At 46.1% G+C, this 64508-nt stretch overlaps 2 protein-coding genes across 2 annotated transcripts; both read left to right on the top strand.

The window, feature by feature from the left end:
• Window positions 1-4572: 4572 nt before the first annotated feature.
• On the top strand, window positions 4573-48871 carry FLT3 (fms related receptor tyrosine kinase 3). The gene is made up of 24 exons (XM_086476140.1): window positions 4573-4627; window positions 18185-18309; window positions 19936-20138; window positions 20834-20949; window positions 23179-23296; window positions 25591-25727; window positions 26345-26484; window positions 26567-26720; window positions 31245-31410; window positions 35343-35449; window positions 36577-36688; window positions 38274-38452; window positions 39866-39978; window positions 40077-40209; window positions 40298-40402; window positions 41731-41841; window positions 43830-43983; window positions 44336-44466; window positions 44847-44971; window positions 45331-45453; window positions 46094-46205; window positions 46289-46388; window positions 47668-47773; window positions 48737-48871. The coding sequence occupies exons 1-24, from the start codon at window positions 4573-4575 to the stop codon at window positions 48869-48871; spliced, it is 3060 nt and encodes a 1019-aa protein (XP_086332266.1).
• Window positions 48872-60427: 11556 nt separating this feature from the next.
• Window positions 60428-63718, top strand: CDX2 (caudal type homeobox 2). The gene is made up of 3 exons (XM_086481850.1): window positions 60428-60938; window positions 63179-63324; window positions 63551-63718. Exons 1-3 carry the CDS (start codon window positions 60428-60430, stop codon window positions 63716-63718), a joined length of 825 nt encoding a protein of 274 aa, XP_086337976.1.
• Window positions 63719-64508: the final 790 nt, after the last annotated feature.

The following is a 64508-nucleotide window of genomic DNA, read 5'->3' as shown; positions in this document are numbered from 1 at the left end:
GTGTTTGGGTTCTCCCTCACCAAAGTCAGTATAGGTGCTGTACCTGAGCCACTGAACATCAAAAGGGCTTGGAAGCGTCCCTTGTCTTTTCTACGTTCCCTTGGCCAGAAAAGCAGACCCAATAACAGGAAGAGGCTCAAGATGGCCTGAGCCTTTTTTTGTGGCTCTGGCAAACTCTCACCTCTATTGTTCTGTTAACTGTGTAGAAGGAGTTGGCCTGAAGGCTGACCTGCAGCAACAGAGTGTCCATATGGGAGCCTGACACTTTCTCATTGATCGTAACCATGTGTTCCTCTCCAGAATTTTATTTTTATTGCCTGTTCCTGCTGGTCAGCCAGAGTGCTGAGCAGTCCTGCTGGCCATTCACTGTCTGGTTGAACTTGCTGTGCCGCCTCATGCAGTGCACAAGATTTACTGGGCATTCCTGCAGAGTAGTGACTGATGATGTTAATTTTTTTCACAAAACTAGATCCTCTTAATGGAAGCTGGCACCTATATGGAGAGTACTGCCATTCCTGTCCTGGGCACATATCCAGGTTTACTTTGCTTGATATCCAGGGAGCAAGACGAAGGAGAAACAAGAGAGATGCCCCTGGGTCTTGTCCCAGTTTGTAGTCAAGTCATAACTCTGGTGTGCTTTTTGACCCAGAAATGGGGAAATACTCCTGTATGCACTCATGCAGCCATAGGCAAGTGACAGAGTGTTTATGAGCTCTGACAGAAAGGCAGAACCAAAGACTTAGGAGATGAAAAATAAGGGGGGGGGGCAGCAGGGAAGGAGAAAAAAAAGGAAATCCTTGGGAAGGAAAGCCCTGCCAAGAGCTCTTTTCTCCAGCCAAATCAGGTCGCAAGTGCCAAGCAGCTCTCCCCTAACATTCAAACCAGTGTTGAGAAAGCAATGTCTGCTCAACAGAGTGACAGTTTCTCTTTGTGTCGACCCAAAATTAACATGTTTAGTAAATCATGTGGAAACAGATCCTGAAGTGCAGGCTGGCATCAGATAATGCAAATGAATAACAATACTTTTTGAGGGACAGAGTTATTGTAACGGATTTTTTTTTTTTTAAGGCATAGGCAAGACAAATTTTATAGGTAGGAATCATGTTAAACCAACCAAGTCGTTGGAAAAAGTAATGCCTGAACACTGTTTTTTTCAACAGTAGCAGCTGGTCTATTAAAAGGTATTATTGGTCTATTCAAAGGTACTATCTCTACTAACAAAACTGGCTTTGCTTAATATGATTGAAACAGATCAAAGGAAATACTTCTAAAAAAAAAAGTTTTCAAAAGTCTATCATTATAGTATACCATTAAGAAAAAAAGATTAGCAAGATTTACAAAAATAGAAGCATGATCAGAATCCACAGTAATGTTAGGTAAGAATTTAGCATTTCTTCATTTATTTTTTAATAAAGCCTGGTAGTTCAGGATATACACCAACTACTGTCTGAAGTCTCAAGGAAGTTGCCACTCTTGTGGAGATTATTCCACGAAATTACGTCTTTTTTAATCTTCCTTTGAAGTGTTTGAGAATGATTAAAGTGTGATAACACCTATGCTAATAATGTATAGGGGGAAGGTCTAGCCCTAAGCTAGAGTTAATATTAGTACAAGCACTAAAATGTAAGTCTAGTTTCACTGTGCTGGTAACTCAGTCATATGTTTTAGCTAGAGAGTTTCTTACCATGTGGCTACTCCCACTGAAGCTGGCTTTATCTAACTGTTGCAGTGAAGGCCAACCAAGATGTGACATAACTTGGATAAAGTACTTGGTAACTGAAGCCATTCTCCCCGTGGGGGGTGGAAAAACCCTGCTTACTCAGAAGCTTTACTGTCATATACATGTGCATGACACATTTGTTGAACCCCCTCCACACCGAGTCCAGCATCTTTAGGAATAAGCTACTATGCCAGATTTTATACATTTATTTTGGCTTCATCCAGTAGATATGAACTGTCCTAGCTGATGGCATCTTTCATAGAAGGTTTTAAGCTGAAACATGACATGTACATTAAGGCTTCTGATACCAGATCAGCTGAATTGCCAGCAACAGATTCTCATGATTAAGAAAGTTTAATATTAGTGTTTCCTGTCTGAACCACAAAAAAGCAAAATATCTTCAATTAAATCCCAGCAGCTTCCAGTGCTGAATGTATCAGGTGGCAGAGAAAACAAAGCACTTTGCTTACTTGCCAATTTTAAGTCAAGGACTCAAAGGACAGACATCCACTCTTTTAGTGTATACAAGTGTTCAGACAGGTCATTGCCATGCCACCCAACTGTCCACGAGCAGTAAGTGACTGGGGTAGATTTCTGTTTATTTCAGAAGCCCAAACTGCCTGCACTCTGGTTTCTGAGGGCAAAACCTGTACGTAGGTGTGGTGTTGAAAGGGATACAATGAAGTACAAGAAACACATGGACTTACTGGAGTGAGTCCAGTGAAGAGCCATGAAGATGATAAGGGATTAGGTATGACATACGAGAAGGGGGAGAAAGGGCTGGGACTGTTTAGCCTGGAGAAGAGAAGGCTTGGGGGGATCCTATCAATGTGTATGAATATCTGATGGGGGAGCCAGACTCCTTTCTGTGGTACTCAGTGACAGGCCTAGAGGCAATGAGCACAAACTGAAACACAGGACATTCACTATGAACATCAGGAAATACTTTTTTACTGTGAGGTTGGTTGAGTGCTGAGTAGATTTCCTAGAGAAGTTGCACACTCTCCATCCTTGGAGATTTTTAAAACCCTACTGGATGGGCTCTGGGACAACCTGTGCTAGCTGATCGTGCTCTGAGCGTGGGGCTGGACTAGGCAGTCTCCAGCGGTGCCTTCCAGCCTCATCCATGCTGGCGCTGTGTACCAGTGAGGGCTGTGGAAAAAACAGGCTACATGCCAGTCAGGAAAGCTTGTTTCCAGCATGGCATTTCCCTGTTTGCAACAATTTCTCTAAGGTCTGTGGAATCCTACGCTTCCTTTCCTGGTTTTTGCATCCTTGCAAATATGTACCTCCCTAGTTCTCATATCATTTCAGCTCCTTCCATTGCACTGCATCACATACAAACTTGTCCTCAGCACCAGAGTACAATGCTATTGCCTCAGTCTGTATTTCTAAGGCAGTCTTGTGAGAGATCATGCGCTCTTCTTCACTAACTTTACTAGCCTCAATGCTGTTTCCCCCATTGCCCCTGCAATTACCTTTGAGACTTTCCGTGGCTTCTTTTACCTATATCCGTCTAGTTCTGGTCCATCTACATTTGTATTTAATCTTCCCTAATGCAAAAGAAGCTATTTACCAGGTATCAATAAAAAATTAAAAAATCTAGATACCCTCTCTGGCAAGTTTCTGAGAACACCTTACTGACAATGAATTTATTTGCTTAGGGATTCTTTTTATCCAGGTTCCATACAATTGCAGAATGGATGCTTAGTCCCTAGCAAGTACAAATATAACAGCTGAATTAATAATAAAAATACCCCAACATATCTTGGGGGATCCTGGGGATTATGATCCAGCTTATCCATTAGAACTAGATCCCCTTTCTGCCCTGGAGCTGCAATGCCCAGCTGTGGAAGTTGGGGATATCTGCCTGCCCTTCTGCGGTGTCCAGTCCTGGTACAAAACAGGAGGGCTGTCTGGGGCAAGCAACTTCAGCCACAGGCCAGCTAGTTCAACACGCCAGTGACTGAGAGGCAATGAGGAAGCAGGTCCTGGAGTGCTACGCTCTGAGGGAGGCAGGGAGCAGGGACAGGCTGAAGGCAGACAGACTGTCCTTAGAGGCTCACATCTGAGAGCGAGCCTGGAGGCCTTTATTTTTATCCCCTAGACAAGTCGTCTGCGAAACGACTTCAGAGCAGCTGTAGCTTGATTTGAACCTTCCTGTGGGCAGTGCTAGTTCCCTGTTCCCCCTCAAGTAAACACAGCCCTGCACTGCAAACCCACTCCCCACCTAGGTGGTAGCCCCCTCGGCTCTCAGAGGTGACCGCAGCAGGTCCTTTGTCACCAGCAGACCAAGTGCTCACCCAGCACAGGAAAACACCCTCGGCCCACGATGACAAATGCGGCAGGGTATTCCCATGGTGTCATGCAAACTTCATTTGGATCTTTTTTTTTGAGCTCTTTAGCTTGGCAGCGCCACTGGCTCTTCCCCTCATTGATACTCAGAGAAATTATGCAGACTGCCAGTGCGTGAAAGCAGAAACTATAGCTGCTTCGGAAACAAGAATCAAAGTCAGACAGCAAAAAGTCAGATGCACTGAATTTACCCGAGAAAATATGTTTTTGTAGAAGTGTGAGCGAAGGGCTAAAGAACCAGGCAAGGACCGAGCAGCCAGAGCGGAGGCAGCTGCTCAGCTTGGCGGAGGCATCCTCTGACAGAAGGAAGACACTCCCCGACCCCAGAGAGGCCCTCTTCTCCCCATCCCACAGCCGTTTCCTTCAGGCTCAGGTCTCGGGCCCTCACTTTTGAAGAAGTGGTTTCACTGTGGGCAGTGACATGCACCCTTAAGGCAACCACCTGCGTGGCTCAGTTTCACTCGCCGGGGCTGGGGGACTGCAGGGCATCGCCAGCCATGGCAGCCAGCTGGCCCTGTGGCCAGCCGTCTGGAAGCCCGTTTCAACTAGCAGGTAAGGTCTCCTCACGCCACTCCTCAGACCCTTTCCTCTCCGTTTCCCAGTCTCTCACTGCATCCTTTCACATCTTTCCTTTCTTTCTTCTTTGACTTCTTATCCATTCATTTTCTCCCACATGTCTCATTTTCTGTCCCACCTCTCTTCTTTCTTCTGGGGATGCTGTTCTCCCTCCCTGCACCCTCGTCTCTCCCAGCTCAGCCTGGCTTTTGCTCTCGCTGTACCTGATACATTTCATGCTGAAGGCAAAAAGTATTTAAATATACTGATTTTTTGTTTTCTTTTTCCTGATGTGTGTTTCCTGGTGTTAATGCTAGCTTGACGTTATCACTTTCAACAACTTATCTGCAATTTCGCAGGTAAATAATCTGTGATTCGGATACTGTGATAGCGTTAAACATAACAATGCATCCATATCTTACCAGGTTTTGTTGTTGTTGTTCAATCACCCAAAAGGAAGAAGGCATGATATTAATATCTAGAAAGTGCCTTTGTTTTGTTAGAGTGAAGAGTTTTGGATTTTAAAGCTTGATTTCCTCTACTGAAAATCATCCCAACATGTAACTGTTAAGAGAAAAGAAAATAACATTTGCTTCCATCTCAAATGCCTGAAACTATTTCTCTCTAGCTCTAAAATAAATGGCTTGGTCCTATCAAACATGATCTTGTGGATTCCAAATACAGGACTGAAACACAGAGTGTGTTTTTTTCCTGATTGATGCAGTTCTGACGCATGCCTGGGAAAGTTATTTAACAATCTGCGGTCCATTTTCAGCTCTGTATACAGGGATAATAATATTTACTTCAAAGAGCAATTGTTAGATATTATTCATTCATGGTTGAAAGTCTGTGTGAGCTATTTGAAGAGAAGGTGGAGTAAAAATGAAAATGAGTGTTTTATGATCCCCTGCTTTGCATGACTGCTGACACTAGTACTCAGCAAACCCTGTCAAAGAGGGATTTCTGTATTTTCTTCTTGACTGAGCTTTGCTAGTCTTGCAGGCTGCATAACAAAGTAAACAAAAATGATTAGCATCTGGGATGTGATGGTGCCCAAAGGCCCCTGCAAGGGATAGACTTCGGTGCAGCTAAGAGACAGTTCTGCAGAGAGAAAGTGAAAGGTGTGAAAGCCCCAAGGTGTGATTATCCTCCAGGAGTACTGCCTTTCTTTCTGTTGAGATCTTCTTTAGTCAAGGTGGGGTATATAGGGAGGCAGTGTTACTTCTTGTAACCCTAGCTGTTAGAGGGGAAAAGAGCAAGTACTTGTGGACGTACAAACCAGCAAGGATTTGAAGGATCAGAGGCATAGCTGACAGCAGAAATCCTGAGAACTGCTGGCTCCATACATAGCAGTTCACTCTTTAAAACTCTTTAAAGAGTGAACTCTAGCAGATCACTCTTTAAAAGTAATTTTGATGTAAAAAATGTTAAGCATTTAATAAATTATATATAATTTATTAAAAATGTGTGTGTTCCCTTTAAGAAACTATCTATTGTCTAGAGATAACACCTAGTAATAAGTTGTGCAGATGACAGACGTTATCCATATGATGAACAGAATAATCAGAAACTTAACCAGCAAAGAAAAGCTAAACTGTAATAACACCTAGAGCAGAATCTCCGCAATATCTGCAGACTTAAGGCACTAGGTCTGTCTTTAAATCATAGGCTCAGAACTGCAAAAGTTGCAGGAAAGAAAAAGCATCTCGCCCATGTTATTTGCTGGAAAGAAATGTTCCACAGCAGCAAGGAATGTAATCCTAAGAACTTTAGAAGGCAATATATACAATACAATATATATGTAAATACAGCTATATACATTAAAAGCACTATTCCAGTTCCTCATTTTAACTTTTTCTGGTCATCTCAAGCAAGAGCTTGTGGTTAAAAAGAATATTATCTATCATACAGTCAGCTTGTGTTAGTGGATGAGGTAGGAGGGTGAATGGGGTTGGGAACTGAGACAGTATCATAGAATCATAGAGTCATTGAATGGTTTGGGTTGGAAGGGACCTTAAAGATCATTCAGTTCCAAACCGCCTGCCATGGGCAGGGACATCTTCAACTAGACCAGGTTGCTCAAAGTACCATCCAACCTGGCCTTGAACACTGCCAGGGAGGGGGCAGCCACAGCTTCTCTGGGCAGCCTGTTCCAGTGCCTCACCACCCTCCCAGTGAAGAACTAATATCTAACCTAAATTATCCACTTTCAGTTTGGAACAGTTACCTCTCATCCTATCACTATCTCTACATGCCCTTGTATGTAGTGGTTTCATGTTTTACAAATTGGAGAATTTTGTGATGAACAGAAACTTTCAGTGACCTTTCTCGCCAGGGGAAGTTTTCCATTAACAACCGCTCTTGCTCACTTTGTTTTTGTTGCACCCCCTCTTACCAAGAGCTGTTCATAGGATTACCTGCAGTTTCATGACATCTGAGAGAAATGAAGCTGTGAGATTCTGACTGAGGTCTCCATGTGGCTGGCAAATGAGAGGAAATTTTGTATGAGCAAGGCCTGCAAACTCAGGCCCTAACAAGCTCTGGATTAGGTTATGGTGTGTCTGATTGCACAAAATCTATAGGACAATACTGTTGAAAAAAACCCTCACAGAACACACAGGTGTCCATCAGGTTCCTGTGGTGGAGACTCAGGAAAATATGAGATGAGCCAGCACACTTCCGCTTTTTAAGGAGAACCCCAGAAATGCTTGGGACCTAGCCACCTGCAGGATCTGTCCATCTCCCAGCAATACACCAATTTCTCTCCAACAAACCAGCTGACAAACATTCCAGAGCAAGTTCAGGCACTGAGCCCTGCCACTGGCAGGAAGGTGAGATCAATGAGCACCCCAGGGAGGATCAAGTTTGATCCTGACTACAGTCTCGTTCCCAAAACGTGCAAAAACCTGGGTGCAAGCCAGCTGTGAATGCTGGATAAGGCCAGTACATGGTCTGCTTACTCAAGGAAACAGTCATACCCAGCAGAACATATTTTCATGGTCATCCATCACCATGTATTTCATGGATCAGAAGATAAGGTATCACTTCTAAAGTGAAGATTCCTGAAGGTGAAAGGATTGTGCAAGAAAAGGGTTATTTTCCAGTGGAAGTAAATGCAACTTAAAACTATGGATGTTTTATTTCTTTTGAGGTTTGACTCGATTTGCTTTTCCCCCGTTTTCTCCTTAAAGTTCCTCAGGTTGCCCGTATTTCAAGCTACTGAGAAGCTGGAAGATGCCTAGAGCGCAGCCCAACTGCCAGGGCCACCCTCATGTCTCTGCCCATGGTGGGTGGGTGAATGCTGCTGTGGCTGCTCAGCAGAGGCAGGTTTGTCATCGAAGCAGAGCTGGGGTGCCCTGTCCTTCTGCAGCATCCCCTTCGAGAGCTCTTCCTATAATGACCCCAAAATAATAGTCCACACAGCACCTCTTGTTCACAAGTTTCTGAAAATGTAGCTTTCAAAAGACCTGAAACTTCATGGCATAAACTCACCCATGTTTCAGGTTCTGCTCTGTTAGCTCAGAAGCTGTTTTGGGTCATTGGGTTGAGTTAGGTTTTCTGAAACTCCTCATGGAGATATTTGCTGCGAAAGGCAGGGATGGAAATGTCCAGCAAACAGCAATGGAAATTAAACTGGGGAGTAAAACATTTACAGAGCAAAAATGTGGAAGAGCAGGAGTGGATAACCAACAAAGGCAGAAAGCAATTTCAGATTTTTATACTAACACTAGAAACAGGCAAGGACTGTTTAATCCCAGTGATCACACATTTTTAAAAGGAAAATAGGGACCAAAAAAATCAGTCCAGAGCCCACAAACAGCAGCATTTGTCAAATGGACAGGAAGACCTTATTTCCCATATGGCTTAACCCTATTACTGTTAATAGAAATATATGTAAGAAGATGCTATAGGACTCCAAACTGAAATGTGATGCAAAATCCTTCCTTAAGGAATCTGTTACCCTTCAAACACAGATAATACCCTAAAAATTGCTGGTGTGTTTGAAGGGTAGACTTCTTTTCTCCTCTATATTTCATGAGAAATAAGATGGTAACAAAGCTAGACAGATAGCTGGATAAACATTGTGTGCCTATTTCCCTTCCAAAGGAAGGAACGGCTCCCTAGTTTTTCTAGTATGTTTCCTTAAAAGCTGCTGAAAAAACTGAACAGGGTAAACAGACAGAAAAGTTAGCTTATCGCCTGGATATTTAGCTCTGTTACTGTTGCAAAAGTAAGGCATTATTTACTCCTTTCTTCGTAGTCTAGGCTTAATTGTGTAGATAAGATTTCTAATGGGTGAGATACAAGGGCCGGTTTGAAAAGTGTTTTATTGTTACAACGTGCCCTTTAAAGAGTAGGTTGGATTTTACATTGTACAACTGCTTGGGAATTGCAATTGTTTTTTAGCCCTAACCTTATAATGATACAAATAAGAACAACTAGTATTTATTTTTTGTTCATTTTTACCAAATTTGGTACCAAAATGCCAACTACCATTTTCATCAAATACCTTGGATTCGTTTTTATCTTTCTATATTTTGTAGCAAAACTATTCTCTCCCACTCTCCCTCTTTCTGTCCATCCTCCCCTCATACACAATTCAGGCCTTTTGTATCCCATCCTCACTCCCTTTTCCAGGAAAGAAAGGACAATATACGATAGTCAGTTGTGGAAACTGTTGGTTTCATTTAAAAGGGAGGTTTTACGATACTAGGATGTCAAATAGTAGCGTTTCATTATCTGCCATCTTCGGTTTTCATTTCTCTTTTGGACAGATCCTTTTCTCCTTGTTGATGAGATGCCAGGAATCTTACACCTTTACTTTTAGGTGCTTAAATAAAATAGCCCTTGCTTGCAAGAAGTCAGTAATTCCACTAATGTCAGTAGAAATGCTAGAGTGTGTCAGGTAATGAGACTGGAGTGCTTAAACACAGAGCAGTTTTTTTTAAAAAAAAAAAAAAGCAAACTTCCTTATGTCATTAGATGAGACCTGTCTGTTTGCTTTGCTTCAGGGTTGTCTATCCAGCTTTTTAATGGCACAAACATGTCATTTCCCATAAGCAATCATCCTCGGGAGAACAGTCAAGAATAAGGACAGCCCAGTGCCACTTTCTGATTCATGAGGGACTTCTGTGGTGGCATCTTTGCCCACAGAATTGTCTCTTTGTTCACAGAATCACAGAAAGCTTGAGGTGGGAAGGGGCCTCTAGAGCTCATCTGGTCCAACCTCCCTGCTTGAGCAGGGCCACCCAGAGCTGGCTGCTCAGGACCCTGTCCAGGTAGCTTTTGAATATCTCTGGGGGTGGAGACCACCACCTCTCTGGGCAACCTGTGCCAGTGCCTCATCGCTCACATGGTGAAAAACCTTGTGCCCATTGCCTCTGGTCTTGTCACTGGGCATCTCTGGGAAGACTTTGGCTCTGTCCTCTTTGTATAGTCCCTTCAGGTATTTTTGTACATTGATCATATCCCCTTGAGCCTTCTCTTCTCCAGGCTGAACAGCCCCAGCTCCCTCAGCCTTTCCTCATAAGAGAGATGCTCCGGTCCCTTAATCATCTTTGTGGCACTTTGCTGGACTTTCTCCAGTATGTCAATGTCTCTCTTATACTGAGGAGCTCACAGCTGGATGCAGGAATCCAAGTGTGTTCTCGCCAGTGATGAGTGAAGGGGAAATACCTCTACCTGCTGGCAAAACACCTCCTAATGTGGCCCAGAATACCCTGTTCACCATACTTAGTGGGATGGAAAGGTTTGGTCGACGTGGAAGCCAAGAAGAAGCTCCCTTGAGGGGACAGAAGATGTGGGCAAGAAGCAGAAGAAGAACTAGCCACAATGTAGGCTCTTCCTCAGAAAGGAAGGTTGCCATGGTAGCTGAGGTTCACTACCTTTTCAGCCACTTTTCAGCCACTTCCCCAAAATGGGTGTCCTCAGCAGTCCCAGTTATGCTTTGTAAACTGGGTCACAAGTGGCTGGAATGGCACAAATTCTGGGTAAAGCAGGAGCGATTTCAGTGAGCTCCCTGTGAGCACCAGCTCGGGCAGAGAAGTCACCCTGGGATCACAGCTGGGGGGGGCTGTGGAAGGGCTGCATTCATTCAGCTAGTCCCATGCAAAGCAGACAAGATTAATAATAACAAGCAAAATAACAGTTCAGCTGTTTGAGCAGTGCCTTTTTCTCAGACGCACAGGGAAGGTACATGGAAGGTTATCTCAGTGAAATTAAAGGCAAATAAGTGTTTGAATACAACCCTGCAGTCATTCCTCACCCAAGGCCAGGTAAACAAAAACCTAAAGAGGCAGGGCAGAGAGATAAAACAGAGCTAGATGTCTTGCTTGCTTCAGCCTTTGCTTCGTGCCAAGGAGGTTTTTTTTTTTTCAGATAAAACCCATGAGTTACTGACACAGACTGAGAACTCAAAAAGGTGATTTCAAAGCAAATCTATAAATCAAGGAGAAGCATGGTGCTAGGGCCAATTCATATTTAGCAAAGAAGCCTGCAACAGCTAAAGGGGTTGGGCTGCTCATAAATGTGCACAATCTCTCACCAACAGCAACTCATAGCCAGAGGAGGAGCAAGTTGCAGGTACACAGGTATATGATTAGAAAGTCTGAAAAATTATAGAAATATATAAATAAGTCAAACTGGATTGTTATTCATCCTGGCTTAAATGGATGCAGAAGTTACAATGTGAATCACAGAGCATGATTTAGCTATCAGTCTGCAATAAAGTCAATGGCAAAAATAGTCAATAAAGTTGCATATGTAATAGCGTCATGTGAAGAATGTGCCTACACTTCATGTCATCATTAGTTTATTTTTACTACATAAGGCACTGAAGCGAACATATCTGTAAGTAATCAATAAAAAAGCAGGAATAGCTCTGCTGACTCCTAGCTACCTGATCTGTTAAAGGAGGGTTTTTTTTGGTTCTCTGACACAAGAGCATAAAACACATGCCCAGTGTCATTTGTGATTTGAAATCTTCAGCCATCTCAATTATTCTGTCTTAAAATCTCTATAGAGTTTACATGCTGGCTGCAATTAGCCATAGTCATAGCTGCTGACTATCCTCCTCTAAGAAAGGTGCTAGCGTTGAAAGGCATAATTTTATCCAAAAGATGAAGTTTGTTGAAATCGGTACCAAAAATATGTTAGGACATAACAAGACAGAGAAGAAATTCTTCAAAACCATGGCCAAGTCATATACAAAAAAATGTGGAAGAGTAAATTCCTTGCAGCTGTTTTCATCTGGGACCTGAAAATTGAGGGTTGAGGAAAAGATGAGGAAAATTAAAAATACAGAGAATTAATTTGTGGACAAAGTCCACACTTCACCCAGCAAACTATGTTGGAGTAGGCAGGTCTTGGCAGTGATGTTCCTGAGGCAGACTGAGCACACTTCTTCTTTCATTCTCATGTGTTGAAAGGAGACCTTTTAGATTCAGGCATACATTAAATTTGGAAGGACTAGGGAAGTGAGCTCCTTAGGCAGAGGCAGTGTAGTTTTACTACAGAAGCTGACACAAAGTGAATAAGTTATCAAGCAGCAGAACCCTTTGCCGGCACTTGCACTGGATGAATTAGAAATGGTTATTCCCTGTGACAAGTTCTGGTTTAACATCTCTTCCAAAGAAACACTTTTGAGACCACTATGATAAATAGGGGCACAACCTATTTGAAGATGTTCTGCCGAGCAGGAAGTTTTTACTGTATATGCATGAGTTGTTCTTGTGCAAAAAAAAAAAATGCCTTTTTAAAAAATTTGGTTCCAAATGACAGAACTGAGTCAGAATCCTATCTGAGCCATGCAAGGATAGCTACGGCATCTTCCCAGAAAGGGTCAATGGTTTTAAGACTTTTGTCTTTTTAAATAGAAAATCAGAAAAAGTTTGCTGGAGATACCCCTGTCAGAAAAGAAGCAAAATCAGTTATCTGTCATTAACGATTTCATTAATGTATGGAAGGATTTACAAGGAATTTTTCTTTCACGTTTCTTCTCCTAAGGATACACCAACGCCGGGCAGCTCCTCCGCGAGCAAACAGGAGCCAAACCGGTCGAGTTAGTTACCGGTCAGGAAACTACCCCCGCACGTCCAAGGGCCGGGGGTGCCAGCTCAGCGCTGCCGCTGCCGCTCCAGGGCCGGCTCCGGCTCCGCGCCCAGCCGCGGCCGCCCGCGGGGCTGCGCGGGGCTGCGCGGGGCGGCAGCGCCCCCTGGCGGCCGTCGCCTGCCCCCTCCCCGGGCCGCCTCCCCGCCGGTGCCTTGGTGTCCTCAGGCTTCTCTCTCGGGCAGAAGAGCTCCGGGAAGAAACTGCGTGTAATGCCACAGCCTGAACGGCTTCGGGTGGTAAAAACTGGGGGGGGGGGGGGGAGCGGATCCAGGTGGAAAAATAATCCAAGTGGAAAAATAATCCAGGTGGAGCGTTGGTGGTGATGGCAAACAAGACTGGCAGGTGACAGCAGCATTCCAGGACGCTGCGTAATATCCGTGTTGCTTCTCATTGTGAGTTTTTGACTCAGTACACAGAGCCTAATTAAGCACTTTCCGAAACTGCACGGCCTCCCCTACTCCCCTCTTCTCACTGCGTTCCTGCCTGGTGATTCAGCTCTAGAGAGTTGGTTCCCTTCCACTAAACCCTCCTGAAGAGCTACCACGCTTTTTTTTCCCCCCATCTCAAATCCCAATCATGCTTGAACATGACTGTGAATAATTAAATCAGTTCATGTGACATTTATTGTAATTAACTGGTAAGACCAGATAAATAACTGGTCCTGACCAAGACGTACCCCGTCCAGTGTTATGACAACTAGTCATAATTAGCGTGAACTGCAACAGAGGCATCTTGTCACCCACCTTGCTTGTTAAACCTACTTCTAACACAGCTGTAATTCTGCAACACAGAGCAACACTTCTGGCCCCATCATCATGTGAGAATGAACTCATGGGCTGCATTTTTTTGGAAGCTGGGAGTTATTTTAAGCTGAAAAGGTGAAGACACCGAGGAAGAAAGGTGTGCTAAAAGATGGGGAAGGAGAAAAGTTAAGTTTGATGGGAGAGAAATAAGATATGGGTAAAAGGTAGGAATCCATTTAGTATCAGTTCTTTCTGCCTATCCTGCCTCCCTCTGATTTTTATCATGTTTAGATTGAGTAAAATTCTCACTTCATGATCCACCGCTTCGGGGGTGATTTGAGAAAGAGGCAGCCACATCCAAAGGTGGGGTTTTTGTAAGAGTTAATCTATGCATATTAGGCTCATCCATGTCACCACCTATACAGATTTGTTTCCTGCAGCACATGACTTTGGGACAACTATAGCTTTCCTGGAAAAAGGATCCTTCTACCTTCCCTGATCAGGAAGAAAATTTTGGAAAGTTGATCCAGAGAGTCTCACCCAGAGAAAACAGTCAGAAGCCAAATAAGAAGCAAAACATAGTTTGTTTTATGCAAGTCTCCTGAGCTGTAAAGCAGAGTGGAAGAGCCCCTCTATGCCTATGAAGGGCCTGGCTGCTACGTAAAATACTAAGCTGAACGCAAACACAAGATGCATCCCTTGGTATGGAGAGAAACGTTTTCTCTTCATCCTGCGCAGTGCTTCAGTTCCTCAGCTATTCTTTTTCTGATAAACTCAAGACTTTCAACATGTTTTGGAGTGGTTTTCCCAGTTTTCCAAAGGCTACTTTAGTCATCCCCATTTGAAAACAAAATTTTGTAGGCAGTTCCATTAGGTGAACCATCCGATAGCTGAACCAGCTTAAACATAGCTTCCTGGTTTGATATCTCTCCAGTAGATTCAGGCCTTTCTTCTCAGCACCGTAACATGTAAGCCCACTTTTTGGCTTGTACAGGCATTTCCCCACGTATGTGCCTACACATCTTGATAAAATCCTGACTCCCTTTATGGCAACTAGAGGTTTGTCTGACTTTAGCGAAACAACAATTCTCCCACTGCATTTATTTTTGTATAACCTATAAAAAGATAATGAAGATTGAAAGCAGGCATAAACAAACATTGTTCAGAGGCAGCAATTTATTTCCATTCCAGCTTCACTACAGTTTGGTGATACACAACATGATTATGCATGCTACATGCTTGATATTCCTTAGCCAGTGCTTTCAGTCTCAGCAGTTCTTACTTTGGGCTTTTGGGAGGATGACTGACATGCGGACCATAATAGCAGTCCCTGAATAGGCCAGCTAGAAGCTGAAATGTCAAGATAGTGAACCAGAGCGTTACCATTTTCCCAATATTTCTTTTCTTGATTCTGCTTCTTCTGAAAGGTTTGTTCATGCTCTCATTTTCTGTTTTATCAATGTAATGTATAACTTTAAGACCTACACAAGTTTAGGCCACTCTGTGTCACGTAAATACTTCTGACTATCATTTTTTTATATACTCATCTTTACTCATTACTCATTTTTTTCTCACTGTAAAGCAGTTGGAATCTCAGGTTCAAAATATCCTTCCTTACCCTAAAAACCTTCCCAGATTTCACAAGAATAAAGGCAGAGGACAGCAGTGACAAGGTCTAGCAGTTAACAGGAGAAGAAGTCCCACTTTCTGTTATACAAGAGGGTGTCAGGGTGCTCACTACTCCCTCTTCCAACATACACTCCCACATACCATCCTTTACAGATGCAGTTCCAGTTCATCAGACAGCTTGTTTGCATGTCTCTCTCACAGTCTGGTTACTACATCTGTCTGCTTCTGCGTAACTCTTAGCTGCAAATCTTTTCCCTGCTGGTGTTTAAATACATCTTTCCCTTTCCTACTGTGGTGTCAGGCATCCTGCTAACAAGGCGATGTCAGTGGAGTAATGCCAGGGGTAAATTGGCTCAGTTTGTCCAATCAGAAGCTAAAACTATTTGTGGATTGGAAAGGTGAAGCAAGAGAATGCTCAACAGGCCAAATGAGTTGAACTTTTGAGGTCGTGTTTTTAGGTGGTTTCAGCTGGTGTGTCTTGGAAATCAGTGGATGTAGGTGGGTTTCCATCAGGTAAGCCCCTGGCTGTGAGCCTGTCAGATGGTCTCTGGTTTGAAAAGGGTGAAAGGTGAAGTGGCTGAACAAACAGAAGTGGTGAAAGCTGAGCAGAGAAGGACTTGATGAAAGGCTAGTGAGAAGGCTGGAAATCTGGGTTGTGTCGATGGGAAGGAATTCAGCATGCTTTGTGTAGATACCTAGGGCATACCTGCCTTTCAGCTGCCCTCTAGCACTCACTGTCTCAAGAAGTGCCAACACTATCTTTATAGCCAGCGGAGGGAGATACTTGTATCCACAAAGTCCTTTCTTAGGGATCACAGACTGACGGACAGGGTCTTCCTCAGAGGTCTGCAAAAGCAGACCATTGCCTGTGTATACTGTGGAAAGGTGGCACCCAAAATGAAGTGTATGTTAGGTGCCTGAACGAGAAGGGCTCAGTCTTAATGCACATTTCCCAAGAGGACTTGAGAAGAGGTTATCGAAGTGTTGCCAGCTTAGAGTTCGGGCAGCTCAAGGTGGCATAAAGATCAAAGAGGAGATGGCAGCAACAGGAGTTCTCATTTCTTCCTTCTTCCAGTTTTGCTCTTTCCACCACCTGCAGAAACAGTCTCATTACTTTCATCCTTCAAGCACTTCCTGATGTATTTACCTTTTTTCCTTCTTTCAACTCTGCACCTTACTTTATACCAAATCATCTCGGGAGCTGAGGGGGAAAAAAAAAAAGAAAAGAAAAAAACCAAGACCTGGGGGCAGTAATTTTCCAGGTCACCAGGAGAGCGATGTTATTTTATGATTCAGTGCTTATTTGTGCTGTTGAGGGCTGGTTTTAGGGACTTGGTGGAAATCAGACACTTTTCACCCAGCCAGTTGTGCAGTCTTACTTCTGTTTTTCTTGTTTACGTGCAGCGGTGGGGGCATGGTTGCTGTATAGCTACTTCAAGGCTAAAAGCTGACTTTTCAAGCTGCAGTCCCTGCAGCAAGGCTCATATGAAGCATTCCAGAGAGATGATGCCTTTGAGGCACCAGAAGCTTTCCCACACTGCTCCTTATGCATAGGGAGAAATGAGATTTGCTACTCTTGTCAGGGCTGGGAGCTGGCAAGTGAGCTGGGCGTGACAACCAGGGAGCTATGGAGGAAGGAGAAGGCAGGAGAAAGCCATGGGCTTACTCTTCCTTGCCCTCCACTTTCTGCGTCTGCTTTCCTCAAAGTAGTGGAGATTGCTGCCTTGTTTGCTTCCCGGAGGGGAAAAAGCACAAGGCTTTGAATGGCAGCTCAAGGGTAGAAGCATCTAACCTGGACCTCAGTCGTGAGCTGCTGAGGTGCACAAATCCATGCCAGGAAGGCTCAGGAGAGTGTCTAGTATGTCAGATCAAACACAGCCTGTCCTGGAATGAAGGGAAAGGGACGACTAGATCTTGAGTCCTTGGGTGAGCTAAGTGTGGGCTCTAAAGGCAAGTTGGAGGACTTCATTTTACCATTGCAAGTTGAAGGACTTTATTTTGCCATTGCTCTGAACAGGAATGAGGGGTGCTTGGGGAGTGTTTCTGACTTGGACACCTCCTTAGTGCCAAAGTGAGGGACAGTGCATGATCATCCTCCGGCTCACAATGGGCAAACACTGACCTGCAGCTGCAGGGTTTGGTGCTGCAAGGACCTTTCAGACACATTGATGCAGAAGTGATCTGCAAGAGGGAGCCTGTGTTTTATAATGTGGTTTCTAAAGGAGCCTCCGTAACACATAGGAGGCTTTTGCACTTAGACATCTTCTGCAATATTATGGGACATTGTAATGGGTCTGCCTGAGATGCAGCCCTCACCGTGCTGTGCAGTGGTAGCTAGATAACACACCAGTGTTTTGACTACTGCTGAGCAGGGCTCACACAGCATCAAGGCTGCTTCCCCAACATTTCCCCGGTAGGCTGGGGGTGGGTAAAACTTGGAAGGGGATATAGCCAGGACAGCTGACCCAAACTGTCCAAAGGGATATTCCATACCACATGATGTCTGCTCAGCAATATAAGCTGGGGAAAATAGGAAGAAGGGGGGGACATTCGTTTCACGTTTGTCGTCCAGAGCAACCGCTACACGTACCGGAGCCCAGCTTCCCAGAAAGTGGCTGGACATCGCCTGCTGATGGGAAGTAGAGAATAAGATCTTTCGTTTTGTTCTTGCTTCCGCATGCGGCTTTTGCTTCATTAAACTGTCTTTATCTGACCCACGTGCCTGTTATATTCTCTCTCTCCTGTCCAGCGGAGGTGGTGAGAGTGATAGAGTGGCTTTGGTGGGCACCTGGCATCTGGCCAGGACCAAACCACCACAGACATACTTCTAAAGTATGATGTATCTGTGCTTTTGAAAGGTTCTCCAAATAGTGCTTCCACTCAGCTTCAATATACAAACGCAGAGTTTGCAAATGCACATGATGTAGCTACATATTCCTTTTGCCTTTTTTTTAAAAAAAAAAAAGATGTAATCTTTCCAGTTTTGTTGTATTTTATTTTTACTGAAATGGTTGTGCCTGAGCATAATTACATCTAGACATGATTACATTTGTTTTCTATTTCTGTTTTACAGTTCTTATTATGACAGCAGTTACTTTCACTTCTGCAATGAATCAAAACACATCTGAGATTGCATGTGTGTTTATCAGCCAGAAGGATGAAGGTTCAGGAACACTAGACACATCAGCATCTCCTAAGGTAATGTAACAGAGGACGAGTTGCTTATAAAATATTCCTGTCCATTCCAGAAATACCTTCCCAAAAGCTTACAGCACCCTAAACCTTTAGGCTGTGGTGATGTCACTGTCAAAATAATCAGGGTTAGGCCAAATATGACTACAGAAAGTTAGAGGGAAATGCATATCACAATTCATACTTTGAAGCTGTACATAGGTAAGTATCAGTTTTCTCTGAAACAGATTTTTAATGGCTGCCTTGGTGCTGTCTCACATCAGCATGCCTGAATATTGCTGAACATTGCTGGAAATGTATCAATGTAAAAAACTAAGTGCCCTTAAGAGGGGATTGACAGGGCCATGGTGCAAACTGCTGGCCTGCCACGGTATGTGTGTGCCACGGCTGCTGAGACTGATGGGGAAGCTGTACCATCCTCTGTTCCCACCAAAGCACATAAATCCCTGCCTGGTCTAAACCTTGACTGAGACACCAAAGCTGGATAGGGAATCAAATACAATTTTTTTTTCTTCTCTTCTGACTTGAGATGGCAGAAGACCAAGAAGAGGTGGTGTGCAACTAAAAGTGCAGTGAGACCTATGATCAAAATATTTCCTTGAGATTCTTGTTTCAAGTTAGTCTTATGAAATCTTTTTCATTCCTTGACAAAAAAAAATTTATAATTCAGATAACAAATGAAGGTGTACCAGTCAAGGCTGTGCTGTCCTTGTATCAGATGAAGCGGAGTATGGCTGTTACCTCTAGATACTTCTCGGATCAAGGCAAGGGACAAAGAAGGAGCAAAGAATAAAAAGAACCAACTGGCCAAACACTGTGCAGGGCAGAAGATGCAATGAACTCCATCCTTTCAGAAACTTACACCAGATATATTTCACCCACCAAAGTAAGGGAGACATTTAGGGCTACTCTTCAGATGGAGCCATATACTTGCCACCTTTTGCTGCAGCTAAGCTTAGAGATTCATTAATCCGTTGGTGGTTTTCAGAATGACTGTGGAATATTCTCTTTCTGTTTGCAGTTCTGCTTTAGTCTTGTGCAATGGTGAGGAAATGAAAGGTGTGAAGACGCCCAGCCCAAACATTCCTTGCCTAGTAAAGCCCCCAAAGAGTCGAGGAGCTGTCTAGCCAGATGATGCAGAGACAAACAGTGGGATGCTAAAAAAAATATTCTGGCCCTGCCTTTGCATTGAGGTTGCAAACAGAGAGGTTGTATTATAGTTCTGTGCCTTCCTATGGTTCTACATGAAAGGAAACAAAAATGAGAGTAAAAAATAGCCTGTATGACTAAGGGCAATTATCATGTTTCTGGCTAAAATTGTTCTGTGATGTCTATCTAGAGAACAGAATTAACTAATTCAACAGGAATCCTGTAGTGTTTCCTACTGCAGTAAAATTCAACATATTCATGAATAAGTTCGACAACAGTAATGAAAAACAAACCAAAACCAAACAAAATGAAAGTAAGATGAAGGTGTTATTTCAGTATAATTTGTATTCATATTTGGGCATTATGAGGCATTGTTTACAAAATCTTTTCCAAAAGAGTATCCTTTAAAAATATTTGAATACAAAAAAGCAAGTAAAGCTAATTGCTGATAAATACATAACAATCTGTCTTCTTACATTGCAGATTTCCAACATTTTGGAAGATCTTGGGTGTTATTTGAATTCTCAAGGAACAGAGAACATCTATGAACCAACTAAGAATGTGGAAGTCAATGTGTTTGAAGATATTGAATTAAAAGTGATAATGGACATTTCAGAGATCATTTCATGCTTTTGGTTCTTTAAAGAGAGCAAATCTTGTGAACCTTCTTTGGACTCAGAGAATCGGTAAGTTTATTTTCATGTTATGTATTACCTTTTTTAATCTCCTAATCTTTTTTGAGTGTTATCACCTGGCAGCATGTTGCTGATTGTCATTTAGACACATATACGCATATGAAACTTAAAGCCAAGAATCATATGAAATAAGCTCGTTCTTTTAATTTTTACAGCATCATGCATAGGGTCTCCAGGAACTTTCTGACATGATCAATTTGAGCTTTGCAGTGCTCATGTGAGGGAAAATCATGATTTTGTAGTCAAAGAAACTGAAGCATGAAGAATTACATGACTTATTAGGGTCACACTTCGGATCAGGAGCAGCAACAGCACCAGCATCCTGATTCTCACAGTCAAAGCTGGGCTGGAACCTGAGGCTGGATTATTGCCTCCACCTGCAAAGTGTGAGGGATGGGACTGTAGGTAAAGCATTTCCCTGTGGACCTCCCCAGCTGTCCTAAGCTTGGGAAGTCCATCCTTCCCAGTGCTCAGCATTAAGCATGTGATACCCGTGATTGTAAGTTCCTATAGGCTGCTTGTGTAGGAAGATACATGAGGAAAGCACTCCAGGTTGAAGGGCGCTATGTAAATAATGAATAGTGTCTCTGAAGGGTTTTTGCAAGAGCTAAAGAGCTAACGTTTTATTGTATGTGCTGCCTATTACCTTCTAGATTACAAACACAGCTTTACTTTCTGTTTTATAGATATGTTACGTCTTTGGCTTTTTCACAAATAAAAGAAGCACAAGCTGGAAAATACACCCTCTCAGTCATGAGTAAAACTGGCAATTATACAGTAGTTGTACCCGTTCTCATCCGAAGTGAGTATATCTCAGGTGAAAGGGTAAAAGGTGAACCTCCACCGGTAGGTTCAATGGGAGAGGCTCAAGTTCAGTCAAAGCAATGAATCTCTCGCTTGCTGCATTTCAAGCATCTTCCTAGATTTGCATAGGACATGGAGCTGTTTTCTGAGGCTGAAGTCAAAACCACAGACTGTGTGAGAGTCAGCTTTCATTGGTCAATAAACCATGCAAATGAACAAATAAAGATGTAAATGCACGGCAGCTCTCTTCTTCCCAGTGAGAGATTCCCCTCTGTGCCAAAAGGGACAAAGCAAGAGTGGCTTTTGTGTGCTCTCAAAGCTTGTGGGCTAGATTTGTTTGCTCGTATCTTAACCTGTTTATTCTTGGTGTTGCCAGCTGGGCTGTTATCTGGACCAGATCAGGACATCCCTTTTATTTTCGGGTCTCTGACGCTCTGAAGTCGTGCTTTGTCCCATTCTGCCACTTCTCTGCCTGTGCCTGGTGCTGGGTCTCTACACTTCTCTTGTAGCTTTTCCTTTTGCTGTTCTTTGGGCAGCAAGAGGCACCAGTGAGGGAAGGAGAAAGACAAGGTCCTTTTTCTCAGCGCCAGTCTTTACTTGTTTATTGGGATTTAGGGTAAAACACATGAGTACTGCAGCTGCTCAGCACAAGGGTGCCTGGGAAGCTAAGACTTTAACTGCTGTTAAATGCTCATGACAGAGCATGCGCGATGTGTGACTTTTTGAAAGGCTCACAGTGGGAGCAGATTTGATTGAATTTTCTCAAGGATCACACAGGAGACATCTCTGCTGCAACAAAGTTCAAGCTTCTGTTTGTAAGATGGCCAAGGACATCTTAAACAAGAAAGACCCACATTGACATGATTTTTTTTAACAGAAGAGAAATACTATATTATTTTGTCTGGAAAGGGCCAAATTTAAAGATAAAATTTAAAAATGCAAAAGAAATTTCAAAGAAAAGAAGGCAAAACATCAATTAAAACAGCTAAAAGGCTGGCAAACCCTTCTAGAAACAGGTTTAACAACAAGCATCATTGCTTCCCTTTTGTTTAATAAACTGTGACTAAACAACATTTTTTATTCCCTCTGTTTTTAAATTATTTCTGTTTGACTTTTTTTTCGCACTCAGGTGTCAGAAGTGTCACTTCCAATCTCTCCTTGTCTTATTTGAAGGCCTATTGCATGTCTCAATTATAATTTTAGCAGCTTCATTGAGGGGCAGGGTATTAATTCTTTAATTAAAAATTACCTTCTCTACTATATCAATTAGGCTTTAGAGGTTAAAAAGTGTTACTACAGATGCAAGAAAGAGTATTTTGAAAGTGTCGATAAAAATCTCCTCCATATCAATTGCTTGGATTGCATTCTCTTTGCTCCTGTGAATCTAATATCATGATTACATCTCTCATAAAATCCTCCAGGCTAGATGTGAATCCTTCAACTGAGATGTGAATCTCCATAGGTGAAAAAAAAAAAAGCCTTCTAAGCCCGGCTTATAAGAGATAAATGAAGAAGGACATTAAAAGCCAAAAGTATTAGTTTCACCTAGCATGTCACCTTGAAGGCAATGGAAGTATGACTCTAAAGAAAATGTCACTTTTCTGTTTGGAAATTGTAATTTCATTGTATGATGACCTAAAACCAGACTGAGTGCTTTTCATTTTGAGCCTTTAGTCCAAGTCTGTGCCTGACAGGTTCAGGGGACTGGGAATTGTCTAGGAACCTTTTCCCCCTGCTTACAGATATAGGATAGAGAAGTCTGCTGGTTATCAGAAGTCATTATCACCTGTTGTTTTTCCATCATACATCTGATCAGACTGAGTAGTACGCAGTGATCCCATTCTGTGCAGAGCCTTTGTAGTCTCAACAGATACTCCACCAAAGGCCACAGGCTTGGGTTGTGATTTTGAAAAGTATCTGTGCTCCTGCCCAGTGAAATGAGTAGCAACCACAGCAAATTAACACCTTTCAGTATCAGTCTCAGGATTATCCTCTGGTGTATAGAGGCAGGCCTTTGATATGGGGAAACTGTGCATTTAGCAATCAAGGTTGAAAAGCTCATGAGACTAACCCACAATATCCCTAGGGCAGAATCATTTTCTATGCCCTCCGTGTTGAAACCTCCTGAAACAAATTACAGCTCTGTAACTTCAGGTACTATGAAATGAACAAAACACTATTTCAAAATTATTTCAGCATTCTTAAACGTTTGCATGATTTTTAACAGAGAAACCAGGCAAACCCTATTTCAGGAAAAGGGAAAAATTGGACGCTATCGAGTGCATATCTGAGAGCTACCCCCAGCCCTCTGTGGAGTGGATATTTTGCAGAACACCTGAAAAGAGGTATGGTGTATGTTTATATGCATGCTGAATCTCTAGACTGGAAGTTTACCCTCTTCTGAAGAAGAAAGGGGAGGTTTTGTGCTGCTTAGTGTGCCTAGCGAGCTGGAGGGATAACTGAAGAAGAGCTTTTGGGTCAGATGGGCTCTGCCACATTGCACATCCATGTGCTGGTTGAAAATCTGTGTCTGCATGATCTACTTTTGGAGTGCTGCAACGTAGTTTTCTTAACCAAATTTGGCTATTGTGCTTTTTTGGAAGCTTTCATCTCTCAGCTTGAAAAAAGTTATTCCGGATTCTAGTATTTTGATGTCACAAGAGTGAATCAAAGGTATCTTACTTCCTTCTAGATTTTCACATTTTTTTTGAAATGTGAATCACAGAATCATTGAATGGTTTGGGTTGGAAGGGACCTTTAAAGGTCATCTAGTCCAACCCCCCTGCATTGAGCAGGGACATCTTCAACTAGATCAAGTTGCTCAACACCCCATCCAACGTGACCCTGAACACTTCCAGGGATGGGACATCCACAACTTCTCTGTGCAACCTGTCCCAGTGTTTTACCACCTTCATTGTAAAAAATTTCTTCCTTATATCTAGTCTAAATCTACCCTCTTTTAGTTTAAAACCTTAGGACCTGCTAAAAAATTTGTCCCCATCTTTCTTATAAGCCCCCTTTAAGTACTCAAAGGCCCCAATAAGGTGTCCCCAGAGCCTTCTCTTCTCCAGGCTGAACAGACCCAACTCTCTCAGCCTTTCTTCATAGGAGAGGCGCTCCATCCCTCTGATCATTTTTGTGGCCTTCTTCTGCACCCACTCCAACATGCCCATGTCTTCCCTGTGCTGAGGACTCCAGAGCTGGACACGGCACTGCAGGTGGGGTCTCACCAGAGTGGAGTAGAGAGGCAGAATCACCTCCCTTGACCCACTGGCCATGCTTCTTTTGATGCAGCCCAGGATATGGTTGGCTTTCTGGGCTGTGAGCACACACTGACAACTCATGTCCAGCTTTTCGTTCACCCATACCCCCAAGTCCTACTCGACAGGGCTGCTCTCAATCCCTTTATTCCCCAGCCTGTATTGACACTGGGAATTGTCCCAACCCAGGTGCAGGACCTTGCACTTGGCCTTGTTGAACCTCATGAGGTTCACACAGGCCCACTTCTCAAGCTTGTCCAGGTCACTCTGATGGCATCCCATCCCTCAGGCATATCAACCGCACCACTCAGTTTAGTGCCATCTGCAAACTTCCTGAGGGTGCACTCGAATCCACTGTCTATGTCATTGATGAAGACCTTAAACAACACTGGTCCAAATACGGACCCCTGAGGGACGCCACGTCACCAGTCTCTGTCTGGACTTCGAGCCATTGACCACCACCCTCTGGATGCAACCATTCAACCAATTCCTCACCCACTGAACAGTCCACCCATCAAGTCCATATCTCTCCAATTTAGAGAGAAGGATGTTGTGGGGGACCATGTCAAAAGCCTTACAGAAGTCTAGACAGACAGCATTCATAGCTCTTCCCTTGTCCACTGACGTAGTCACTCCATCATAGAAGGCCACTAGGTTGGTCAGGCAGGACTTGCCCTTGGTAAAGCCATGCCGGCTGTCTCAAATCACCTCCCTGTCCTCCATGGGCCTTAGCACAGCTTCTAGGAGGAGCTGTTCCATGATCTTCCCAGGCACAGAGGTGAGGCTGACAGGTCGGTAGTTCCCAGGATCTTCTTAAAAAAAAAATTGCATGTTTTTAAAAATGGGTGCAATGTTTCCCTTTTTCCAGTCACTGGGGACCTCACCTGAAGCATTAAAGCTGGGAAGCTGTTACAAGGGTTTGTAATTTTCCAAGCTAAATGATTTTTTTTTCTATTCTATTAATATATAAAGTTGATTCTATTAACAGCAGGAAAAGTGCCTTTCTTTGCAGCATGGCAGTTTGGGATCTGGGTCTCATAATGGCCACTGGATTTGCAGCAGCTCCCACCACCAGGAATTCAGAGATGTGGTGTGAAAGCTTAACCTCTCTGATGTCACTCCTGTCCAGATTTTAGTCACAGCATTACCTGTCTAGGAGCCAGTTTGAGCATATTCAGGTCATTTCAGCTCATATTTCTGCCCAGGCTGTGACATTTTTATTTTCTTATCTTCACCTTTCCTAGTTCCTTTTTATTCAGCTGTGTAAGATCCAGTTTTCCCACTATTGTTTGCCTATTCTCATGGCTTGGAGATTTATCAGATTTATTTGCTTGAGGTTAACCAAATGAGTCAATGAATAATTGTGTTTGTAATTGCAGTTGCCCTGATAAAATGCATGAAGAAACTAGCGAAATAGATGGCATACAGAACATACAACATGAATTATTTCAAACTTATATATGGTGTTGTGCAGTTAATGACCTGGGTAGAGAATGCACCAGCCTCTTTACAATAGGTAACTTCCCTCTAAGTTTTACTTACATGCAAGCTGGATCCTGCCACTGAAGTTAGTTGTACTGTTCATCTGAATATGCTTTCTGGGCTAAGCTACCTGTGTGTAATCACTGGAACAAATCTAACAGTGAATATGATTGCTCTGTCGCATGTTTGAAACCTAATTCTAATAGCTATTTGTGATCTCTAAAAAATGTCTTGCCCTTCTACATTTGCTAAACATCTATTAACTTTTTTTCATGCTTTTCGGGCCATGTTGCATGGAAAAGCTCTTCAAAGTGTTCTCAAATATATACACTTATAAATAATGATAAATTAATATATAAATTCACGTTGGTTTGTCTGGGATTTTTTTTTAATAAACCTGACCGGAGCAAGCTCTGTGCTGAACTGTGGCCTATAGATATCTTGTAAATTATGACAAAATTTGTTTTAAGACTTCTAAATTCATCACATTTACCAATTTCATGATTAATGAGTCGTTTTCCCAAATTCTAATTATCATTACAATGTAATAATGGATGTCTATACAGCATTAGGGGAAAAAATGTTGATCTAACTGAGCATTTTTCCAGGCAAAGTGACAGTTGTTTCAGTGACTATGTTTTGATTTTGTAGATTTAAATGAAAGACAAGCAGCACCTTTACCTGAATTACTTCTCAAAGTCGGGGAACCATTGCTGATCAGATGCAGAGCTGTTCACCGTAATTATAAATTTGGAATAAAATTATCTTTTGAAAACAGAGCAGTTGAGCAGGTAAGAACCTGCTTTAAAGGTTTAAAATAGATAATATTGGGCACTATCAACTGATTAAAGGGTAATCTCTGTTGAAAACTAGGATCGTCAGTTTGAAGGATTAGAATATCAGACAGACCACTCGGCAGTTCGGATCCAGTATGTGTTTGCTTCAGCGGCAGAAAGAAATGATAGCGGACATTATACCTGTTCTTCTACTGTTCATCCGAATCAAACTGCTTTGGTTACAGTTTTAGGTAATTCCAACCCCTGGTGTTAATTTTGTCCCTCGGTTGTTTTGCTTTGTTTTCAATGTGGCAGTTCTTTGCTTGCAGGTATGCAGCATATGTTTATAGTTCCTTTTCTAAGGAAAAGGTCTGTTTGCACTCACTGGCAGTCCAGGAGAGCCAAGAGATTAATCTCAACTGAGTCATTCTGGCACCTGAAGATAATCAACCTTTTCCTTATATTGCTTTTCAAATAATTCCCATTAAAAGACAGTGCTTTTAGAAGTGAAATGGTGCTGTTTAGAGATCTAGTCTACATGATTGTTTCAATGGTATCTCTAGAAACACAGGCTGGGATTCATCACATGTTATTGTAGATGACTCTCAGTTGGTGTAAAGCCATAGTGGTTTTTTGTGTGGACACAAAGCTATAGGGTCCCCAGGGCTATGCCTTAGGCTTTCTGGGCAGGGCGGAGTAGCTGGTTGTGTAGCCCTTCTCTGTGCCACCAGCTCATGTAGGCAGCTGTAGAGCAGATACAAACAACTAGAGGTAAAGCACTGCATAAAACACTGTTTCTGAAGCTGGCCAAGAATAAAAAATGCATGGCCTGCCATGTGTGTTCAGCTGTTAATACTCCATGCATTAGTTTGGCCAGTCTGGAATGACCAGTGGCTGGTTTCAACTAATGTGTGACAGAAATGTCCCGCTGTGACTCCAGTATGGGTTTTGAAAAGCTGTAGCCATGGCCTCAGTCTCCTCCTCACCACTTGCTCCCACTGCATCTTCCTTTCACTCACATACAGCACCTCCACCCCACCTTTGCTGCACCTTTGGAGGTGGGGAGGTAAGGAGGAGGTTCTTGTGGCCTCTGCTCTGCTGTTTTATATGGTCTTTTCAGGTGCTTATTGCTCTTATAAAGAAAAAAGCAGATACAAAATCTGTACCAGGCCCGACCTGGGTCCGACAGGAAGGAATCAAACAGTCGGGAGGTTCTTGGTGGTGGGCTCACCCACTCAAAACCCAGAACAAACGAGAAATTACCATTTCCTCTTATGGTGAGGGAGTGGCTGACAAGTGGCCATTTGAGTTTGCCAAATTTTTTATGGGAAAGTAAATCTGGGGAAGAATTTTAGCTCCAAAACTTATGGAACTGGTAGCAGAAGGGAAATTATAACTTCTGTGTTATTGGAGAATGCAAGCCCAGAGAAATGATGAATAGCGAGTGCTGACAGAGTTGGCAAACTGCCATGCAGAAGTGCTGCTGCAGCTGTGATGGATCCGAAGGGAAACCTGAAACTAGAGAGACAACTACTCCAGCACTGTTGGTGCCTCCTGCTTTCCAGGCACTGAAGGGAACCATCTTCCTAACACCAAGCTACACAAGGCCCAAAAAATTTAAAAATCAAAAGCATACCAAAGGAAACCTCATTCTACTTAAGCAAAATGTTGATTTAAAAGCCAGTGGTGTTGAAGTTAGTCCAAAACAGCCTCAGCTGCTAACCTTGTTTCTCAGATGGAAGTAATACACAAATAGGCATAAGTCTGGAAACAAGTCATAAAAAGGAAAGATGTAGTTAGGACCGTACTGCTGGAGTAGGCACTGGGAGTAGTTTTCTGACTGGTGTGCCTGGAGTTGAAGTCTGTAGCCTTGAGAACAAGGCTGTTTGAAGCACTCACCACACATTTGACCTTAGATGTAGTTGCTCTCAGATTTTACAACACCTAGGCTAGGGATGGTAGGAAGTGAGAATACCCGTCTCTTCAGAAATTACTTTCCCAGTGCAATATCCTCTTTTCAGCTTCTGCCCACCACTGAGCAGGAAATTCTCTCATCATTTACAATAATTGAGTACGATACCTGGGCATTTTTTATACACACATCTTCTTAGTAAACAGGAAGGTAAGCATGAGGGGTAGTGTAGAGGTTGGGCAAGATCCTCTTCTTTCTCAGTACTGGTGCCCAGTTCAGAAATAATGGCTTCTTGGATCCATAAACTATCAGGTATGAGTATGTGTCACAGTAACGGGATATTTGAGTCACTGTCTCTGGAAGGCTGTATTTCTGAGTGGGATATTTTTTGACTGGGGTATGCCAAGGTACAATGATTGCCTGTACCCTTCTTAATACTCCTTGTGCCAACAAAACTTCTGAGGGCTCGCTGGCTTTGCTGATGAAAAAATCTGTTTGTTTATTTACATGATGGATTAAAGTGGGGGGATGTTGTCATACCTAGCTAACAGCCATACTTCTCTCTCCAAGGTTATACAGGGACATCCTGAGCTTCTGATCCAACCCAGCCTTCCGCCTAGTGTATTAATGACAGCCATCATTGGTGTGAATGTGTGCTAGCATCCCAGGTTCAATTCCAGCAGTGGTATACATACAGATTTCACTCAGTTGCCCATGTCACAGGGTAGCAGTTTCTGAAATCATCAGTGTCCTACCTTTAAACCATCACTGTGCATGAGTCAGCACCTATAGCTACTCTGGGAATGGTTGTCATGTAACTTAACCAAGAGAAAACTTAATTGTTTAGCACGTACGGCATTGCCTGGGGAGCCTGGCTAGCATAACTACATTGAAGAGTGGTCTTCTAATCTCTAATAATGCCTTGCAGCCAGACAAGGTTTGATCTTTGCTAACTGATACTTCATCAAGTTATCCCATCTTGTGTAGCTGGGCAGGTCAGGCAGGGTCGTTAGGTCACTTTAAAGCACAACAGAGATGATGCCAACAACTGCAGCTGCGAGGCTTTTTGTTTCTGCAATTCTTAAGCTTAACTTCCACCAGTGTGGAATAAAGAGGTTTTAGCACTGCGCAATCTTGACTCAGGAATATGCAAGCTATTTTGCAACACATGTTAGGTTTAAAACAAGAAATAAACAAATACAACAAATACAGAGACTTGAAAGCTTTGATTCCTGTCTCAAGAATTTAATCTCACCTCTCTGTCATTACTGAATAATCATGTTCTCTGGCAGAAACACAGTTAAACTTGTCAAAAAAAATGATAAGTCAAGCAATAAAGTGCTATTTTCTTCCTCCTTCAAGAAAGAAACTAATTTTTCTGAGCTGTTTTCCAGAGAAATGGCATCCCCTGCTCCGAGGTCCTTGTGTGCACTCTGGAGAAAGCTTTTACTCTTGGCTGGTTGTGTTGTTAACAGTACACACAGAGATGACATTCTGCCTGGAAGGATGAGGTCCAAAAGGTCATTCAAAGATGAAGGTCCAATTTATAAAAACAATAAGCCTTTAATATCAAAAAGTAGGAGAATTGTCATGAAAGGAATTGCTTCTTGTTTTAAAATACTGAAATTTTTGTGGCTTATATGGGAGTTTCCAGATAGTATTTTTTAAACCAGTAAACTAGACAGAGATAAAACATGACAAGCAGCATATGGTGTTACAACCAGAAGAAAAACACTCAAAAGGAAAAACCAGTCCAGCAATATTTCTACAGTGCAGTTTTTCAACAAGTGGCTGATTAAACACTGCCACAAGCTTACCAGAGGTTGTAGAGACTGCTTCCTTGGAGATACCCAAACTGAACTGGGCATTGCTCTGAGCAATCTCATCTAGCTGGAACATATCTGAGCAGGAGCTAGACTAGACATCTCCAGGAATCTCCTCCAATGTATATGATTCTGTGCTTTTTGTGGAGCTGATCCTAGCCCCGCTGATGCCTTTAGGACAGCCTTCTCCCACATGTGTCCGCTGTTCAGTCTCTTTGGGTGGGCTTCGTTTCATGTCATGAGACACCTGAGCCCAGCAATTAGTTTGGTTTCTTCAGCAGCCAGTGTCAAGAAACAGGTATTTCCAGAAGCAGTTCAGGACATCTTCTGTTTTAGGGTGAGATACATTTGGACATGCCTGTCCCATTCCACTGAGTTTATCAGGGGTCCAAACAAGTAGCTTAGGTGGGTCACTGAACTTCAGGCAGCTCCATTAGGTGAAACTAATCCCACCCTAACAGGGCAAGTACCAGCAGCTCATGGTTCATGCACATCTTCAAAACACTTTTTTTGTGTTGCTGTTGTCTTGCATCAAATATGTCTAGTTTAGGTGGAGAAATAAAGGAGCAGCTACAAGACTCATTTGCAAAATCTTCAGCACATTTCAGGGAAGAAGGAATAACTACTATCAACATTTGATTATGCTGGTGGTGCCACCTGGATTTGTTCCCTGTTAGGGGAGAGCCAGGAGACGCAGCTGTTAACACCTGGAACTCACACCTCAACCAAATAAATAATGGCATTGTTGGCCCTGTGGCTCTGTAGGGCGGATTGGAGAGAAATGTCGAACCATTTTGGAAGAGCTCTGCTCTGACCAAATATGCAACTTCAGCAGACTCAGGTCATTTGTCTGCAGCTAAACACAGTGACATCATCCCAATACTATTTTGAAACATTATTTTGTTTTGGTTAACGGGATGCCTGTTGTGATGTAACATGGCACTTTTTTTTGCTTGTAATAACGAAAATGAAAAACACAGATTTCAAAATTCATTAAGCAGTCCAGCCTTTGTAATATAACATCTTTTTTTTTTTTTCAGAAAAGGGATTTATAAATATAACCGACTCTAAAGAAGATTTTGAAATTGGTGAGGAAGAATTTTGTTTTGAAGTTAACTTTACAGCATATCCACCAGTTAGATGCATGTGGCTATTTTCACAAAAAATATTTCCATGCAAACAAAGTTACAGTGTGGATGGACGCAGGTACTTGAATATTTTGCAATAGTTTGATATAATAATGTTTCCTGTTTACATCTCATTTGGACTGCTTATTGTCCATGTTTTGTAGTCTCTTTGCGTTTTTAAAATGTGGATGGGCCACATGATGAAGCTGTGTTAATAAAAGGCACTCAAATGTTATTTTACTTTTGAATAGTAGATAACTTCTAGAATCATTTTATTCTCCATGTTATAATAAACACTTTGGTAAGTTATGCATCTACAAACTCTTTAGTTTATATGCATTTTGCCTTTCCCTTTCTAACGTAGTTTCTCAGTTACAGATCAGTTGCAGTTTTCATACTGGATCACAAGTTCTACATGTTCCCCTTTTGTCATCCTGTTCTTGATGATGTTCCCAGTGTCTTTCAAACTGCTCGAATCAAGTCCAGGGCCCTGTAGTTTCCCAGGCCACTGTTAGATGTGTTCGACTGTGCCTGTGCCACAGAAACATACTGTTCTGCTCATTACCCAGGTCATGTATTCTTCTGCTGCTGCAAAACATGTTTTGAATAAACCTGTTAGTTATCTACCTTTTCTGTTATTTCCTACAATGAAGTTCTGGCATGAATCCTGTTTAAGGCTAATGTTTTCTCCATTCTCTAGGCTTTCTAATTTCTTGATAACATTATCTAATTTCCTTCAGAATTTCTTTCAAAGTAGTCCCATGGCTTTCAAGGTAACAGCTCTTATAGACCTCAATGAAAATAAAGCCAAGCTGCTCTTTTAAAGTTCTAGCTTTAAAACCAAGCAGGACCTAGGCAGCTGCACTGATTTCTTCTCACATTCTTAAAACCCCTCTTAGCATCTGCATAAAACTGTGTCACAGCCTTGATTACACATTTTCTGATTTCTTTCCTTAGTATTTTGGTACACTGAATTTTATCCGCTAGCTTGTCAAGTCACCTTTCCAACAGACAGGCCTTTCGTCTGCATCAGATGATGTCTTGGAGTCAGACTTTCACGAGGTTCAGAGTCAGCTCAGTTCAGATGAGTAAATTGTCATCTCCTGGCAATGGCCACAGGAACTCTGTCCCTGCTGATAAAAGTGAGGGCTGTCAGCAAACTTTGATAGCAGTGGGTGGGTGTTGGGGGCTAATCTTTAATGCCTGGCATGGGTCAAGACTGATTTTGGAAATGAGGTCTCAGGGGATGGCCATGAGCATTTGCTCATCCTTGTCCGACAGATATACCTCCCTCCAGCTGATAATGCCGAGTTGATTAGCTTTGCAGCTGCTGTGGACCTCTTCTCACTGCTTGTGAGAGCACAAGTCAGTTTTGCTTGGATGATTGACAGCTAGTGTAAATTCAATCCAGATAAGAAGGTGCTATGGACTGGGCCAACAATAACAATTTTGAGCACTCTTGAAACAACTTAGGTAACCCTCATTAATTGGTAAAGTGCAGATGCTGGTGACCTGGGATTTATGAGTCACTTCAGATAGCCTCGGCAGCACAGAAGTAGCGGTTGCTGAGCGCTGATCACCACCTGCCGGACGGGGGAAAGTCTGGCCTGTGTCACTGGAGAAACACGTCCTTGGCCGGCTCAGCTGCCGCCAGCCTGCGCTGGCCACAGCCATGACCACGGCCGTGGCCACCTCACTGCCCCAAGCATCACTGGAGCTTGGCCTGGAGGCTGCTTTAAACAGAAAACTCAGCGCTCTCTCTGACTGTGCTGTTGATTAAATACTTTTTTTTTTTCATCTTCATTTTAGGTAATTATACTTTGTATTTACCTATCATGCTATTTATTTTATAGAAAAATATAATTGAGGGAAAAATACATGAATCTGGTGACTATTTAATCTGACAAGTACATTTTTCTGTACAAACATCTCCAACAGTGATCCAGTTTTGGTTGAATACTAGCATGGATAGACACTTCTCACCCAAGGAAAATGAGTGGGGCTAGATATTTCATTCAGTTTGAAGTCCTCAGAAACAGCAAGGGGTAGGGTGGTCAGGAGATTCTACCTGCAAGCTGTAGCACTACAGATTTCAATGTGATTTGAAAGCAGATTTCTCAAAACAAAATAAAAAAGATCAGCACATACCATAACGTATTGTAAGGCTAACGTAGCATATTTTAGTTGACTTCTGTGTAATCCCATCTCCCAACACTTCTACTTTATTCCTTTCATATCCTTTTTCATTTCCTGTTTTTCTTTTTTTTATTTCTGCCATTTCCTTATCAAATTGTTCCTGCTGATTATAGATCATATTAAATTTTATTAATTCTGTCCCCTTCTGTAGCTTTTAATTTCAAGTCCCAAGGATTCATCTCTTCTGTCAGTGCCCTTACATGTTTTCAGAGATTCCTTCAGAATTTTCATTTTCAATTTGCTTTTGTTTTCTCTGTTTTAGCACACTGATGATTTTCACTTCCCTCCTAAGAGCAAATAAGTTTTCATATACAGAATGACCTCTGTTAAATTTAAAATATTGTCTCACATCCACTTATATTTTCAAGTGTCAAAGACACTCTTTCTAAATTTCTTTCTCATTATTTCATTATGATTTAATCTTTCAGACTTAGGATTTCAAAAGTAACAAATGATTTGTGGTTTCTCCTGCCTTCAGTATGCATTTTGAGGCAGCTTAAAAGGGCTCTGATTTTTTAAAAGCCCCTGAGTTCAGGGATGTCTTCAAAGCCACTTCAGATGATGACATTCAAAAGTCAATAACTATATGGAGGTGTTGCCTTAGTCAGAAGGCAAAATTGCCTGTGGCTTCAATGTGAGTTTTCTTGCTTTAGAATTGCAAGGTGATACTTGATCTCTTAAATCATTTGTATGTATCTTACTTAATGAGAAATGCCCCAATTTTAGTTATCTAGATTTCTTATTCCAGGCTCATTACTGCTTTCTTTTACTTTGAAAATTACTGGTATATGCTGTCTTTTTTCTGTCTGTTTCAAACTCTGATATGGCTGCTTCCCTTTACCACTAAAGTTGTGTTGAGGGCCTCCTACCCAGTTTTCCTTGCGCAGTCAGCTAAAACATCTGCCCCCAAAATGCCAGCAACTAAACCTAAGAAGAGATTTTATTAAATGCTCATCTAATATTGATGAACTGCAATAGCTGCCATTTAAATATGACAATTGTCCTGGCAATGATAACATAGTCAAAAGGACAGAAATCAGATGCCAACTCTGTAAGATGGTATATACCCTTCTCCCTGCCTCATTCCCTGTCCTGTAAACCAATGATTCAACAGGTCAGTTGTGCAGGAATATTTAAGTCTCTGCAATCCTCTATTGTTAGCTTCTTCCCAGGGACTTCAGAGTCCTCCCTCACCATTTCCAGTGTCACAAGCCATTTCTTGCATGGTTTGGGTCTTGGTTTGCTGCCATGACCATGGGGGTTAGTAGAAGGCTGGCATTCCTCCTGCAGAAATATCTTGATGGTTGGTGCTTTGTCTCACTGATAATGAACTTCTGACAATGATCTCATTTCTGAGTTTCCATCAGATCTTTCCATTTGGAGAGGTTTATCTTGTATGATCTTACCTGTCATTGTTAATTTCCTAATACTGCTTATCATATCAGCTAGAAATTCACATCAAAATCCTTTGGAGAGTAGAGAGTTTGACCCTTTGCAGGTCTTAGCATCTGTGCCAGGATGTGTTATACACCTTGTCTTCCAATGGATTGGTAACAAAATCACTGCCTGACAGCCCAGATGCACTCCAGGAACTAAGGAAAATTGCAGAATTAAATCAATACTGCAGGAAAAAAAAAATACTCTCCGATATAGTTTCGTTCTGGGGTTTATATTCTCTAAGCAAAAATAATTTCATCTGGATTCCTCATCAGAAGATGCTGAATTGTTTCCAACATATATATGAGTATTGACTACATTTAAAATCTTTTTTAAGTTGGTCTTCTGTCCTTTTCCCTCCTTTTCTTTGCTCTACAGCATTTTCTCAAAGTTCTGCAACCATCAGCACCAGGCTGGAATATATGTATTTTATGCCGAAAATGATGATATGTCCGTGACAAAAAAATTCACTCTGTACGTGAGAAGTAAGTGAGTAAACAATCCTTGGGAAGATTTAGCAAAGTCTGGGATTTTGCCACTGACATAAATTGAGCTAATATGTTGCTTTTCTCTTGATAATCCCCATTTAATTTACATAGATTTATTGTTAAAAATGGAGGAGCACAAGGCAAAAATGTGATTCTCTTCACACTGCACTACACTACTGAAATCCAGGCACTGGGCTAGAGAAGGATGCTGGGTGCTTGTGGGTTATATTTCTTGTGTTGATCAGAGATGGAGAACAGAGGAAGGAGGAAGAAGTAATTAGTTTTTTTCTCTTCCCCTTAGTCTACTGTAAACAGAGAGGACAGAACATGAGAAATTAGTCATATACTGAGAAAATTAATACTTCTTAAGAAAACCACAAAGCCTGGGAGCTCTGTAAAATACAGTGAATGTATTCTAACTCTACAGATCCAGAATATATGTTACTGCTGTAGGGACCATATGAGATACACAGTGAGAGGAAACACTTATCCTCACTAGGTGTTAGCTTTCTATGGTGTGTTTATGTAATTTTTTTCTAATGGCATTTGTGAGTTAATGCAGTTAGTCTGGAGACCCTTTGGGGTGTGACACATACATTAGGGCTGCAGTGCCTCCTACTCCTGTGCCCATAATTCACACACATGCACAGACTTGCTTGGTGCTCTTGATTATCTCAGTTCTGCCACATGACAGCAGCATCTCACTCTTGCTCTAGGTTAGTGATCATTATTTATTATATATTATTTATAAAGGGATCCTCTGTGCAACCAGAACTGGGGTGTCAGGGCAGTCCTAGGGCCGGATGCTTGCTCCAAGTCAGAAAAGCAGAAATGAAGACTTCTAATTTCGGCTCTGCCACTATTTTGGTCTGGCAGTGCCTGTACAGGGAAGTGGCTGCTCCCCTTGCCTTGCCCACGCTGCCATCCCATAGAACCAAGGCGCAGGGCTGGAGGAAGGAGGAGGACTGAGGGCTGCACCCAGCTGTCACAGTGACACACGGCTGGGTTATTTTGAAAAGACAGAAGCAGATAATGGTCTTGGCAGATGCAGCATAGCCACATAAATGTAAAGATTTTGGTCACTGGTGTGCTGACAGAAATTGTCCTGTGTTATCTTCTTGAAGGAAAACCTGAAGTAACGATGCAGTTGTTGTTCAAGCAGATCTCCTGTGTTGCTGACAGTTACCCTGCCTCATCCTGGGTTTGGAGGAGCTGTCCTAAACTGAACTCATCCAAGTAAATGATTTTCCCTCTTTTTCATTCATTGCAAAGACTGTATCTGAGCTAACTTTGATTAAATGAAGACTGGCCTGTAAGAAACTAAGTGTAAAATGCACCCTCAATCGTTTCTACAAGGGGACATGGTGACCCACTCCAGGGGAACCAGATCACCAAAACTAGGGGAAGTTTTAAATTTTTTTATTAGCATCAAGTGCAGTCTATAAAGATGTGTATCTCAGGCTCTTTACACCGAAATAAACCTCACTGGGTTTATATCAACAGTTAGGTAGTTATGAAGTCCAATCTAAGTTTATCTCTTGGCCTGGCAAACTTAGGGGCATTCAGGGAATGCATTGGTTAATGTGGGCTTTATTAATTAGTTAAGCTTTTGTTAATATAGCTGTTATGGTGACCTGTTACCAAAGCCAGTAAAGTCAGTGAGAGTGTTTCCAGTAAAGTCAGTGAGAGTGTTTCCATTTTCTCTATTTATTTAGGGCAATGAGTCAGGCTCTAAAATTTCAAGAGTTGCTGAAACAGCTTTGGCCTGTTTTATCAACTCTGCAGTTTTTATTTTAGGTATGCCAAAGAACTAATAAACCCACGGTGCAGAAGAGTACTGGGTCAAATTATCTTTTGGAAAATTGTGGATAAAGATCTAAGTATTTTAACTAGATATAAAAAAATTATGTAGGCCATTTTCTCATCTGTACCTCTGAAAAGGCTTCCTAACATCAATCTGTTTGTGCAGAAATGGAAGAGGAAAGACAACATCCATCTAGTGAGTTTTAAATACTCCTTAAAACAGCTTTCTGGAAAGAAAATGTTGTGACATTTCTTTTCTTGAGAACTTCCACATGTAGAAGCCATTACTCTGTGTAAAAGCTGAATAAATTTTATTTATTTATTTACTTACTTACTCATTTATTTATGTGGACAGTAAATTAGGCAGTAAGCTGATGAATGATAGAAAAGCTAAAAGTCAAAATTATCTCTGTGTGGGCTTCCTTTCCCTTGAGTGTAACATTTCCTCTTTCTACATATCAAGTCTTAAAAAAGTCATTGTTACAGGGTGGATGCTCTCCATCTCAAGTGAGAGAAATTTCATGGTTGAATTCACGTACCTTCAGGGAAAGGAGTTAGAACTTTTACTGTGGGTTCCTTTTGTATTTATTGTTCTGGTAGTGGCTCATTGGGAGCTGCTCTGTCACTTGAGGTCTGAGGTAAAAGTGAAACCAGTGGGAATAGATGCAGTGGAGGGGGGAATGTCAACTGTGAAACTGGTGGAGGTCCCAGAGGTCATAGGGTGCAGATGCCCTGCCAGGGCAGTAGTGGAGAGTGAGGGTGAGCCCAATGTAGGAGGTAGGGAGCCCAGTTCATTCACCTCCCACTGACCCTGCCATGTCTGTCACCAAAAAATAAGACTGGCAACTGTTCTGAAGCTTCACTTTAACTGTGACAAACAAAAACCAAGCCCATCTATCCCTCCCTCCTTCTATCCCTTCCAACATAGATGTGAGACATGTTTTGAAGCACCTCACCTTCTCCCCTGGAAAATGCCACTGTGAGCCAAAAATCAAAACTGGTCTGCTTTCTTTTTCAGCTGTACAGAAGAGATCACTGAGGGGATTCACAGCTTCTTGCCAGAGAGGAGATCCCTGGGGTCATGGTTTTCAAGCAGTACTTTAGATGTAAAGGAGACAACAACAACCTTCTCCATTGAGTGCTGTGCAAACAATTCTGCCGGTTCAGCCTGTGAAAAGAGTTTCATTAACCTGTCAGGTACCATAAGCCAGTGTTTTAGCACAGATTTTGTTGATTAAAGCTGGCATGGTAGAACTTAGAGTATTTTTCATCTGGCTAAAGGGCCGACTATGCACTGGCATTGCAGATAAAACACGAATGTTGTGTGTATACAGTGTGGGAAGCAGTGGGTGAGTGAGAGTCACATGTCTCTTTTCTCTGGTCTCAAAGTGGGGGCCTCCCTCGTTAAAATGAGCAGATATTTTGCAGAGGATGGAGCCATGACAATCTTGTGGTCTGCTTTTTTATTTCCTCTTGATAATCCCTACCTGAAACCTGGAGGCGTCAGCTTTGGGAAGAGCTGAAGTCACTTTGGTGGCTGGTGGCAGATGTTGGCTCTTGTTCCTCTCCTGGAGGTCACTGCGGTGCTGCCAGAAATGCCTGTGGGAGCTCACCTCACCCCATGGAGGTCATTGCACACCCAAGCAAGAGTATGACTGAGCCAACAGACCCACTCAAGGGTCAGTTCCTGTCTGGGGAGTAGGAGTACTGGGGGAGAGACCTTCTTAAACTACTGAAGGCAGGTGGCGGAAGGCTAAGCCCTGGTTTGGGAACTGCTGCGCAGTCTCTCTTCTTGTTGAGGGCATGAGAGATTCTTTTGTTCTTGAACAAGAAAGTCAATGTGATTGTTTGCCCATGCACTTTATACTTGTAATACCATATCCATTCCATAGGGCAAAATATTTTAGTTAGAGGGAACATGCTGTGGCACCTGGGAAGTGTTTTGAAGCACCCAGAGATTTTCTTTGTCGTGGATGAACAAGCTCTATGGTGCTTTTGACTACAGCTAGTAAAAGCTGTGACCACTGATAAAGTTTGAGCATATATGTCGAAATTACAATAGAAAGTAAGCATAATACTTATACTCTTAGAAACTACAAGAATGTGAGGACAGGTCTCATATAACACTTACCTAACCACCAACGCCTTATAGTATGGTCTTGACTTACTAAGAGTTGCTGGCTGAGCAGCAGAGCAATGCTCCGAGCAGTGTACAGTCCATTCGCTGATAACTGGTGCTTTGGTAGCTCACGTACATTGCTTGGGGGAAGGCACAGGGAGAGCAGAGAGAGACGTGATGAGAAGAGGAATTGCTTACTCCTGTTTATGCTCACAATCCATGGATCACACCAGCACCTTCATGCACTTAGATTAGTTGGTGCAGAGGTTTTTTTGGAATGAAAACAGATGTCAGAATTGCCCAGCACTTAATGCCTCCTGCCCAGCTCCTTGCCTTGCGCGTGGCTCTGTCTCATTCCCCTTGCAGAGGAGGCTCAGGCGTGAGAGGACTGCAAACTGGCAGAACTGACCAAGCCACCATGGATTCTCCTTGCACCTTTAGCTGTACACACAAGCTCTGATTCAGTGGGTAGTAATACATATCTCTTAAAGTTGCAGGAGCTGTTTCTTCCCCCCCGGACAATGCTGCATTCTGTGTCTCTGTTGGATTTCTCCTCCTATTGATCACTTTCTTGTTTGTGTTCATTTTTCATAAATACAAAAAGGTAAAAGCAAATATCAATACCTGCCCCTTCTTCTTCTGTTCTTACCAGGCTGTTTCTTCTTCTCTAAAACGTATTGCAATTTTTTTTTTCTTCCAAAGCAATTTAGATATGAAAGCCAGTTGCAAATGATACAGATTGTAGGCCCATTGGATAACGAGTACATCTACATCGACTTCCGAGAATTCGAATATGATCTCAAATGGGAATTTCCCAGGGAAAATCTGGAATTTGGTGAGCAGTCCACAAGGCAAATCACAATGTTGGAGTAGTAGCTTGTGCTGTACCAGCTGCAAATAATATTGGCTATTGTTTCTTGTAGGACAGGTCCTCGGTTCTGGGGCTTTTGGGAAAGTGGTGAACGCAACAGCTTATGGAATTAACAATGCAGGTGATTCAGTCCAGGTCGCAGTCAAAATGCTAAAAGGTACGATAAACTCTGGGTGCCTTTCACAAGCAGTGATGTATTCTGGCAGCTCCAAAGCAGAATTGTTGTTGGAAGGAAACCCTTTATATAGAGACTTTTAGGAGCTACGCCTTACAAACGCTTGGTTTCAAAATCCTTTTAAAATGCTTTCAAAATCCTGTTTCAGTTTGGAAAGGTATTGCTGAAGTGCCTTCTTCCTGCAGCGTGTTGCACTTTGTCCTACATGCCACAGATCTGCATTGTGCGAGGAAGTACGGAGCTACTCTACTCTAAAGAGGGTGGGTGCAAATTCATAGTGCAGATTAGCCTGCTGCTCACACTGGTGACTCTGAGGACTTTAGAGGAAGATCCCTTTTCTCATAGTGCTGTCCAGCTGTGGCACTCCCTTCACCTCCTGTGTCTAAGCTAGCTTGTTTGCAAAACTTCCAGCACATCTTCCTGTTGTCTTTTCTTCTTGATGACACAAAGCAATTTCTTTCCATCCCTCCTTATGGGTCAAGATTCTTAAACCTCTCATCCTCCTTGCTGCTTTGCTCTGGCCTCTCTCCAAACTGTCTTGGCCCCTTATAAAAGCAGCATCCCGAAGCAGGCCTTCCTGGAAGCAAGCAGAGGAGGGCTGCCTCATCAGGTCCCAGGTACCACAACTCTGTTGGTACACAATGGGATGAGCTTCACATCGGCAGCAGCACCAACACCCTGCTCACCTGTGTGCCCACACAGTCCCTTCCTGCCAGCACTGCCGTCCAGCTCTTCATCCCCTGTTTGCACATGTGCATCACCTTTACACTTCTTTGGTCCACTGCTTTGCAGCTGTCTTTATGGAAGTTCAACTTGATCGTTTTGGTCCGCATCTCCAATTCACTGAGATCACCAGGACCAAATTCTTGCTGAAAAACAAGCCTAAAGCTGTTACTGAAACACAGGATGGCTGCCTTAGCTGTTGGATTGCAACTGGTTGCATGCCATATGGCTGTTAAGACACTTTTTTCTCTTAACATTTCTCTCCAACAGGGTTGACCGCCATTTTTTCTGTGCTTGTGAACACCTTAACAGACTGCTCTCATTCCTGGCCAGCCCAAGAATGAGAAATATTAACATTCTATGGCTGCTTTCCGAAGCATCCAAATTATCCACACTCACACACACATTTAATTTCCATCTTTGGCTAAATCTTTTTATACTGTGCAATGATTGTTTAGGATGTTCCCAAACGTATTGTCAGTTCAATGAATTTGAAATGAAGACTCGCATGTGACAAAGCATTGCAACCATTAACATTTTTTATTTCTTTGCTGGAGATTTCCAAATGTGTGTTGCTACTTTTACAGAAAAACCTGATGCTTCAGAAAAAGATGCTCTAATGTCTGAGCTGAAAATGATGACTCACATTGGAAGCCATGAAAATATTGTGAACCTACTAGGAGCTTGTACTGTGTCAGGTAACTTTTGGAAAGGTACCAATTAAAGCCTAATTAACTAATGAGGACTTCTGAACAGAGAAGTATCAAAAATCGATGACTGAAAGCAGTATTAAAAACATCCAAGCCATAATTAATCACTTATTGCTAGTGCTGCTGTTCCCCTCTTCACCCCTGAATCTGTCTTTGGCCAACCAATTTTGCTGTTCTGCATCAGCCCAAAATAAGATGAAGATGAACTGAAAGCAAAGTTAAGGCCATGCATGTGTACTGGAATGGATCCTTTCTAACTGTACTTGCATGAAATGATAGAACAGCCATTCTATAGAATAGGCGTGATGGCACTGATATGGGCCAGTTTATTAAGCGAAAAGGAAAAACTTACTGGGTGTAGAGTACTTTTTTATCCACGTGACTCTGTTCACATTAAAAAATTGTCTCTTCTTTCTTTTTTTTATCGTATTGCTCACCAAACAGTGAAGTTGTAGAAAGAGATGGAAAAATTGTCTAAGACTGGATAGGAAAGAGAATAAACTGAAGAAGAGCAGGGGGAGGAGGAAGAAAGAAAAGGAGAGAAATTAATAATGAAAAGAGAGACAATAAGACGGAAAGAGCTAAGCAAAGATGGGCTAAGATGAAAGTGGCAGGATATTACCACTAATTAATTATTGTATGACTTGTGATATCGTTGAGGCAATGTACATGGATATTCCTGTCCCAAGAACTCCCTCTTTGGCCAGTCCAGCAGTTAACAGGAGCTGGCGGAGAGAGGCTAAAGAACTGGTCACCTTGGGGAAAAGGGAGGGGGTTTACCCAGTGTTTGCCCACATCAGGAATTGTAACACCTGCCACTGAAAAACTTGACAGATTTTCTGACACGGATATTTGTTAAGTCAGAAAGACCGAAGAGAATAGTTAACTCTTCTTTCCCAAGTTTGCATCAACAGCAATATTGTCGTGCAAAGACATTTGAGGCATAAGAGGAAAGCAATAGATTGTTGATGGTGGCTTTAGCTGATTTGAAACTATACAGGCTGCCGTTGCCTTCTGGAAAATTGAACAAGATGTGGTGGTGTAGACAGGAGAGCTGCAGGGAAGACCTGCTTGGTCTGGCCAGGTAGGGCAGGGACACTTCCAGCCTTACCCAAGTCCCGTGTTCAGAAGCTTTTACATGGCTCTCGAGACTTTCACATCCATTCTCGGAGAGACTTTACAGGCTTTTCACAGTGAGCCCTACCATGCTTGGCAGGGCCCTTCTGGCAGTAACATCCACAAATTCATTATTTCTGAGCCAGAAGTGGTGATGCCAGTGTGATGTGTGACCACTTTCAGCTCTCCCTGGGCCATTCACTCTGCTCCTGCTGGCTTGTCATGGCTTTCCTCCAAGCCTGCCTGGAAAGAAATTGGAGATATTTTTCATTCTTGAGAAAGTGGCCTGACCAGTGCTCCACTCAAGCACATCCCCTTGTAAGGGTTTTCCCTCCTATAGGTCCTCTCATCAAACACACTTGGGTTTCAGGTGGCCTTCATGAAAACAAAAGGATATTTCTAGAGCATGAAGGGAGAGCAGATAAATGAAAGGGCATAGGTCAGAGGATACCAATGTGCACCATCAAGATAATTAGCAGGGGTCATCTTTTTGCTTGTACCATGTATGGTTTACACAATATGTTGCATCTTTATAGCCTGTGCTGTCCTCCCCAGTGCCATTTGGTATGGGGAAGGATGTTTGTGCCTTCATAGCGATTTGCAGTCCACCTTGGGAGATGCACCACAAGGAAGAATCAGCTACACAGACTTTCCAAAGGGACATTAAAGTCAGTAATTAGAGTCAGTAAACATTACCTGCCCAGCAGTACACGTTATCTACCAAGGAAGGGAAGATGCTTGGGACGTTTAATACATATTAGTCCTGGGAGAAGATGAGGCGTCATTAGGGCTTTAACAAGGAGAGTGCCCCATTTAATGGGGAGAGTGCCAGGAGGCATTTACATTTCCAACTATTTCAGGACCAATCTACTTGATATTTGAATACTGTTGCTATGGTGATCTTCTGAACTACTTAAGGAGCAAAAGAGAAAAGTTTCACTGGACACTGACGGATATTTTTAAACAGCACAACTTCAGCTTTTACCACAATATCCATTTGGGCCAAAATTCCAGGTAAAGCATTCTGCAACAACTTTATAAAGCTACTATCTAATTTGAAGCTGCATTCTCAGCTGTGCTGTAAACTGGTGAAATTACTGAATTCTTGAGAATGTGCCCTCACATACTTCAATAAGCAACGCCTTGGGAGAAGCTGAGATTTGATTCTCCTTATGGTGGTCTTCTCACTGGACTGCAAAAGACAAGCAATCCCTTGTTTGTGTTTCCAGTTTTGAGAAGACTCATGTCTATGCCTGGATTTTTAATAATAATAAGTGATCATGGTTTTTCACTGCAGAACAATTTATGTGTAGAAGATTATGTGAGCCACTGTGTGTAACCTTTGAAAATGTGTCACCCACTCTAGGAATGGAACTCACCTGAAGTACAGTGTGAATATGACTCTATGCAGAGAGGATGAATTTGAAATCGCACAAAGAAGTCAAAACATGAATGTGACATCTGGATCAAATGGGACTGTGCTGTATTCTGAGGAAGGTAATAGATTAATTGCTTTTATCTCTGTAATTCTGTTATTATTGTATTTATTATAGTATTGATCCAACCAGACTAGATTCAGTGACACAGGAGGCCCCTTTCTATCATACGTCTCTCTTCCCTCCTGGCAGAAATTTTGCTGGAGAAGGATTCAACAACACTTAAGACCAAAGGTTTATGTTTCTGATCATGCTGTACATAGTATTTGAGTATGAAAATACCCTTTCCTTTACTTTGTGTCTGAGCAAAGGGTGCAAAAGAAGGATATTCTTTGTGATGTTCTTAGTAGGAGCACGTGAAAGTCCTTATAACAGTCAGTAGAATTAATCAGAGGGTGAGAAAGCCCATGAAAAACTCACACTCCTGGTTATTTTTTACAGATAAAATTAGGCATGCAAGCAGACAGATGGATGAAGAAGACGATTTTAATGTGCTCACTTTTGAAGACCTTCTTTACTTCTCTTATCAAGTTGCCAAAGGAATGGAGTTTCTTGAGTCCAAATCGGTATGGTGAGGGGTGGCAAACTGTTTAGACAGAATAGGCGGCAAAAGTACGTCAGTCTGTAAAAGGCAGACTGAGGAACAGAGCCACACAGTGGCAGGCTTGAACTATACCTCCTTCCGCAGCTTTATGGCAAAGACTGGATTGCAATATGAGACAGGGCCCTCGGTAAGAACAAGTGGCTGCCCATTTCTGCCTGCTCTGGCTCTGTCCCTTGCACCTGAGGACTGTCCAGCTTGCTCATTCTCCAAACTGTTTAAGTGGAAAGAGGCTGCAATTTAGAGAGCTCTATGTTAGACAAGGGAATTATCTCCTCCTGATACCGAATGCTGCAGAGCATTAACTCTTCCTTTCCTTCTAAGTGCATTCACAGAGACCTTGCTGCCCGGAATATACTAGTGACCCATGGAAAAGTGGTGAAAATATGTGACTTTGGCCTTGCCAGAGATATAGTGAATGACTCCAACTACATTGTCAGGGGCAATGTAAGTTCCTGAGCGCTCTCTATTTTTCATACCATTGTGAGAATGATAAGGAACCAAGAAAGCAAAGCTTTTAATTTTTGAATTCCTTGTTAGCTTTATAGATATCTGTAGAGACAGTCCAGAAATCTCACTTTTTCCTGCCCTTGGCAAATTCAGATTCTTAGCTTATAACTAACCTAACCAAGCTAGTACTGTAAATGAGATGGTACCCACACCCTTTCTAAAGCACAGTGAAATCCATCAATGGAAAGTGCTGGGAATTGTTTCCTGTTATGGACAGTAGTAGCACAGGGACAACAGTGTATTTGTGGGGTACACCAGATCCTCTGGCTCTATGTAGAAGTACAGAGTGGACATCTCCATCTGAGCTGTCAGAGGAATGTCAGAGGAGGAAAGAAGGCTTTCCAGGGCTGAGTTCATCTCCTCCTTAAATAGTCATCTAAAATGTATGAGAAATATTGGCTCCTTAGAAGTGCCTATTTCTCTCTTTAAGGGAAATTTAAAGGGGCTACTAAGAGAGGCTTAGCTTTTCACATAGCAAACATGAATCGATCCTACTCAAGCAGTGAGAACTGCAGTGAGTCATCTAGAAAGCCTGTGTCACAGCATGACCTGGGCTCTTTTCCACCTGTCTATACAGGCTCGTTTACCAGTTAAATGGATGGCTCCGGAAAGCTTGTTTGAGAGGACGTATACAATGAAGAGCGATATCTGGTCTTATGGAATATTACTGTGGGAAATATTCTCTTTGGGTATGTTCTGTAACACAACAAAAAAACAATGCTTGTTTTTGGCAACTTCTGAATTAACTTGTATTCTCCAATATTTTCCACAGGTGTAAATCCCTACCCCGGTATTCAGGTTGATACCAACTTCTACAAATTAATACAAAGTGGATTTAAAATGGATCGACCATATTATGCTACAAAAGATGTGTAAGTGTATTTTCTGAGTGATGCACAGCATGGGAATTGATATTTACTAGGTCACTGTTTGTACAACCTTTTATTTATTGTACACTGTACTTTGCTTAGAAAAATCACAGAAGGTGAGATCTTCCTCTAACTCTGAAAAAGGCTGCTTGATCATGCTTTGTCTAAAGCAGAAATGATCAACACTAACGGTTATGTGTGTTTTATTGTTTGTATTTAATTGTGCCTTCCTTTCACAGAGAACTTCTTGTTCTCAGATCACAGATTTTTTTTTTTTCTATTTCCGAAAGCAATGTTATACCATATTCATTTCGGATAGTTACTAAATCTTTGGTGATTTTTTCTAACTTTTTTTTTTAAATGAGCTTTAGCATGTTTGATTCTGTTCCAGAAGGCTATGGATCCTCTTAGAGAAAAACCCTGCTAAGGAAGAGTTGACAGGAGCTATCCCTGTACTCTCAGCACGTGATTTTCAGCCTGTGCCTCTGTGCCTGGATGGGCTCTGCCTAGAGGTGGACCCCAGGGGACAAAAGCAGAGAAGGTGATGGGGAGCTACAAGACCTGGAGCATGGAGGAAAGGGAAGGATGTCGGGTTGTCTGAGCTCTTCTGGCAGACATTTCCCAGATAGCCTAGGGACTCAGTGCCTTGCTATGGCACTGTACTGTTCTTATCCTCTCTGTGTAAAGACTGTAATGGCATTAAAAGTACAGGCAAATCTGACAGATTGACCCAAGAAAGATTGCTCTGGGGCTTATAAATATCAGGGCATCTATTGACCTAGTAAGTTTGCAAAGGGCTTTAGCAGATAGGTGCTGCACTGGTCCCTGATGAACCTGTAAAACCTCTAAGGTGGTGATTAAACTTCAGAAGGATATTTTTTGATGTCGAATTCCACAAAAAGTCTTATTGTGAAAACTGTCCTCAGAACTACAGAGTCTACAAGGAGCAGGTTCAGCCCTAGAATCACACAGCAATTGTCTTCCCACCATTTTCTGTATGGAAACTGGAAAAAGAGGTTAGCAAGCCACTATGTGCCAACCAGGGTGAAATCCTGGCCCCAGTCCTATGGGCAGGATTATGCTACGGACTCCAGTAAAGCCATGTCCTTCACTTCACCCTTTTTCCTCATCTTTCTGTATCTTTTCCTCTGATGCATCTGGCCTCCTTCTGTAACATCATTCTGGTGCCCCATGTTTCCTATCCAAATTCTGCACTTCCATGTAGTCACTTACATAGAGTCCAACAGCTAATGTTTTCTGGACCACCTCTTTTCTCCTGTAGATATCGTGTGATGCAGTCCTGCTGGGCCCTTGACTTCAGAAAAAGACCCTCTTTTTCTTGGCTGGTTTCTTCTCTTGCCTGTCAGCTGGCTGAGGCAGAAGGAGCAGTAAGTAAACACAGAAAGTAGAAAAATGTTTCTTTTTTTTTTCTGTAGCCCCATAGATCACGGTGAGCTGAGAAATAGTCTCCTGGTTTCTGCTCAAGTTCACTACTGTATTATGGATACATTGCCTGTGGATCTATGTAATTTTTTTCTGCCATCAGAAGGAATCCTTACCTCCCTGATGAGGATTTCTTTCCTCCCGCTGCCTGCACTGGGACTCTGGAAGGCTGAAATCTCTCAGCCTGTGCTGTGGGAACATGCTTCCCTTGTGCAGGAGCCAGTGCAGTTGGCTTTGGTGGTGCTGACAGCTGCCATGGGAACGGAGCTGAGCCTGGGCCACCTGCCAGGGATCTCATGGGGGGCCGCCGTAGCTATGTGCTGCCACGTCCTCCCAGACGGAGGGCATATGTCTTTCTCAAAGGTCAAAATAGTAAAGAGGATCTGAGGAAGTCATAGTCCATCCTTAACTGTGATCTCTTCCTCAGGGAGAATAATCAACTTCTTTTTAAACTATGATTGCTACCCGGGTATTCACTCTGGGCTAGCCATTATTTCCCAGCACAGTGTCCTTACAAACCTTTTGCGATGTGGGGAGCTATGACTCTCTTGCTTTTGCAGTCTTGAGCCTCTTGGCAGGCTGTTAGCCTGGCAGAAGCTGCCGAGTGTAGAGGCAAATTAATGAGCAACTTCAAAGCACTGTACCTAGAAAAAAAAATCCTCCTTTGCAGTCTGGTGCCTTTCCTCAACCCAGCTCTTGTTGGCTGGATAAGATCCATCTCACTTAGGCAGTTGTCCGGACTCCCTTTGGAGTCAGTGGGGAGTAGACAGGCAGATATGACTGTGACTCTCCCTCAAGAGGATGTGGGCTGTACCTTACAAGTGCCTGCTTCACAGGGAGCAGAGCAGTTTTCTGAGTACAATAAGTAATAACAGAAGGTATATTTTATTTCCTCATCCCAATTCTAGGTTTACCAGAATATGAAGAAAAATGTTTCTACACACAATTCCAGCATCAAAACTAAACCTCGTGTAAGAGAGGATGAGGAATCTCTGCTATCCCAGACTGCACTCCAGCATGAAGACTCTCAGGTTGAAAAATAATCTGGGTTATGGATTTGATCTCAATATTTTCATAAACTCCATGTAGCATAAATGTTTTATATCACCGCTAAGACAAGAAAATGGTACCAACTGCTGCTCTATTCTCATTTCTTGTAGTCCAGTCCATATTTATGTTACTTTGAGGAGAAGACACAGTTCATTTCTTTGAATCCAGCAAACACGTCTAGCGCAACAGCATTTTCACTGTCTCTCTACAGCTGGATATCTCTTTCCTTGGTTTTATGTAAATGATGTCTAATCAATGCATTGAATTCAGGCTGTTCTTGCCCTATTGCAAGCAAACACAAGAAAATCCATGGGGTTTTAGTCAATGTTTACAAGCACAGACTATGCATCTAAAGAGAACTGGTGTGATTTCCAGAAGTGCTGCTTACACCTTCATCTCCAGATGTCAGTGAGTCCTGGAAAAAATTTTAACATATCAGCCTTGTTTTACAAGGAACTATAAAATCTGAGTGTGTATAACTTCAGGTGACTTCATTTCATTGAGCTTTAGGTACTCGGGTGGTCTGTAATCATCCAGGCTACATCCTGCACCTGCTGATGAGAGCTAGGCACTTATAGTAAGTGATTCCTTTCTACCTAAAATAAGCATCTAAAACAAGCAGGAGGAGTGATATTTGGAGATTACCTTCTGCCTCCCTGGTCTAGAAAAATCCAGGTGGCAGTCTCCAACTGGAAGTCTCACTTTGACTGAGTTGTATCTAATTCCATTCTTTGGGCTTTGTGTGTTTTAATATCAAATAAAAATATTTAATTTTAAAGAAATTATCTTCTGTAGCGATTTAGGAGTGTAATATCGCTCCAAATTCCCAGAAATCATCCTAGGTGTATGAACCCTGCTGCAATAAAATAAGAGTATGTCTCTTTAACTTTCTCCCAGACACCCAGGACAATAACCAGAGGCTTGATGGTCTTTAATATAGATAAAAAGACACGTTATTTTCATGATGAGGTTTGGGGATTTGTAAATGCAGCTTTCATAATGACTAACAACATACATTTGTCTACATCACAGTGTATCAAGATGAGAATATACAGGTTAATAGTTCTCTTGTATTTACATTTTATGAGATGCTAACTGCAGTTAGGATTTCAAGTAGCAAGTGTTATAAATGAATAATTGTTTGGATAGAACATGTTATCAGATAAATCAAGCTGCTCTTTACTAACATTGTCTGAAAATAATTAATGTAATACCGTGATTATGATTTGTATATTTCTGTTAACATGGTTGAATTAGCAAGGAATCATTGATTTTATAATCAAATATAAACTGCTGAAGAATGATTTGGAAATCTAAAGATAGAAATAAAAATTTAACATTGCATTTTCTGGAAAATGTTTATGACTTTTAACGGACTCATAACACAATTTCAAAGTGTTCAGCAATGAGATGTCACTGTTCAGCACCATTAACACACAGCCTGCACTGGCTGGAAAGTGAGAGTTGAGTGTCTTGTGCAAACAGGAGTTTTCAGTCCTCAGAGCTAGAGGAGCTTAATGCTGGTTGCATGCAAGCCTAGCTGGCCCTGGAAGCTGAGCAGCTGTGAACTTGGCTCATAGAGGAGCAGCTGGAATCCCATGTGCTTTAAAACATGCCAGTTGTGCCAAATGTTTTTCCACAAGATTAAGAAAGGAGTGGACAGAGGTCAACTGGCCCCGTCATCACTACTGAGCTCAGACCTGGGAATATAAAGACAAATAGAGAACCTTGGAGCAAATACAAATTCCTTGTGATGCACAGGTGAAAAGCAGCTCAGGCAACACGGCCCTCTGTGAGGAAGTATGATCAGGAGAAAGACCCTCGTGAAAGGGGTGGACACGCGGAGGTTTGTGCCTCCGCTTCTCCACACAGCAGAGCTGGACGGAACATAGCTACAGGAAGTATTCAGCGAATAATAGTATCTTTTAGAAGCACATTTCCTTTCCAGATGCTTCCAGCACAACTTAGCAAAGTGCTGGTCCGTTCCTGGGGTTTGTGCAGAGCCACAGCCGGTGCTGTTCAAGGAGCAGTTTCATGAGTCTTGAAGGAAAATGTCCACATTTCTCCTGTTAGGATCCAGACCCCTAATTTGTGCCTCCAGGAGCAGGTTCTCCAGAGAAAGTGCTGAGTTCTCCCTGTAGTGATTGGAGAGAGTTAAGCTTGTTTGAAGACCTCCAGCAGAGATGCCGTTAGTCTAAGTTAGATGCATTAAGTTAGGCAGGGACCGACAAAGATTCGGTAATCATTAAGCCGGGAAGAAGAGGAACAGTCAGTTCAAAGTGCCGAACGGCACAGGACACCGCGCTCTCCTTGTTAGCAGAGAGAAAGAACAAGAAAGAAATATTTGCCAAGATAAGCCAAAAGACAAGATGCGTTGAGGAATCGGCCGTGATTTTCTTTCCTTCTGCCCTGCCAAAGCACACCGCGGAGCCTGCAGCGGCTCCCGAGGAGCCCCCCTGCCCCGGGATGCCTCCGGGGTGGCCCCGGTCCCGGTCGGGATCCCGGTCCCGCTGCCGGCACTAGGTGGAGCTCCGCGATCGCGGTGCGCGGCCGGCGGCTTCCCGTCCCGCGGCGCTCGGGCAGCCGGTGCCCGAGCGGGGGCGGGAGGGCGGGGCGAGCGGTACAGGGAGCCGGGCTGGGGGTTGCAGAAGGGGCTGGGCCGGCCCCTGTGTCTTGGAGCAGAGCTACAGGAGCCCTGGGGGAGGAGGGCTGGGGATGGCGGTGCTGGACAAAGAGAATCCACAGCCAAAACCTCGTAGCACTGGCGGGGTAAGCCAGGTACCAGTGAGAATCAGTCAGCCCCCTCCCTGTGTGTCTCTCAAACAACTGTGGCTTTGTATCACAGGCAGCAGACCTCAAAAAAATGAGGCCTTTCTCTGTCCAGGTCAAGAGAAACTGTCAGTGCTTTCCTCACCCTCGGGTTTGGGATACCTGGGATGGGCTCTCTGAGGTCCCTCTGGGAGAAGCTGGAGCTAATCATGTGTTGAACTAGAAGAGGAGAGCAGAAGTGACCCTGTCATGCAGGCTAGCAGTGGCTTTCAGTCCACATGTTCATGGAGGGATCTGTGAAAGGGGATGAATAAATCCAAGGTCATATTTGCTACAGAGATAGTTGCAAATGAGCTATTTTTAAGAGACCACTTCTGCTGGAAAATATTTTGGGGGTGCACAAATCAAAGCAAGCTGAAGACGACTGGATTAGGGCATTCCCCGTGCAGCTAGGCACACCAAATGTCAGCTGCCTTCTCCCGGACACTGAACTAAATTAAGTACTCAGTGGCATAGGGCTCACTCTTCCCAGCTAAATGCACTGGTGTGCTAGTGAGTCGTTGCCTCCTTCCCTCCCCCATCAACGGCCAATTAAGTAGAGCACGCAAAGTAAACCAGCTTTTAAAAAAAAAGGCACCAAAAAAACCAGCCAGACCTGTGGTTGACAAGACCACAGATCACTTCAGAAAGAGGTGGGACCTGAGCCCAGCTCCTTCTCACCCTTGGCAAGTATCCCAATGCTGTGGTGGGGTGGGGAAGGTGTCCCTTCCAGCCAGGCTGTCTGAGACCTGGGCTGGATTAATTCTTCCTGACATGCTTCCTGGGGATGAGATAATCTGCTCGGGTCAGGGATCCTGCCTTATAGGGCACTGTCAGGTTAAAATTTAGGGGTTTAAGGCTGTGCTGGAAAACTGATAAAGCAACACTGCTAGCAGAATTGTAGGTGCCTTGGGGTACAGTCTGGATCAGATCTCAGCTGAGAAAGAATTTTATCTCCTGTGTTCTGGAGAGAGTTGGAAAAGTGGTGGTACTCCTGTGGCCACCCCAACAGAGGCACATGAAGACTGGGGTGGGATTCAGTTAGTTCAGATACTGTTTAGTTGGGATGAAAACCCATGGGAAGTCCTGACAGTGACCCACTCCTCCTGCCACGTGCTACCTAGACCTACTCATGATCCTTTGCACTGGAGCTAAGCTTTGGCACTTAGCTATGTTTGCCCGTAAGTGCCCAGAGGTGCTTCTTCACGGTTGCACCAGGGTTCTCCTCTGTCCATGCCTTATGCCATGGGAACATCACTGTCTTTAGCTTTCAGTCTTATTTAATATATTCATCAACGACCTGAATGAAGGAATGGAGTGCACCCTCAGAAATTTTGCTAACAATACTAAATTGGGAGGAGTGGCTGATAAACCAGAGGGCTGTGCTGCCATTCAGTGAGACCTGGACAGGCTGGAGAGCTGGGTGGAGAGGAACCAAATGAGGTTCAATAAGGGCAAGTGTAGGGTCCTGCACCTGGGGAGGAATAACCCCATGCACCAGTACAGGCTGGGGGTCGACCTGCTGGAGAGCAGCTCTGCTAAGAAGGACCTAGGAGTTCTGGTGGACAGCAAGGTACCTATGAGCCAGCAATGCGCCCTTGTGGCCAAGAAGGCAAATGGTGTCCTGGAGTGCATTAAGAAGAGTGTGGCCAGCAGGTCGGGGGAGGGTATTCTCCCCCTCTACTCTGCCCTGATGAGGCCACATCTGGAGTGCTGTGTCCAGTTCTGGGCTCTGCAGTTCAAGAGGGAACTGCTGGAGAGAGTCCAGCAAAGGGCTACTAAGATGATGAGGGGACTGGAGCATCTCTCTTATGAGGAAAGGCTGAGAGACCTGGGGCTCTTTAGCCTGGAGAAGACTGAGAGGGGACCTTATCAACACTTAAAACTATCTAAAGGGCGGGTGTCAAGAGGATGGGGCAAGGCTCTTTTCAGTGGTGCCCAGTGACAGGACAAGGGGCAACGGGCACAAACGGGAGCACAGGAAGTTCCACCTGAACATGAGGAAACACTTCTTTCCTTTGAGGGTGACAGAGCACTGGAACAGGCTGCCCAGAGATGTTGTGAAGTCTCCTTCCCTGAAGATATTCAAAACCCACCTGGATGTGATCCTGTGCAGCCTGTTCTAAGTGATCCTGCTCTGGCAGAGGGGTTGGACTAGATGATCTCCAGACGTCCCTTCCAACCCCCATCATTCTGTGAGTCTGTGATCCTGTGAAGAAATCCCCATCCTGAGAAGGGGGTTGGAGGCTTCAGATCCTAAAAAGCAGAAGGTGCCTAGCCCTAGTTTCCATCATATTCCTCCTGGAGAAGTGACTGCCTACCTCATGTGGACTGGGACCTCCTTTGGAAGAGCCTTCTGTGCCTGGGGGTGTCCTGGGTGCAGAGGGGCTGTGAAGCTAAACCGAGGCAGAACCGGGGCTGGTCCTTAGGAGCTGAGCCTCGACGCGAGTGGCCAGAGGATGGCAGTGTGGGCCACAGCCAGGAGCCTGGCCCGGAGATCTGGGCCTGGCCCTGCCTTTCACTCCTTTGTGGGCTCTTTTCAGACCAGAAAAAAAAAAATTGGATGAGACTCCTCTTCCCTTCCAGGAACTAGAAATAGACAGCTAGGAGCAAATGGGAGGTGGCAAAGGCCAGTCAGGCACCAGTTTCTGCTTGGAGCCAAAAGGACTGAAGTTTTGTTTGTTTTGGAGGGAACAGGTTTGCCCATGGAGGAAGATGAGCCTTCTTACAGCGCCAGAATAAAGAAAGGTCCCACGTGGGACCCTCAGCCTGCTAGCTGCTGGGCCATGGAAACGCTTGGCACCTGCCTGCCTTGGACTCCCATATTGCCTAGCATGAAATATTATCCACAAAACACCAGGGCCCTGCAGGGATGTGTGCAGTTATGGCCTTTGAAACCTTCAGCCTCGCAAACAACAGACCGTCTACACAGGCCGGAGTCACCCCGTGCCTCTGCTGACTGAACAGGTTTGCTGGATTTGTCCTGCTGTGAGGCACAAGGAGACAATGGTAGAGGGCAGCCACCCCAAACCCTCTTGCCATGGAAGGCCCTGGAAGGGGGCAATAGCTGGGCAGGACTGCTGAGACGTGTGGGAGGCCACGGGGCGTGCATGGCCTCCCTGCCAAGGTTACATTTCAAAGCTGGGAGAGGTAGGAAATGAATCAGTGAGGAAAGCAATGAGGACATCGGCCTTTATATTGCCCCTGGGGCGTGGGGGTATCCCGGGGGCTCACTGGTGGCAAACGTGTGCAAACCATCTTGCAGCCGGAATTTGGTGTTTTGCTTAGCATGGGAATCAACACGCGTGTTAGTGGCACTGTCCCACCAGCTGGGCTGGGGCTTGCCGTTTCCCCAGGAGCGGCATGGCTCTGGGTGAGGGTTGGGGGTCCGGGGGGCACCCTTGCCTCGGACTCCCCAGCCCAGCCCGCCTGTGCCTCGCTGCAAAACCGAAAGCCTGTGGCTGGGGAGCGCAGGGCTCCCACCACGTCCCCCTCGCCGGGCGCCGCCGGGGCCGGGCTGAGAGTCGGGGAAGATAACAGTAGCCCTGCATGCCCCGGGGAGCGTCCGTAGGGGGGCGGGGGGGGGGGGTGTCCTCGGGGGGCAGGGGGCAATAACAACCGAGCCCTGGTCTCCCTGCCCGGGAGCGGGTCGGCCGCCGCACGTGCCCGCCGCCCGCCGGGACCGCGCCATCGGGGCGGCCCCGCCGGTCACTCACGGCTCCCTTGACAGGATCGGGCCCTGGTCTTCCCAGGAGGGACATGCCAGCAGGGTCCGGGCACAAGCGCTCTGCAGGCGGCTGGGGCGTTCAGGCGTTCACCGCCGCCCCGGGTCTGCTGCTGCGGCTTTCCTTCCCCACGCCATTTAAAAAAATATTTTTTTAATTAAAAAAAAAAAAAAATCCAGCCAAGGCTGGATTTCACCGGCCGCAGAGGTGTCCCGGGGACGGGTTCCGACCGCGGTGCAGCAGCGACTTCAAGGGAGCAGAGCAGTGCTCGGCCCGTGTAAACAGGGTCAGGGAGCGCGATGGGGATCAGGCTTTGGTCTCCCCCCCCGAGGGTCTCTCCGGGAGGGTCTGGCCCTGAGCAGCTGAGGACACCCCCTCCCGGCCCGTGGCTGCACGAAGCCTCTGGTGCATAGTGTGGCTTTTTCTCTCCCTTCTCTGCTTACGTTCCTGTTTCCCGGCGGGGAGCCGGGGCAATGCGAGCCCAGGCCCGACGGCACCGGGCGAAGAGGCACAGCGGGGGCGGCCGGCGGCGGCTGCCGGGGCGGGGCGGCGGAGCCGGGGCTCGCAGGGCGGCGGTGCCCCAGCCCGGCACAAGGTGCCACCCCCCCCCTCCTCGTCTTCGTTGCCTTCCCAGCAACGCGAATCCGCTCGGGAGCGAGCGTTTAGCATCTAACCCGCTCCTAGAGGCATGTGCTTAAACAAGCCGAGTATCAACCCCACGATAAAAGTATTGGGTTATTCTGCAACGTAATCTACATCAAAGCCTCGGGGGCTGCCGGCTTGAAAAGATCCAAGATGTTTTCTGAGTCCTTATCATGTCTGTGCTTAGGGGGAGTCATAAATTCCACAGGTCGGACTAACTAACACACGATTCCTCCTTCCCTTCTCTCTCCTCCGCCACCAAAGGGCTTTCAAGCAGGCTCTTTTTTTTTTCTCTCTCTCTTTTTTTTTTTCTCTTTTTTTTTTCCTTTTTTTTTTTTTTTTTTTTTTTTGGTAACTCTGCAAACAAAGCTGCCTGTTCCGTCTCGTTAAGGTGGAGGGAGAGGGGAGGACACGGCCGCCTCCCCCCCCCCCCCCCGTGACAAGGTTCTCCTAAATGAAGAAAAATAAATGCTCTAAACAAGAAAACGATTAGAAATTAAGAAGGTGAAAAGTCGCATCCCCGCAAGGGGCCCGGCAAGCGGGAGCAGTCGGTGGAGGAGGTATCGCGGGGACTGCGGGGCACTCGGCCCTTCCCGGGGCTTACGGGGAGCTCTCTGGTCCGGAACGGAGGTCCCCGGGCTGTGCTGCCCGGCCCGTTATCCCCCAGTCCTTCCCAGCCCCGGGGCCCGAGGCGACGATGAGCGCCGGGTCCTTAGCGGGGTGTCCGCTCCAGACCCGGGCACCGGCCGCCGAGCGGGCAGCGGGCAGCGGGCAGTGCGGGCAGAGGGCAGCGGGCAGAGGGCAGCGGGCAGCGGAGCCGTGTGCCCGGCATTTCTCAATCACGCCGCTGACCTGACTCCTCTGGGGCAGGCAGATCCCCTTGGAAATTATTTTTTCAGCTCAAGAAGGCTGGGGCTGAAGGAGGAAGGCGGGGAGCCCGGTGTCTGCCTGGGCCGGAGCCCCGGGTGAAACAGCCCTTCGGTGAAAATACTGGGGTCAGCATGGAAGGGGAAAAAAAGAAGAAAAAAATATATTTCCCTGCAAATCAATCGTTCCTGATCAAGCACTTGTCAGCTTGAGAGGCGTTGGGTAGCATTTCCCCACTCAGGATCAAACGAAATAGGAAAAACTGAAGGAAGCAAAGAGGGAGAGATGAGGGACACGCCCGCGCTCCGGTCTCGGGGTCCGGTCCCGCGGTCCCCGTCCGTCTGTCCGTGTCCGTGTGTCCCCCCCCCCCCCCCCGTTTCGCCCCTCCCGGCCCGGGGCAGCGGCTCTGGCAGGAGCCGGCGGGAAGCCCCGAGATGGAGGCAGGGAAAGGAGCGGGCAGCTGCCAGGGCCGGCCCGGGAAACCTCCCGCCTCGGTCGTTGCTTCCAGGACCGCAGAGAGAAAAGGGGGGAAACCCAGCTGAAAGGGATACTCCCTCTCCCCAACCCCCTCGGGAAGCCCCGATCGCTGGGGAGCGAGAGCAGGACAAATCCTGCCCCAGTCGCAAGGAAAGGAAGCCCGGCCAAACCACAGGCACGCAGGCTCGGAGTGTGCGCAGCTCGGGATCCCTCTTATTTTAAGACAAGAGGGTCCCGGGGGCAGAACGTCCCCCGCCCCAGCCACTCGGCAGGTCGCTGCGGCGGGCTGGATGCGGGGGGGCAGCTGTGCGGCGGCGGAGGCTGCTCCGGTGCATCCCACCGCGGGGGTCGCAGGTCTCATCCCTCGCCGCCCACCCCGGAGAGGACACAGCTGGCAGACCCCGGTCTCCCCAGTCGACTCCATGCTCGGGGGGCAGCTGGGATCACTGCCCGACGGGCAAAGGCAGAGCCGGGCCGGGGAAGAACGGAGCGGCGCGCTCACTGCGAGGCCAGGGGCGCTGGGTGCTGCCTCGGAGCCTTGCTCTGCTCCTCCGCCGGAGACCCCGGGGCTCTCATTCGTCCCCGCGGCCGGCAGCCCCCAGGCCCGCCAGCTCGGACTGACATCGGGTCTCACCGCAAATCCCACCTGCCTGCCAGGGATTCACGGGTGGAGCCTTAGACACCGAACCGGTCTAGTTCAGGGTTTGTCAGGGTTTCGGTGCGTTTTAATGAAATACGTTCAGAGTTTTGTCATTTTAATGGCTCCTTCCTCCGTTTATGGCATCATCAAATTCACATCCGCATAGATCGGCCGTGTCGGTGCTTATCGGGAAAGGTGATTACACTGAAGGGACGCAGCATTTCGTTTCCAGAGTTACATTTCAGTCTCCTGCTCGGAGAGCGCTGGGGGCTGCAAGCCCCGCTCCCTCTCCCCGTTACCCCACCGGCTGGGAGGGGGTAAGGCTTGATGGTGGGAACGGGGATCAGAGAGAGAAATCCCCTCCGGTGAAGGCGGCTGGCAGGCGTCCCCGCATCCCCGCTGTTGTGCTGCTCTTATCGTAGGGTCGCAAACACGACCGTCAGCGACAGTCTGCAAACGACAAGTGACGGTGTGAGAGCAGGCACTGCATTACCGGATGTGTGCAGGGTGTGGGTACCCCGTTCGTCTCAGCCAGGGTACCCACGGCGGCTCCGAGGACGCTGCCCGTGGTCTCTCCCCCGGGAGCGATGCTCCGTCCTTCCCCCCGGTCCCCCAGGGCCACTGACACGGGACCCAGCCGAATACTTTGGGAAACATCGATGGATTGGCTCCACTCGTGTTAAAGCATAGCTCCGCGACAGCCTCACGCTCGGCACCAAAGGGCCCGGTGGAAGTGGGGGAAGGAGAGGGAGATTTTTCAGGGAGTGCGGATCGGGAGATCTGCCTCTGCAGAGCTAAAATCCGCCCTCAGCTGCAAAACGCCCCGTCTCAGTGACTTAGGGAGGGACACTCCTCGATCTGCAGAATAGTCACCCACGGGGAAAGAAAAATACCCCTGGGACACGGCCACTCGGGTCTCCTCACGGAAGCCTTGGGACACGCGTGTCCCGTGGGGAACCGCCGGCAGGACCCAGCCGCACCCACCCCAAGACCCCGGGAGAGCCGGCGGGGACGGCCGGTGCTGCGCTGCTCCGGCCAACCGTGCTGGGAAAACGGGGCGACACTCCCGTCCCCAGCCGTTTCTTTTTCTCGGCGGCTGAAAGGTTTCCTCGCTGTGTCATGGGGAAAAGATGCGAATATGCAAACGTTGTCTGGCATTGTCCCTGCTCAGGGTGAAAAGTTAAAGCATAAAAGCGGCGAGGGGAAGCTGAGAGGGGGTCGCTTCTTCAAAGGGGGCTGGCTGGGCCGGGGGAGCCGGCTGCCGCTTGCCCGGGAGCCGCCCTTCCAGGGCCAGCATTTCCAGCGGGTTTCCAAGGCGTCGCGGTGGGAAAACCCCGAGTGTGCGTGGAGGGGCAGGTCGCCGGGTTCTCATCTCGGCAGCGCTACAGCGAGGGAATCGCCCCGCGGCGTGGCGGGCTCCGGGCAGAGGCGGGTGGTGTCCCCCGGCCTGGCACAGTACCCAAGCCCCTGCGGGCTTAGAGATGCTCTGGCTCTTGTGAAGCAGAGGGTACTGAGGGCAGCGGGTGTTTTAGGCGAAGGCACCCCCAGTCTTCGTCCCTTCCCGGCACCCAGGCTGGGACGGGGCCGGTGGGCAGCCCTTGACCCCGAAGCTCTGCAGGCACACACGCTTGGGGAAGGAGGCAGAGCCCTCGGAGTGTGTGTGTGGGGGGGATTCCGCCTCTTACCTCGCCTTCATCGCCCGTGACCGACTGGGAGCGGGATGGGAAGCGCGTTAGAAAAAGCAGTAGGCCGTCGCGATGGGGTTTGTTGCTTAAAACAACCACGACAAAATGGCTTTGTGGATTTTTAATTAAAACTCCCTCCTCCTCTGCCCCTTGCCCGCCCCCCCCCCCCCCCCCCCCAAAGTCCCAAGCACGGAGAAGAGCTGGTTAAAGTGCTGCCTACAGATCGGCCGCGATACACGGCTCCCATATTCCCACCCTCGTCCTTAGATCTCCCTCTCTGTCTTTTGCAAGTCTCTTGATTTCATCCTTTGAACCTGTGATTGGAGGTTAAAGTGCACCAGGTTGCAATGGAAGGAGGAAGCTCTTAAACAATAAAGGCTTGAATATTTAGCTGTGATCAGGTCGCTGCCCTCTCCTTATCTTTTTAAATGCAAATCGTCTTTTAGGGGTAGTAGCTATATACCCAGCGCCTCTCCACGTCACCTGCCTTTGGTGTGTCTGGGCCATTACTAATAGAGGCTTGTAAACAATCGTTAATCATGTAAGTGCTGCCGGCCATTGGATTCGGACCGGGAGCGCGGAGCGCAGCGCGGGGCCGCGGCCCCTCCGCCTGCCCCCTCCCCGCCCCGGGCAGCCCGTCCCCAGGCGCGCCGCTGCCAGAGCCCCGAGCAGCATGCGGAGAGCCGCCGCCGGGGCCCCGCCAGCATGTACGTGAGCTACCTCCTGGAGAAGGACGGGCCCATGTACCCGGGCCCGGTGCGACACTCGGGGGGGCTCAACCTGGCGGCGCAGAACTTCGTGGGCGCCCCGCAATACGCGGACTACGGCGGCTACCATGTGAACCTCGACAGCGCCCAGTCCCCCGGCCCGGCCTGGCCCGCACCCTACGCCGCCCCGCTCCGCGACGACTGGGGAGCCTACGGCCAAGGGGCGCCGCCGGCCGCCGGCGCCGTCCACGGCCTCAACGGCGGCTCCCCCGCCGCCGCCATGGCCTACAGCCCCGCCGACTACCACCACCACCACCCGCACGCCCACCACCACGCCGGCCCCGCGCCCCACTGCTCCGCCGGGGTCATGCAGCCCCTCAACGCCGCCGCCAACGCCGCCGCCGCCGCCAGCGCCGCCGCCGCCCCCGAGCCGCTCTCGCCCGGTGGGCAGCGCCGCGGCCTCTGCGAGTGGATGAGGAAGCCGGCGCAGCCCCCGCTCAGCAGCCAGGGTAAGTACGGGCCGGGGGGAGCCGGGCGGGGGGGGATGGGGGGCTGCCGCACCGACCGCTCCCCCGGGGCGCAGCCCGGTCACCGTGCGCCGGGCAACGCGGCGGCCGGGGCGGGAAAGCACCCCGAAACAACCCCCTGGAGGGCCGGTCCTCGGAAGAACGGGGTCTGCCGGGCTCAGCCGACAGCCTGTCCGCGCTGCTGAGCACGGCCCCGCCGCGGCGCCGGGCAGGCAGCGGCCGGAGCGGCTCCCCGCCGGGCAGCAGCCGCCGCCGGCCCCGGCGGGCCGGTGCCTTGGGGTGCACTCCGGCGGTGAGGGGCAGTGTGGCCTGGGATCCCGAGGAAACGTTCGCTCTTCCTCCCGCTGCTCCGCTTGTCTGCTTATAGCCACTTAGAAGATTTTTATAACCAATTATAGTCATATAAATCATCGGCCGGTGTCGCTCCGCATTTGTTTCTGAGTCACTGGGCGCCCACCCTTTATTAAGGGCTCCGTGCGGCCGGGCCTCCCGAGCGGCGGCTGCGGCTGCCCCCTAGCCAGGCCGGTCAGGGCCGGTGGGGCCGGGAGGTGCGAGGGCGTGGGGCGTGCCCCCCCCCCCCCCCCATCCCCGGTCACCCGGCGGCGGGAGGGCGGCCGCAGCCGCGGCGGGCAGGACGGGGCAGGCCGTGGCCGGCGCCGCGCTCCCTTGTGATGTTAATACCCCGCAGACCCTCTCTTTTATTTCCTGCCCCCTCCTGCATCTGCCAGGGGAGGTGCGCGTCCCTCCGCTTTGATATACGCCTTCCACGACTGTAGTCTCCTCTTTTTTTTTTTTTTTTTTCTTTTTTTTTTTTGTCTTTAAAATATATTTATATATAGTGGCTGGAAGAAAAAAAAAAAAGGGGGCTGACGACTTTCGCAGTAAATAGTGACTTCTGGCATTCCTCTCACATCCCCTGCCTTGTGCGACGGACTGCAGGGTCGGCGGGGGCTCCCCGGGAGGCGTGGGGTGGGGGTCCCGGCCACGCCCGCGGCCGTCGCTCCTCGGGGGAAGCCCCGGTGCCGGTCTCTGGCACCAGCTATGCCCCGGGTGGCGATGGCGGTGGAGCTCTCCCAGGCCCGTCGCGCTTCCCACAGCAGCCCGTGGTGTTCCCACAGTTTGGGCTTGTGCGGTGGTGACCGGTCCCTTGTCTCCATTCAAATTCTGCCTTTGGAGCCAGTGTTTATGTTAATGTGCAGGGCTGGGGGGATGAAAGCGCCTGCCGCCATTTGTTCAGTAGTGGTAATTCAAACAGAATGTGGCTGTCATTAAGGCTTTGAGAAGGGTTTTTCTTTGATAAGATCTCCTTGTCCTGCATTGTTTGGGATTGTGTTCCCTATTCAGTGGCTCTGGGGAGTTTTCTCTGATCAGGCTTGTATCTTTACAGGGTGCTTTTGTTGTGGTTTGCAGAGAGTTTACCTGAACAAGTCAGCCTGCTAGCCATTAAGCACCTTGGAGGCAGAGACTCCTCGCCTCGGCTCCCTGGGGAACGGGAGGGCCGGGGACACAACCAGTTCAACCAGAAACCCTCGGGAGAAAGGAGGTCAGCGGCTGCGGCAATGCACACCCGCCGGCCGCTCGCTGACGTTTCCCTTCGGATTTGCTTGGGTATGGGTTTTGGTTGGTGTTTTTTTGGCGCTAAAGTTGCACGTCGCACTTCCAGGGTCACCCAAAAGTCACTTTAGCCGCTGCCCCGACGCCGGCGGCCGGGGAAGAAGCGGGGGGAGCCGGGCCGGAGTCCGGCCGGGCGCCGAGGGGCCCCCGACTGCCGCTCCTGATTGTCCGCGCTTAGTTCGGTGGTTCTCGCTTAGAAACGAAGCCGCCGTGCCCTGAAAACGACTTTCCCTTCTTTTCCTTTTCCCTTCTCTTAGTAAAAAGTTTGTTCTCGGTAGGGGAGGCAAAACAAAACCGAAAGCCAGCAGCAAGTGCACAACAAAGGTGTCCCAGGCGCAATGCACGGGGGTGCTGCGGGGATGGGAGCCGGGGCCGAGACCCCGCTGTTGGCGTGCCCTCACAGCTGGCGTGCCTGGGGCTTCTGCACCATGTCCTCAAGGAACTGGGGAACTGCTCCTCTCCCTCTGTTCGCCGTGCTCACTAAAGCCCCGGGCAGGGAGAGACAGGAAGGCCTGATCCTGCTCGCCCTGCATCCGCGGAGCGGAGATCCGCGCTCCACCCGGGCCCTTTGGCTTCGGCTTTCCCAACCCCGGCTTTGTTCTCCGCAGTTAAAACCAGGACGAAAGACAAGTACCGCGTCGTGTACACCGACCACCAGCGGCTGGAGCTGGAGAAAGAGTTTCACTACAGCCGCTACATCACCATCAGGAGGAAAGCGGAGCTGGCCTCCAACCTGGGGCTGTCGGAGAGGCAGGTCTGTCCCACGAGTGGCGCTCTCCACGCCGGCCACGTGTGGCCGGGGATGTGCGGGGGTCTGGGGATGTGCGGGGGTCTGGGGATGCACAGGGGCCGGGATGCGGGGCTGGGATGCACGGGGATGGGATGTGCTCCCTGTGCGCCCCCTCTCCCTGGAGGGGGACGTCCCCGGGGAACCACCCCCCCCTCGCCCCCCTCACTCCCCTCTTCCCCCTCCCCGGCAGGTGAAAATCTGGTTCCAGAACAGGCGAGCGAAGGAGAGGAAGATCAACAAGAAGAAGCTGCAGCAGGCGCAGCCCGGCGGTGCGGAGCCGCTCAGCCCCGGTGCGCCGCTGCAGGGTCCTCCGGCGGGGGCGGCCGCCGCCGGGCTGGGCCCCGCCGCCCCCCAGTGACAGCGGCCGGGGGACCGCGGCGCAGGGACTGCTGGAGGCCGCGGCCGCGGCGGGGCCGGGCCGGGCCGGGCCGGGGCCGGGGGGGCACGGTGGGAGCGATTCCCCCCCGCCTATGCACTACACCGCCCCGCGGGGCCGGCCGTGTGTACAGATGTACAGTGTATGTGTCTCGTCGTCCGGGGGAAGCGTGGCCATGGCTATATTAATATTATTATTATTATGTTTGGGTGGGGTTTTTTTACCCTGGAGTTTGTTAGATAAAAGGGGGCACTACCTGCCAGTCAGCCCCCCATGAATCTCAGGGATCGGTCCAAAAGACCTTAGAAATGTTGGGCTAACGATGAATTTTAATAGGAAAAAAAAATTAAAGCACATTTTTTTTTATTTTATTTTCTTCTTGTAATCATGAATATGCAAGATGTTCATCCTGCCCTAAGGGCCAGAGCTGACAAGATAAGGCACTGTTTAAACCTTCAGAAGTGAATTGCTTAATGTTAGACACTTGTAAAAGAGCCCATAAATCCGGTGCTGATAGTCATCCAGCCATATTTATTAGCCGCAGTGCAGAGATACTGGAAGAATGAAGTCTTCTCTGAAGATGGTGTCCTGTCATGCTGGAGCATGGAGCATTGCTTGGGTGTACAATGTCCCGTCAGTTAAAACTATGAGCTGTTTCTCACCTCCTTACAATTTTTGGCTTGTTTAGAGTTTTTTTCCAGTTATTTTTCCAAAGTTTCCTTGGTTTTATCAGCTTTACATACGCTTCATCGCAGCCCCACCAGGAGCAGAA

The sequence above is a fragment of the Leptosomus discolor genome, chromosome 1 (genome assembly GCF_034619465.1).
Source record: "Leptosomus discolor isolate bLepDis1 chromosome 1, bLepDis1.hap2, whole genome shotgun sequence".
NCBI classification, from domain to species: domain Eukaryota; kingdom Metazoa; phylum Chordata; class Aves; order Leptosomiformes; family Leptosomidae; genus Leptosomus; species Leptosomus discolor.
The sequence above is the reverse complement of the archived record's forward strand: the minus strand, read 5'-3'. Positions and strand labels throughout refer to the sequence as shown.

What these genes read in the sequence shown, in the direction of transcription:
- FLT3 (XM_086476140.1), top strand. Translation starts at nt 4,573, where the DNA reads ATGGCAGCCAGCTGGCCCTGTGGCCAGCCGTCTGGAAGCCCGTTTCAA. An exon ending in GAGTTTCATTAACCTGTCAG is followed by an intron (nt 38,453 to 39,865) that starts GTACCATAAGCC and finishes TATCTCTTAAAG; the next exon opens with TTGCAGGAGCTGTTTCTTCC. An exon ending in GTGGGAAATATTCTCTTTGG is followed by an intron (nt 46,206 to 46,288) that starts GTATGTTCTGTA and finishes TATTTTCCACAG; the next exon opens with GTGTAAATCCCTACCCCGGT.
- CDX2 (XM_086481850.1), top strand. Translation starts at nt 60,428, where the DNA reads ATGTACGTGAGCTACCTCCTGGAGAAGGACGGGCCCATGTACCCGGGC. An exon ending in GCCCCCGCTCAGCAGCCAGG is followed by an intron (nt 60,939 to 63,178) that starts GTAAGTACGGGC and finishes TGTTCTCCGCAG; the next exon opens with TTAAAACCAGGACGAAAGAC. An exon ending in TGGGGCTGTCGGAGAGGCAG is followed by an intron (nt 63,325 to 63,550) that starts GTCTGTCCCACG and finishes CCTCCCCGGCAG; the next exon opens with GTGAAAATCTGGTTCCAGAA.